The 70,819-nt window shown below is 46.6% G+C and overlaps 1 protein-coding gene across 3 annotated transcripts; it reads left to right on the forward strand.

Moving 5' to 3' along the window:
• The first annotated feature begins 2,340 nt into the window (after positions 1-2,340).
• On the forward strand, positions 2,341-53,667 carry IL1RAP (interleukin 1 receptor accessory protein). 3 transcript variants are annotated; one of them, XM_058031253.1, is made up of 11 exons: positions 2,341-2,423; positions 18,189-18,256; positions 30,219-30,504; positions 31,255-31,447; positions 33,163-33,328; positions 34,269-34,340; positions 35,444-35,573; positions 36,501-36,649; positions 39,964-40,113; positions 41,359-41,502; positions 51,103-53,667. In XM_058031253.1, exons 2-11 carry the CDS (start codon positions 18,190-18,192, stop codon positions 51,819-51,821), a joined length of 2,076 nt encoding a protein of 691 aa, XP_057887236.1. In that variant the 5' UTR covers positions 2,341-2,423; position 18,189; the 3' UTR covers positions 51,822-53,667. The 3 variants fall into 3 exon arrangements, with proteins under 3 accessions (XP_057887236.1, XP_057887239.1, XP_057887238.1); XM_058031256.1 differs by lacking the exon at positions 51,103-53,667 and adding an exon at positions 44,121-48,255; XM_058031255.1 differs by lacking the exon at positions 2,341-2,423 and adding an exon at positions 2,686-2,738.
• The last annotated feature ends 17,152 nt before the right edge of the window (positions 53,668-70,819 follow it).

The following is a 70,819-nucleotide window of genomic DNA, read 5'->3' on the forward strand; positions in this document are numbered from 1 at the left end:
AAAACACAATAAACAGGTGTGGTTTGGGGCTTTGCTATCAGCTGTAGCTTTAACCAGTCTCTGGAAATTTGGTCTTGAATCTTTTTTATGAGCCTTTCAATGAAGTCTAAAGTTGAATTCTGGCTTTTCATCAAGATTAGAGAAAATTAATGACCCTGGCCTAAAGACCTAATTTGCACTGGCAGGCTTGGAGTTTGGAACAGTATGAATTTCCCAGGGGGTGTGTGTTGGTGACTGTTAACCTGCATTACCAGTATTGCAACAGTGCTGGATCCTCCCAAACAACAATCATGACATGTTCTATCCTAGATCTGTATCTATGGATGGCAGATATTACCTAGAACAAGGAATCATTATTATTATTATTATTATTAATTCTTATAGCAATCACCAGACAGCTGAGCTACTCCCACAGCTGCATTAGGTATCATGACTAAAATATGCAACCCTTTTGTTATTTCATCTTCTATGAGAAAAGTGGACTGTCATATTTCAACAGATGATTTTAAGCACATATTTCTCAGTAAGTATGTTGGAAAATACAGCTCATAAAATGTGCCTTGCTATTCCAGTTTTGCCTATATTCAGTATTGCAGCCAAGTTATACAGATACCTAAAGTAGCTGCAGTCAAGATGGGGTCCTGGAGCTGTGCAGGTCGCATGGAGCAAAATATGCACCAATCTGCCCTTAGAGTGGGGTAAATTAGTCTTCACAGAGCTCTGCCTTAACAAGTTGCTTTAATATTTGGATGGAATTGGGTTAGAGATGGCTTGAGTAGAGCTGATTCTAAGCACAAGCCAAGTAGGCAGATTTTCAAGGGCATTCACCACCAGGACGCAGAAGCTGCTGAGATAAGAAACTTTCTGCCTAATTTTGCTGTGCCAGAACCCCGGGAAGGGAAGGAGAGAGAGGTACAGGAGGAAGAGATTTCCTGCAGGAGCTGCAGGAACAGCACTGGCTGCCACCACAGCTCCTTCCCAGCCCCTGGCACAGCCAGGCTGTTCCCCAGGGTGGGGAGTGCTTCAGGTGTGCCCACCTTGGAGGGGTGGTGGGGCTGCTGAGGGCAGGGACCCCCTCTCACAGCAGCCACGTGTGCAGCAGTGCCTCATGCAGCCCTGCAGAGGGATGGGGGCTATCAGTGGCTCCGATGCCTTGGCCAGACCCTGCACCCCAGGACAGGTTTGTTGCAGAGGAGCTTCATGGGATGGGGTGAAATTTGGTCTCCTGGATATCCTGGAATCACCTTCTGAGGATAACAACTGAGGTGTTGAACTCAGTCCAGGGGTTGTAGCCAACAGTGCTAAGAAGCGCTGCAGCACTTTGAGCAGACAGGAGTTTCCTTAGCACCACAGGCTTTGTGTCCAGCCATTTCTCTCTGCTGTCAGCCTGCCAAGATGTGATAAAAGTACCAATAAGGGCAGGTTGCTCACTGCCAGGATGGAAGAGACTCCAGGCCAACCTGAGAGGACAATGAGCTTTCCTGGGCAAGGGCACTCCTACACTAGGGGCTGCACTTAAAATCACTGGCCACATTCTCCTAGAGCAGGTGCTGGCCCAAATCTCTGCAGAATTTTATTCCACTCCTCAGACTCCCTAGACTCCCTGACACTGCCCTTGCAATCCGTTTCAGGAGCCCACTCCTCATCCATCAACAATTTCAGCCTCATCAAGGCTGTATCTGTGCCAGCGACAGAGCAAAACCAGCGCCACTTCTCTGGGACGAGGCGGCATCAGGATGTCCAGGGAGCCCTGGGAGGAAGTTACCAGGAAGGAACCCCAGCACACCAGAGAGGAGAACGGGGAAACTTTACATTCCCAGGGGGCAGGTGGCCCTGAGTGCTCAGGGGCTGCGGCAAGGCTGTGTCTGCCAGCGCGCTCCACCCAGAAAGTGTCCAGAACGTGTCCAAGGGCTCCGGGCGGGCTCCAGGGTCTCCGGGCCGGCTCCGAGAGCTCCGGGCAGGCTCCAGAGGCTCCGGGCAGGCTCCAGAGGCTCCGGGCAGGCTCCGAGAGCTCCGGGCGAGCTCCACGGGCTCCGGGCCGGCTCTCGCCCCCGGCAGCACGGCTCCGGCCAGGAGAGGGAGCCGTGGCCCCGCGCACCCCGCCTCGCACCCCGCCTCCCCCGGCCCGAGCCGAGCCGGCAGCACCGGAGGGACGGAGCTGAGCTGTGCCCGTGCCCGTGCCTGTGCCCGCTCCTGCCCCGGCCCCGCTGCCCCGCAGTGACCGCGGCGGGACCGCCCCGAGCGCCCCCGGAGCGCGGCCGCGGGGAGAGCGGCGGGCGGGGCGGAGCGGAGCCGGGGGCGCGGATCGGCCACGACGGCGAGGAGGCAGAGGAGGAGGAAGAAGAGGAGGAAAAAGAAGAGGAGGAGGAAGAGGAGGAGAGCGCGGCGTGCCGGGCACAGCTGTGCGCTCCCCGCGCCCTCAGGTGAGCCGCGCTGCCCCGAGGGGGCGCGGGGGACGCCCGTGTTCCTGTAGGCGTGGGCAGGGACAAGGGACAAGAGACAAGGGAGCCTGTCCCGCCCCGCCCCGGCCGTGAACTTCCCCGCACGCGAAGGGAAAGTTTGTGTCGGAGGAGGCGGATTCCAGCCCCGGCGCGGGGGGAGCCGGGCGGCGGCGGCGCGCAGCCGGCAGCGGCCCCCGCTCCTCGGCTGGCACGGGCAGGGGAGAGGAAGGAAAGAAGAGGAAGCGCTCGGGAGAGCCCGAGGAGCAGCGCCCGGCGGCCACGGGCGAGGGAGGACAGGTGGGCACGGTGGCAGCGAGCGGGGATGGGGGCGCGGAGCGGGCGCGATGGGACCAGGGATGCGGGAGCGGAGCGGCCGCGATGGGGCCGGGAACCTCCCGGACCTCGGGGGACCCTGGGCGATCCCTCGGCGATGCCGCGGTGTGCGGGGACCGAGCCGAGCCGCGGGACCGCGGGTTTGTGTCCGCCGCTCCTGCGATGCCCCGGTCCCCGACATGCGGAGGGATTCGCTTCAGTTCGCTCCCCTGGGCCGTGGAGATGCCGTGGAGATGCCGTGGGGATCTGGGCATTGCTGGCTGGAGCGCTACACGCGCTGGGAAATGCAACTTTAATTTTCATCCGGATCGCAAATTCTTGAGCCTCTGATAGCTGCTCTCTGCTGTCAGACGGGTCTCTGAAATGGAAGTGGGGAGAGGAAGGGGTCAGGCTTAAGCCGTAGCCGGGAAATAAAGTGAAAGAGACATGTGCAAGAAAACAGACTGGAAGCGATTAGATGCTGGCAGCAAGATGGCCTTTGCTGTGTTTGTTGGGGGCAGCTGCCCCCTTATGTGAAGCACGTTTTCTTTTCTTTTTTTTGGGGGGGAGGGTGGGGGTGTATCTGGAGGCAAACTGGATGGTTTCCTAAAAAAGAAGGGGGAAAAGGAAACCATCAGTGCTTCACTATTTCAGGTGTCCCTTTTCTGTGCCAATGTCGCTCTCCCCTGTTACAGTGGCAGTGCTTGTTCCTCACTCTGGGCTGGTTTCTTGCAGTGTGCCTGTACAGTGCTTGGCACAACAGAATCCTGATCGTGGGGCCTTGGGATGTCACAGTAAACTGGATTATAAATGCCCTCTCACATGCACACTCTGTCTTTTCATCCTGACCTCTGCTTTGTGAATAGCTGGTTATAGTGCTTGGATAAAATTCTGGTTGGCTTTACAGATCTTTCTTTTCTTATAAAATGATGGATTTTGTTCCAGGCATTCCGTTTTTTGTCCTAGGAAAGGCTTTTCACTACTGGATTTGTGAGATTGCAGCAAGCTCCTTGTATTATAAAAACACTTATCTCCTTCATAATTAAAAAGTATTATTTTCCTGACACTCCATTTTTAACTGTGCCCCTCTCGGGCAAGCAGAAGTGTCACCCAACACACGCTTCCAGGATTGTGAGGTGTTATTTATTAACTGCACTGTGGAGAGTCCATATCTCATAACTTAGAGGGTCATTTATAACAGGTTGCTTTTGGCAGCTCTGGAAGATTTACTTGCTGTCTTGTATTCCTTGCAGGAAAGGCATCCCTTGTTTTCATGGAGAGCATCACTCCAGCCCACAGGCTCTCAGGTGGGCAGGTTGGTGCTGGAAAGGCTCCTGCTTTCTGTCTCCACTGCCTGCCTGTGGTGAGCGGGAGAGGGCAGGCAGAGAGGATTAAACTGTAAAATACAGATATTCTTCCCTGGAAGTAGGCACGGTGTTGTTGCTAGGATCACCCTGTCTGGAGGAGCAGCATCCTAAGCATGTAGGATAATGGGGGATGTGGAGAGCAAGCCTGAGAGGACTTGGGGTGGTGGAAGCCTGCAGGGCACTGCAGTGACTGGAAATGTGGAGCTGGGAAGGTGGGAGCTGCTGCATGGAGCTGCAGGAAGGGGCTGTGGGGTGAGAGGCTGTGTTTCTGACTCCATGCCCTCTGTGCAAGGCAGAGCTGCATCTAGACAGCCCTGGGATTGCTTTCCATGTCCCTGCTTCTAGCTTGAGTTCAAAGTGTCTGCATTGGATATGATGCTTGCTGATGTCTGTCCATGGCTCCCCAGAGTCCAGAGGGTCCTCTGATCCCTCCAGGGTGTGGAAGGAAAACTTGTGTGTGAACACTTCTGGGCTCTCCCTTTCCAGACTCTGTTGGTCTGTGCAGGTATTCTGCATTTGGGCACTGCCCTGCTCTGGTCTCCAGTAGCCTCATCCCCAGGGTCAGGTAGCACTACCCCAAAACACCTGGTACCACAAAGCACACACAGATAAGAGAGACTTAAGAGGAGTGGTGTAGCAGCCTGGATACTTGGAGGTGTGGGAAATGCCTCCCTGCTGGCCTCAGAGCTGTAATTTTTAGCTCTAAAATAAGCATTCAGGAAGAATGAGGCAGAAAGATTTTGTCCTAGCCTTATTCCTTCAAGACCTGCATGAACCAGATGCCAGCTCTAGGGAGGAAGAATTATATTCTTTATTCAGAATAAGAGTCCAAAATTTGAGTTTTTATTCCTCCTTCTCACTTCTGCTTGGATTTCTCTCTTGGTTATTTTGGCAGGCACATGATTCATATTTCTTTCCCCATGTGTCCTGGGTCCCCTCTCTGGTCAAGTGTCCTCCCATTTCAGCAAGACTGACTTGGAAAAACTTGCCATAAAGCCCTTGTGACTGCTGGTGTGGGAGAGCCCCAGAGTGCAGGTTGGCCAGGTGGACACTTAGGAAGATTATATCAGCATGTGAATGCATTCATGTCTTTTTTTTTCCCTTATCCTACAGTAATGGGGAGTGCTTTGGGAATAAAAATAGAAATAGGGAAAAGCCTATATAAGCTGAAATCTGTGAACAGCGCCACGTTATCTGGGAACTAAAACACGTTCTACAGTGCAGCTCTGCTCTCCTCCTCCTTCCCCTCTCTTTCTCTTGACACAGCTCATGGATTTCAGTGCCCCCATGAGCAGAGCCTGTGCTCTGTGCTGGTGGCAGCCCTGTACCTGGAGCATCTCTGGCTGGGCACAGTGGGGCAGATGCAGAGGCAGAGCTGGCTCAGGTGTGCCATGCCCTTCTCCACACCCTGCAGGAGGCTGGGGGGCTGTGTGCAGGGGGGGCTCTGCCATCCAAGGTTTGTGGCTGCTCTGTTCTGCTCCACCACCAGCAAAACATGCGCCTGAGGTTCCCTGCTAAACTGGAACAAAGCAGCCGCTTCTTTTGGGAGTATTTTAGGATTTGTCCCCCCCACAGCAGTGCTTTTGCCAGGCACAGGGCTAATCTGACGTTTCTCAGCCTCAGTGCTGGTCTGTGTGAGGCTTTTGCACACGGCTGAGCCAGATGAGCTCACAGAGAGGGCAAGGAGGGAACTGATTTGGGGAAATTGCTTCAGTGGTGCCTGCCCTTTGGGGAATTTCAGTCTTGGCCACTGCGTTTACTGTGTTCAGCCTCAGAAGTTCCAATAAGACACATGCACAGAATATGATATTCATAATTTTGGAGTCTGATTTTACAGAAAATAACATACAGGAAAACGAGTGTACAAGTGTGTGTTTTGTTACAGGGTTCTCTAAAAATAGTTGCTTGTGAAACAGTATTTTCACTATAAGTGAAGAATCGTGTCTTTAGTCAGTCCTTTGTTAACCTAACAACTCTCAGTTTCATCAAATGGGAATATATCCCCAGGAATTCCTCTGACAAAGGTTTCCCCTGAGTCTGGATGATTATCCAATTACAATTTAAAGAAAATTACAGCAAGGATAATTGGCTAAAGATAGAAGTATCTGAGAGCATTAGGGAAAGAGAAGGAGAGAGTGAGAAAGTGAGAGCTTCACTTTCTCATGTGAGTAAATGAGAATTATTTCAGTCCTTAACTTTTGCAGTGAGTGGATTCAAGGTCCCTGGTGTTTGGATCTCCCTCCCTCTTCCTCCCTCCTCTTCTCTTCCTCCCTCTACTCTGCCTTCTTATGTGTTGACTTGATATTTAGATGAAAAAGTTACATTGATTCTTGTGGAATCTTTTTACATTTACATGTGTTAACAAAATGGGGCTGTTAACTTAAACGCTCTATTTGCAGCAGAGAATGAGACGTTTCCATGAATCCTGGGCTCACTCGGGGAAGTGGTAGGTGGCTCCTTCTCCTGGGAGCACTGGGAAGGTGCCAGAGAGCCATTAGCTTGGAAATCCCACTCGGAGCAGGGCCATGAGGAGCTCCCAGCCCTGGGTGCCCAGAGAAGGGCTGTGCCTGGCGGGACCCTGCGTGCCCAGCGCTGCCATCCGTGCCCATCCCGGGCACTGAGCTGCCATGGCACGGTTCCCTCCTGCCTCTGAAGCATTTAGGCTGCCTGCAGGGCCACTCGCTCTTTGCCATTGCTAGCAGCTCGCTCGGGCCAGGCTGGGCAGGCTGTGCTGTTTAACCCTTGCAGCGCCGGCCGTGGCTCGGGGGCTCTCTGGGTGCAGGTGGCGCAGCCTGGCAGTGCCAGGTCAGGGCATGGCACTGGGCTCCCCAGGCAGCTCCCAGCGCTGCTTTGCCGAAACACAGAGCGACACCGTGAATCATTCGCTTACACAGATACTTAAGGAGCCTCTTCAGCTTTACTCAGCCAAGGTGTTATCAGAATTAGAAGAGGGCTTTAAAAAAAAAAAGATTAGGTTTTAATACCTCTCTCTTTATCTGGGAAAGCTGCTGGGTTTGCTTTTGTTTGTTTGTTTTCCTCGCAGTTTTCTTTAATCCCTTGCATTACTGAAATAAAAGTGTGGTGGAGTATCTTGCCTCTCTTAGGGCTGATGCTGTTTGTTTTGAGGGATGCGAGATTTTTCCAGCGTTCTGAGGAAGATTCGTAGGTATTTGATCAATTTCTGTGTAAAGGCTGGCAACACTGTGACTTAAATGTTTATCCTTAGTGCTGACAGGATGTTGTGGAGTTGTTTAACTGTATATTTGTAACAATTATGCTGCTTGGCAAGAAAGACATGTTTTCTTCTCAGAGGGAATTTTTGTTGGTTTTCTTTTTTTGGCCTTTTTCTGCCTGTGAGTTGTGGTTATAGCTGCCTTTCTTTATCATTTTACTTTTTGTTGTAGATGTAAATAAAGAGCTAATTACAGTTAATCTCAGTGCAAAGGAATGAAATTTTAAAGCGTGAAAAATAACACCCATCTGTTGGATTTGCAGTAACATTTTGGGGTTTGCCTTCTACTTGGAAGGATGCCAAAACTTATCTTGCTCAATTTAAAGTTTTCTTTGCAATATTTAAACTGGATTTTTAATAATTTATAAAAACAAACAGAAAGGGAAATAGCTTTTCAAATTATGTTTGGTCATGTTCTTTATGTGGTGGCTGCTAAAATGTGAGCAGCTCTAACTGAAATGAGCCAAATTCTGTAGGAACAGGTTGAAGACCTTCTGGAAAAGCATCCATTTTTCATAATAATGCATTGTATTTCTCTGTTTCCTGCTTGCTGGGGCTCAACTAACCAGCCCCAAAATTACTTGTTCCAAGGGACCTGTTCCTTAAGTAGCTACTATTTAAGATAGGCTCAGAACCCTGGTTTTTTGTGGTGGGTATGTGTTACTTTTAGCTCCATCAGCTCCACTGACTGTTGAGCTCAGGGAATTAATCTATACTTTGCACTCATATGTTATCTTTCATCTCAGCATCTCTGAGCACTTTAGAGATATTAAGATGCACTGCTGTGGTGTGAGATTGGGAGAAGCTGTTCTAAATGTGGCTGGGGAAACAGAGGCACAGATTTCAGAAGCCTCTGCTAATGCACTCAGTTCAGGGGCCAGCCATTTATAAGTTCTCTAATGCCTGATTATCAGGGAGGCACTACAGTTTTTCATATACTGCATTTGGTGATTGATGCCTATATACAGATTTCATGTTTATTAGCCAGAAACTCATATTTCTACTCTAAACTAGAGACTGTTTTAAAATCTTCAACCTTAGAGACTTACAGGAGCCTAGTAAATGGCAGTGTAAGGAGTCCAAATTCCTAGTTATTTTTTCGCAGGTTAGTCCTGTTGCAAAAAGTAAAACCTCACCTCCCTCCCACCATAGTAACATCCAGAGCCCCACCTACATGAATTTATTAGCAATCTGTTGAGTCAAAGCTCTGAGATGTGTAAAAAATACTTAATTTGTCAGTGAGAGCCATGCAAATTCACTCTAATACAAATAATTGGATTTGTTCTGTTGAGAAATAGCCCCTCTCCCCTCAAGCACAGACACGTCCAGCCCTTGTTTTCAAGAAGGGATCTGGGTAGTGGGAGGAGGATGTTGCTGCCCAGCTGGCAAGCTGTGGAGGTCTTGAGGGCACCCAGCCTCTCTGAATGAACACAGATGTGCTGCTGGATCCCAAAATGTGTTACTGCAGCAAATTGTGCTGGTTGCATTTGATTTGAGCTGATGTGTTGGGGTGACTGAAGGACAGAGCTCAGACTCCACCGGAATAGCATCCCAATGGACTGGCATGGGATTTCCCCCATATCGGTTTTCTTGAAGAAATAGCCCCAGTGCATTTACCTTTCTCCTCCTTCCTTGTCCTCTCCCATGTTGCTGTGTGGAACTTTGGGAGCCTGGTTAGCTCTGGATCCTTGGGAGGTTTCACACACACAGACTGCTGACCGCATGGAGAGACAGAAACGCTTTTCTCCAGGCTGGCTGTGTCTTCCTTTTCTCCCATTGCACAAGGGAGCTGTACCTTGCATTTCAGCCCTCTTGAATAGTCCAGGAGGGTCATGTTTCTCCCTTAGAAATGTTTTTTGCCCCCTTATCTGTCAGGTGCAGTGACTCTGTAGTTGCTGACATGAAGTGTCAAAGAGCAGAAGGGAAACTCAACCCAGCTGTGTTGGTTTTTGCATGGCCCTGTCTCCCTGTGCTGTTGGTGGGAAGGAGGGGAGGGCTGGGGGGAAAAAAGTGTTTTAAGAGCTTTCTTTTACTTCTCATTATCCTCTTCTGGCTCTGCTAGTAATGAATCCACTTCGTACCTCTAGGCTGAGCCTGTTTTGCCCTTGGAGTGTTTTTTTTCCTGGTCCTTATCTAAACTCATGAACCCTTCATTAATTTCTCCTCCCCTCTGCCCAGCTGTGGCACAGGAGGGGAGGGTGAGCGAGCAGCTTTTGAGGGTGCCTGGCACTGGGCCAGAGTCAAACCATGACACCAACTTCCCAAAGATGCTCAGAGATTGCTTCCTCTCAGTGCAAAGATGGGAGCCAGCCCAGGGCTGGGGTCAGCACAGGTTTGGGAATATAAAGGCATCTACTTCCTGGCATTGAGGGTGCTCAGAAATGAAAATTTCAGAGGCTTTTCAGATTTTTGGCTCTTTGCAGCAGGACTTCAGTGCAGAGCAGCATTTCCTTGTGTCTCTGCACCTCGTAGCCTTTGGAAATGTCAGCAGTGCATGTATTGCCTTTTGTTTGTCATTCAGCTGGAGAAATGAATTCATTGCCCTTGTGAGATCAATCATATTCTCCCCAAATAATTCATATTGATGACAGTCACAGCATACTGCTGCCTGCAGCTCCATCTCAGCTTTCCCACTGTGTGGGTGCTGTGGGTCACAGAGCCAGACTTTTTCTCTCAGGAGGCTCCTGGACTTCAAGTTTCAGGGTGCTGTTCTTTGAAGGTTGAATTTCGAGATGCACTGATGGGGCCAGTGCAGGCAGAGCCCGAGCAAGTTCCCTGTGATGGTGCAGCCAAATATTTGCAGAGGGAAATGTTAGAGACATGGGGAGCAAAACACATCACAGGGGGGGAAGGATTGTCTCACCCTTGTTTCTCTTCTCCTCCTTTTTTCTGTGTGTACACAGCTTTTTCCAGTCCCCTTTGCAGAATGCAGCTATACAATGCTGGCCAGAAGGGGACAGGTATGCAATAGAAAGCTGCTCTGATAGTCACCAGGAGGACCAGGTGGGTGGGTTGGGAATGTGGAGGGCTGGAAGGACCTCCAGAGAAATGCTTTTAAGTGAGGTGCTGACTTGGGGGAGGCTGGTAGCTCCTGGGCCTTCTATTTTTATGTTGCTTTAAATTGATTGATGTGTAGAGCACCCTTGGAGCAGCCTATCTGAGCTGCAGGACAGGGATTGAAGCATCTTGATGTCTTATTCTTGTTTGCTTTTACTTGTAAGGTTAAATGGGATTAAATTAACATGATTAATATAAGTACCAGGTGTGGAAATGCTGTGTGGCCCAAACTTGACAAAGAAAATCTCTTCTGACTGGCTTTTACCCTTGAATATTTTGCTCATCCCAGGATACCCAGAGTCACTTGAGGGAATCATTCCTCAGGGGGAGCTGGGCTTCCCCACTGGCAGCAGCACAGGCAAACCTGGTAGTGCTGGAGACATTGAGGAGTTTGTGGCACCACAGGAAAGCAGATTCCTGGGAAGGGAAGGGAGAGACAGTGATGTGCTCTGGAGCATGGTGGTGCTTGGAGGAGTTTTGCCTGTTGTGTCCCTTTCTGGAGGAACAAAAGGGGAAGGATGTTGTCTGAATATGGAGCAGCCACCCTGGGAATCTGGTGCTCAAGCACTTAGTGGGAAGGAGATGAAGGAGCAGGTATGTAGCTGCCAGCAAGGGCTTGAGCTTAAAAAGCTCTTGGAGTGATTTTGGCACTGAGAGCCTGTTGCAGGTGGTGCTGAGCAGGGCTGGGTGCAGCCCCTGGTGTGACAGGGCAGATGGACAATGGGGCTGCAGGGCACTGGTTGGACCAGGCTGGGCTGGCCAGGAGACGCCTCCTGGGAAAGCTGCTCTGGGTTTGAGAGTCCTGGGCCTGTCCTGAAAAGGCATTCAGCCCATCTGAAAACCTGCTCAAGTCTGCATTGTATTCTCTGGATTTGGAGACTCGTGCTGAGCTGGCTGGGGCTGCTGCTGTGCAATGTGATGCACAGTGTGGATGTGCTGCTGTGCCCACTGGGGCAGTGGAACACCCTCCCAGGGAGGGCAGTGGAGCTGCTCACATTGTAAAACCATTACAAAGGTCAGGAGGAGAATGTATAAATTAAATCCTTGTTCTCAGATGTCTCCAAGTGTTCCATGAAAAATTGGAATTTTTCCACTGAGGGGGGATCTCACTTTGGATTCCTTGGGTCTTCTCAGGTCTTTGGGCCACACTGATTGCAGATTTCCTTTTTTCTGTGCAAAGATTGGTTTTTCTCAGTTTATTTTGTGGCAGCACACTATTGTGTGTGTTTCTCAGAACTCTCCCTCCACTATAACACAGCTGTCCAAAATAGAAGCATTGTGTCTGTCTTCATGGAAGATCTCAGCTCTCTTTGAAGCACTGTTGGAAACTTTTCATTCCTTGGCTATTCACACATGAAAAATAGACTCTCTTAGCTGGATACCTTTTGCTTGAGCACAGAAGTGCTCTTGTAGCTCAGTGTTTGAACTGCTCAGTGGCCAGTGTGGATCCATTTGTAATCCATGCTGTTTGATTTTATAGCTGTGGCTCTGCTTGCCCCTTTCCAGCCCACTCCACAGATCTCTAGGCAATAGTCCCAGCTGCCTGTTGGACTTGTCCAGGTGTGCATATTTTGTAGAGGTGACAGAGAGCTCATTTATTTTGGATGTATGAAATGTAGTGTGCTCTGCCTGCTAAATTGGTGGCAGAGCATACTCAGTGGCACCCTGGACTCCAGCAGAGCAGTGTGCAAAATCTGTAGCATTTCTGCTTTTCCAGGTCCTGAGAGGACCCCAGGAGAACTGCAAAGGGAAGCAGGGGATTACAAATTTCTTCAGGTACATTTTCAAGCCCCCCCCTCCACTTCTCTCCACATGCCTAGATTGCACTTCTTTCTTTTGTCAGAAAAAAACCTCTGAGTTCTCATTGTTAGCATTAAATCTGCTGAGCCAAAAGGATGCCAGGAGATGATGTTTAAGTGCCAATAGCAAATCACAAATTCCCTGCCTGGAAATCTCACCTCCATGTCCCAAACATTGGCACTGGCAAATCTTGCGCTACCAAGGAAGCTCCCAGGAATGACTCACTGTGAATGAAAGTCTCCACACTTTTTCCCAAGCCTCTGAGCTTGAGGGGAGGCTGCTGCCAGCCCTGCCCTGGGGAGCCCTTGGTGCTCCTGGAAGGGCAGCCTTGCTTCTGCAATTTGTGCTGCTCTGCTGAAGGAGAAATAGCTTGGGATCACCTCCCACGGTGACTCTGGAGCATCAATGCTGAGCTTGTTCATCCCCATGTTGGGGATTCTGTAAAATGTCTTTATTAAAAAGCCATCAGGCTGCAGCCCTTGGCCTGGATGTGCAGGCAGGGAGCCAGGGAAGGGCCATGGTGGGTGACAGGCAAAGGGAGCCAGCTTGGATGCCTGGTGTCGTGTCCTGAGCTGGCTGAGCCACTGGTTAAGAAGGCTGTTCCCAGGTTTTCTTGTTGTGTGTTTGGTTTTGGTTTGCTATTTTTGTCCTTCAGGGTACTCTCTAGCTCTGGATGTAAAGCTGTGTGCCAGTGGCCAGGTCTGGCCAAGCAGGGCAGAAAATCCTTTGTGCTGGTGACAGGAGACACCTCTCACCAGGGCAGCTTTCCATCTGACCCCCACTAGTTTAATTCTTGTTCCCCTCTGCAAAGCAGGTGTATAATATCTGCTGTGATTCTAGCTGGTTAAAAGCTTTCAGGCTGCCCAAATTTCAGCATTTCCTGTGGTTCTGATGACATAAATGACTTTTGTAATAGAAAAATTTCGGAAAAAAATTCCTCTCAGCCTGCTGTGATGTCAGGCAGGCGATGCCTGGTGAGTGCAGCCACCCTGGCACAGGGGGGACTCCAGCCCTGATTTTGCAGGTCCCTGCCTTAGGTGTGTCACCATTATATGTAGTGACTGGGTCACACCTCTGGCTCCTGTGATATCCCTGACTGCAGGGCAGGCTTCAGCTCTGCTTGATCCCTGCTGAAATGTGCCTGGCTGTTTGGAAGCTGCTGCTGAGACAAATTGGGCTCCCTGCCCTCAGGAGAGATGTGAATATTTTATCCAAGGACAGCACTGGGCCCTCTGGTCACTGTGCTGTGTTTGAAGTGATGAGTGTGGCGTGGCATGCACGAGAGCAGCGAGAGTGCTGCAGCTGCTCTGGGTGCTCCTCATCACACTGCTCTGGATCCCTCCCTGCTCTCTTCCTGGGAGCTGGCTGGGGATGAAAGTTGCCATTAATGTGGTCGTTCCTCCCGGGCAGTAAAGGCTGGACTTCCAAAAGCTGTGCCCTGTCTTCCTGCCTGGGTGCCACAGTCTGTTCCTCTGGAGGGCTGTCCCTGGCACTGACCAGTTCTGGGCAGGACACAGTGGCACCGTGGGCACCACAGCAAAGGGCAGTGCCAGGCAGTGCCCACGTGGCCTCTGGAGGAGATGCAGGCTCAGGGAGACACTGTGCAGGCTAAGTGGCACCAAGATGGTTCATGCTACAGTAATTCCTCCTTTTGTCTGACTTACTCCTGCACATACTGAAAAGCAAAAGTGTTTCCTGGGGGGCTGAAGGGCCTTTTCCCATTTTCCATTAGTGTTTTTGCTGTTACTTTTCTGCAGCTGCTTTTTCAGGCAACCCTTTGTCTGCCTTTTGGATTCTTTGAATTTACTTGAACTGTGCATCTATTTTTCCCCATAAGAAAACCCAGCAGACTCATGGAGCAGCCTGCTGCAATGCTGCAGTGGGATGGTGCAGGGACCCAGGGCCTGTGGGTGCCCTGTGATTGGGAGCAGAGAGATGAGCCCCTTTCCTGAGCACCAGCTCTGCTCTGAGCCCATCAATCAACCTCCATCTCCAAGTCCTTGTGGCACAGAACCAAAGCATTTCCCAAGCTAGCCCACTCTGGATTTTGCCAGCCTTCCCGTGTCTGTGTCCCAATTTTGGGGCTCTCAAATGCTTTTGAGCTGGGACAGAATTACAGAGAGAAAATACTATGCAAAATGTGCTTTGGCTGAAATTTTTTATTTCCTCTTTCAGAAACTGCTTTATTTTATACTCCCTTTCAGTCAGAGCACTTAGTGGCAAGGTTCTGAAGGGCGCTTTTGTTCTGCAGGCCCTCGTGTGACTTCTCCATGAAAAGCAAAAAACCTATCAGCTCTCATAGAGGCTTCTGGTTAGGAGGGACAAAGGCATTTTTCCTGGAAAATGCAGCATTGTTCTGTAGAATTGGTACAGTGTCTTTGAGAATAGGTGTGCAGTAGTTACTCTGAGTGCAGTTCTCTTTGTTAATTACTTGACATCTGTCTTTGCATTTATAATTGCTGGTAGAGTGCGTGGGCTTTGCAGAGTCCATGCTGCTAAAGGCAGGAGGGATTGATGCCTTGCTGAGCTCTCTTTGGCAAGGGTGTTATGTTAAAAGGTGTTTTAAATAAAAATATACATGTTTTTTTTTTTTCTGACAGAAAGGCCACTTGTGACCAGTATAAAATGAAAAATATCAGACTTTTCACCCCCTTTGATGTTAAGAGCATGAGACACTTCCATGATTGTGCTTCCCCCCACCCCACTTTTCTTTGCTCCTCAGCAGACAGAAGGTGAAAGTTTAAAGAAAAAGGTGCTCCAGAAGGAAAAGGGAACAATTTCTGATTTGAAACAAAGTGAACATTTCAAGTGAAGTTCCTGAAAAAAAACTCTAGCAAGGGCTGTGATGGATCGTTTCTCTAACCGCTCTATGAATTATTATTAAAATGTTAATTTATGGAGACATTAAGAGCACCTCAGAGTATATTGGTCTCGTGAGAAGTTCCTGGAGTGCTGAGGATGTATCAGAGCTCTCCAGCTGCCTCCTGGCTGCTCTGATTGCCTGCTTGCTAGCTGCAGTGTGATTTCTGAGCTGGTAAGCTCTCCTGCTCACTGATTTTATTCTCCTTTTACTTTTATTTGCACTGGGTGGATGCAGCCTTCTGCTGCAGCCTGGGTTTGCACTCCCTGGCCTCTGGCTCCTTTGGTGTTTGGTGCAGTTCTACAGGATTGCACAAGGAGTTCATCAGACACCGCTGGAATTGCATCACAGGCAGGAAAAATGGCAACATGCTCTGTCCTGTCACGAAACACAGGCAGGTTGCTGGGAAAGGTTGACAAAACTCTTCTGTTCCTGGCAAGACCAGGGTGGGTTGTGGTCCTGTGGTTCTTCGGGGCATTGCAAAACCCACCCCTCTCTGCAGCAGGATGCTCTTCTCCTGTGTCACCACAGGACTGCTGTGGAAAGACCTTTTTATTTGGGGGGATATCACAGGTTTGGGGCTGTTTGGGTTTTGGAGTATTTTTGAGTAATCCACAGGAACAGAGCTGAGCTGGCAAATTCTGGCATGGTCAGGGCATCCAGGAGGGTGTGATGGCTCCCCTTGACCAGCCCTTGACTCTGTGCCTGTCCCTTCCATGGTCCTTTGCATTTGTGTAGAGTGGGAGCAGCCAGGGCTGTGGTCAGCTGTGTCCCTTCTCTGTAATGGAGAAATTGCTGTAATCTGACAGGCCCTGTGTCTGTCTGTCTCCACTGATAAGATCTCTGGAAAGCCTGGAATGAACCAGAAGGAAATCACTCTGTGTGTAAGGCTCCTGATTTTATAGCTGGGTAGAGCAAGAAAAAAAGGATTTTCCTGCTAGTATGCAGAGCATGGAAATCTTGGATACCTTGGTATGCAGAGCATGGAAATCTTGGATACCTTGCTCATGGGAACCTGGTGGCTCTGTGAGACAGTTGAAAGGAGCATGTTCCTGTGAGCACAACTAATAGATGTAAATATTAGCTCACTGCAGAGTTCATGTATCACCCAGTGAAATGTAGTAGTTTATTTTGGCCTCAGGCCACACAAATGGCCTTGCTCAATACAAGGGAAACTCATCCAAAGTCCGTGGTAGTTCCTGCTTGCTTCGGGGCTGAATTCAGTCTGATTTGTGCAAAACACAGGAGGGAGTCGCTGGAAAATAAGGGTGAGTTAGGACACGCTGTGCATTTAGCTAATGACAAATGGAGAGGGAACCATGAGGGATCTGGATTATGGGAATGATTCCCTGCCACTCTTTACACCCCCTTTCTTCAAGCATCTCAATTACCAAAAGTTCCTTAATTCCTACCAGGAGTGCAGCATGTTGAATCTCGCTGTCCAATCTGATGGCATAAAAATGTTTTATCTTTCTTCAGCATTTCCAAGGGGTGGGAGTACTTAACATTGTTTCTTCCCTATGGAGTCTAAAGTAACATTGGGAGCTGGTTGTAGGCGGCAATAGAGAGAGGTTTGATAAGCAGCTGGCATTTCAATTTGGAAGAAGTGGTAGGGGATGCTCAGCCCTCTCAGCTGGACCCCAGGGAAAAAACCCCCCTAACTTCCTTTCTTGTTTCTTGGCCATTTTTGAAAGCCTGATGGCTTCAGAGGCAGTGTGCAGCCCTTTCCATGGACTGTGCAGGGAAGAACAGGCATGCTTCAGATTTCCTTTGTCTCTTTGAGATGAGCCCAGCAGAGGGAAGGCATCGCACAAAGGCTTTTCAGATGTAAGCCCTGAAAAGGAAGGATTCAATATCCGCTGCTGGGCTTTGAGTAGTGCAGTTCACGTGTCCCGTTCTTGTTAATCTCTGCAATCTGTGCAATCTTAGGTGTTCTCTGCCTATGCTCAAAGCCCTTCTGTGTACTGCATATATTCTGGACAGGTTTTTGAGGGAGATGTTTAAGGGAGCTCTGTGGCTTCTCCCCCCGCACTTTTAGCACACCCCGATGGAGCAGGTTTCTCTGTCATCTCATGAGCACATTCCTGACAGTATCACCATGCTCATTACTGCATCTGCCTGGCAGAGCTGAGATGCTTTGATGAAGTTCAGCCTTTTAACCATCTCTTCTCCCTTTGTGATCTGACAGCACACAGGAATATCAAATGTGACCTTAACCCCTTTAATGAGAGCATCTAGTAGATGTCAGTTTTCATGACTACCAGCTTATAAATTGCATCCTGAAAAACCTAGAAACAGAGGGATATTTAATTCCAGTGAGTGAGCAGCTCTGAGAGCCGAATGCCAGATACTGGAGTGGGCAGCCAGTGAAACTCTGGCAGTGTACATTTATCTCAAATTACAGGAAATTGTGTTCTGTAGTGGGAATGGAAAAGTTTGGGATTGTTTTTTTGCTTACCACTGCTGCTTAGAAAGGGTAAGCCTTTGTTTAGATCCTTTCTGAAAAGTGTACAAACCTGGCGTTGGTTTACTCCTGAGTTCCAAGGAGGGTTTGACTGGGAAGGGCTGGTGAGGCCCTGTCTTGTCTGCACTGCCTGCAGGAGAGGCTGAAGCAGGCTGTGGCAGCTGGCCCCTTTGCAGGCCCCTGGCAGCACACCTTGCCAGCTGGGACTGCTCTGGTGTGGTGTCCTGTCAGTGTCAGACACACATTCAGTGCAGATGTGCTGCAGCCACTCGAGCGCTCTCTGCACTTGTTCTTAGAGGTGACCAGAAGGAGGTCTTGGCAAAGCACCTTCTTTTGGGAGTCAGAGCTTGGGGTTTGTAGCCTGCAAACATCCATTTGACTCCTTGTGCTCCTGATACAGACTATTCTGGTGACTTGTCAATGAACTGGGCTGTCCTCATCAGAGCCATCATCTCCCAAGCTTGGCGAGCTGCCACAGGCAGAATGAGGCTGCCATGAGGGTGCTGTTCTTGAGGAATCTTAATGAAATAAAAGAGGGGCGTGCCAGAGTTAAAGGGTCACAGGGTGAATGGGGGAATAAACACACAGAGTTTAGAAATGGCCTGCAGTGGTAAAACAGTGTCAGATAACCAGGTCTGTGTGCTTTGTCTCCCAGGATGAAGATGGTCAGTGTCCTGCTGGTTTCGCTCTGGCTGTCCATGGTCACCCTCGGCAGAGGCTCAGGTAAGGACATGGCATGTGATGGACCTGCCCACTTCTGTGCAGAAAAGAAAACTGTCTGCAGTGAGTTTTGAGCATTTTCAGGGTTTCTGGATTAAATGGTTGTGTATAAAATACTTTGGTAAAATGCATGAACACAATGTTGGTTCTGGGGGGCTGTTGTACAATGGTCTGTGTAGAGATGACCAGTGTGGTATGAAGAGGTGCATGAGCAAATAGCAGCAGCACCTCCACCTAAAAGTGCTTTCAAACTCCATCTGTGCCCTGTGTCAGTATCATTATTGCCCTTCTGTGAGGGGTGAATCCAGGGCTTGGCCCATGGAGCTGCCTTGTCCCTGAGCTGCAGGAAGGACCCAGGCTTGAACCTGAACTCTGCTATCCCTGGCTGGATCCGGAGAGGACTGAGATTCAGCTCTCCAATTCTGACTCATGCCTTAGCAATGCAAGGGGAGAGGGGAACTTGTAGAGTAAGAGGAGCTCTGATACCAGTCTCACTGAGTCACTTTCCTGACAGGAAATATGTTGTCATGCTCGCAGCTCCTCTGGCACTCGTTCAGCCCAGCTCTTGTGAAGAGGCAGATTGTGCATGTCTCGGCTCCGGACTTCCTATTTGGGGGTGGAAGGAGACAGCATGATTTGCAGGAGGCAAGTGGAAAGGGGGAGGGAGGAAAGAACAGGAGCTGGTTTTATGGGGGGAAATGCTCAGAAATAAGGGCTGTACAGGGGTTTGACGAGTCCCCCCATGAACTCTTGTCCCTCTGCAATGCTGGCAAACAAGCAGTTGCAATGTACCCCGAGCAGATGAACAGCTCTTCTGTCATTCTCTCTTGGACCACACTGAATTATTGTGGGCCAGATTCACAACGTGCACTTCAGCAAGGTTCATCTCAGTGCAGTGTTCGTGGCACAGGCTGAAGCCTGGGAGGTTTTTCTCCTTGGGCTGCCCAAGGGCTGCAGGCACTCACAGTAGGCTGTATTTTAGTGGGGCATGTCCCATCCTCGCTGACAGGGGAAACAGCAATGGAGAAAATATATGGCCTAGGTCTCCTCCAGTGAGCCCCAGGCAGTAGGAGTGTGTGGGGAAGGAGGGGCCCAGGGACATGGATCTCAGCTGCTGGCTGGGAAAATCCCTGCTTTGCTTGTGCTTCTGGACGAGCTGTTCTGCTCTCCACCAACGCAACATCCTCCTCCTGCTGAGGCAGCATTACAACACCCCACGTGCAGTCATCTTGGGATTTTGCAGAAATGAGAGGTAGGTGCAATTGAATCAGGATTGCCCAGGAAATGTTAGAGCAGCTCTGGAAGCTAACACAGTTGGCTGGGAAGAAGCTGATTTCAGAAATGAGCACCCTGGCATTTGGGTCACACAGGCTCGTGCCAGTTGATTTGGCAGAACCAGAACCCTCCATGCATTTCTGCAGGGCATTTAGTACTTTTTAAACATACCTCCTTTAGCAGAGATTTGTTGTACAGGGTGGCCAGAACCCTTGTAGAGTGCTGCAAGAATGTGAGTCAAGTCTCAATACATGAGACACGTAGTCAGTTAAAATACTCTTCTCCTGCAATTCCACCGCAGTGTGTGCATTTAATTTCCTGCAGGTCTGTGGGTATCAGATGCACTCTTCAGTTCAAAGCTTCCTTTTTGTGCCATGGACTTCATAAACTGGTTTGGGCTGTCAGAATGTCCTTTGTTATTCATGATGGGCTTGGATGGCTGTTTGTACTTGGATGGAGGGGCAGCCGTCTGTGCAGCCCTCTGTTTCACTGCAGGGTTTCCTGGGACTGGCACCAAAAGGAGACTGGAGCTCGTTTCACCCTTGCAAAGTCATAAATACATAGCAGTATGGCAGAGTGGCCTTGTTCTGGAAATGTTACAGCATTTGGGCTTGCTTTTCCTTCTTGGAGCAGGGTGTGTGGGTGGGGGGAGCAGAGCTGAGCTTATCTGGAGTGAATGCAGAAGGGCTGTGCACAGTCTGCAGCTGCCCTGGTGGTCACCTAACATCAAGCAGGGCCATGGAAATGGGCAGCTCTCACTGGGGAACCTGGTTCCTGGGATATTTAACATGTGTGACTTGGTTGGGATTTGTCATTTCAGCTGAGTCCTTTTCTGTGCTTTGAGCATTAAGTCATGTAATGCTGTATGGTTGGGACCAGCCCTCTCTCCAGCCCAGGCTGGACTGAGGAAGGCTGGAGGCAGGGACAGGAGTTGTCTCGTGGTTTGCTGCCACTTTTCCTACTCTTCCCAGTGGAGCAGTCTGGTCAGCAATAATGACCTGGGACTACCCAAGCCAGGGCTACCAGCTCTGCTGAGTCCCAGGTTCTGTGAGCTTACAGAGGGGGTGAGGAACCATCACTTGCTAAATTTCAGCTCCAAAATACCAGCATTGCTCTGGCTGCAAGTGGCCTTTCCATCCAGTTAAGCCACTATGGCTCTCAGTCTCTCTGGCAGTGTGTCAGAAAGCTTTAGCATTACTCTTCCCCCTGCTTCCTACTGGAGAAACAAACCCACAAACTTTATTTCCCCTCCAGATTTTGCCTGCAGCACTGTGGCTCTAAACATCTCTTCTCTGGGCTCTGCTGTTTCTGCTGCGTATGGAGGCTGGTGCTGAAACAAAATCAGTCGCTGAAAGGGAGGTGCAAGCTGTTTGAGGCAAGAAATGTGATCTGAGTAGTGTAGAGTAAGAGATGCAGAGCCTGAGACTGAACTGGTGCCTGAGTCTTCTGTTTGCTCATGCTGAACATGTGGGCAAATTTTCTGCTCTTAACAATATCCTGACCAGCAGTGCATGGAGTGCACAAGTACATCACTCATCACCTTTGGGCCAGTGTTTACAGTGGTAGTCAAGGTCTCCCTGCCTAGCTAAGCCATCCTCAAGATGGAATTCATGTTGTAGGGTGCTTCATGAACCCAGATGTTCTGATAGCCAGGGAAGGATAACAAAAACCCATGGACCCGGGTCTGGTTGTACAATACTTTCTTTGGCACTACTGAAGTCATATAAATATACAATGGCTCACAAGAGATGAAAAACTAGACAGACAAAGAACATAACAGCCACTATGAATACAGAATAAAGTTATCTTCTTGTTTCTGAATGAAGCTGCCAATGTTAGATACCAACTTATAAACAAAATGTGGCTGTAATTGTGCTTCTTGTTCAATTTTTCCCTCTCTGCTAACCAGGCTGCTCTCTCACCCTCCAAGAGCTTTTGTAGCATGAGGGCTGGGGAAATGACCATGGCTGGGAGTACTGTCTTAGGGGATTGCAAAAGTAGAAGAATATTGCTGCCAGGATAGGAGGAGCAGCCTCATGCTGGTTATCTAATGGACCCATGTGGTGTGAGCAGGTACCTGCTGTGCATAAACAGCCCTTTGGTGGGGGGATCATCATGTGTGCATAGGAAGTGCCTCTGTGGCTCCCTTGGGGGCTATCAGACAGGCTGTGTGGTAGGGTGAGCCCAGGACTGGGCCAGAATGATACCCCAGCATGGCAGGCAGTGGCTGGAAGGCAGCCAGCAGTTTCTCTCCTGGGAGCTTTATTTCAGGCTTTGCTGTTATTTGCTGGATTGTGAACATGTCTGTTTACACTCCCCCATATCAAAGGCTTTCAGATACTTTGGTTTTTGATGATTATTGATGTCATCAATGCTTTTGGGTTCAGGTGGTAGTTGGAGCAGTGGAGTTGTGGCTGCAGTGAGAAAGAAAGACAGGTCTAGCTCCAGAGGTCAGAGCCACTGCCTGCACTGTCTCTTACGAGTGCTGAGCTGCACTGTGGATCTCATGCTTAGCAGAGAGGCAGAACAGTTGCTTTTGGCCAGGGGAAATTTGCAGATTAATAAATTACTGTCTGTAAAACACTTTGAAGATGGAAAGCCCTGTGCAGCTCCTCAGGATTATTGCTATATGGCTCTTACTCTACTGATGGGGCTCCAGTCGCCTTATTTTTCTTATGATTTGTGACAGCCCCAGAAGCTGAGAAGCTTCTTTTAGTGTGTAAAGTCAAAAGAAAAACAGATTAAACTGCATTATTGTTTTCTAAAGAGACTAAATCCCTCCCCCACCATCATCTCCTGGGATTTCCTGACTTCCTCCTACTCTTCCAATCTCAGCTTCTTGCTGTCCTAATTTAGGACGTGATTTTATAACCATCCATACCCATCTGTGAGCTACTGTGGTTGTAGAAGTTTATGGCACTTGGGGGCTTGAAGTCATTGACACTGAGGGTGTTGAAAGCTGCACAGCCCTGGAGTGGATGGAGATAAAACCCGTGGAGCAGAGCTGACCTGGGTGCAGACGTGTCCCCACAGCCGCCAGCCTCCCTCCACACCAGCCAGAGCCGTGCCCACTGAGCAGATAAAACCTCAGGTCTGCTTCTTGTCAGCTGAGGAAATGGGCTGTGAGGGGTGAGCTCTGTGCAGACATCATGGTGTGACCTATCTGCACTGAAGTGCAGGAGTGTGTGGAGGAAAGCAGCCCTTTCTGGGTGTGTTGCTGATACAGCACTGAACAGTCACCTTTGCCCCTGTGTGTGTATCAAACAGGGCATCAGGGAGCTGTCATGTCCCCCTGTCACAGCCACAGCGCTGTGCTCTCGCTGTCAGAGCTTTTGTGGCACCCAGGTGACTCTGCTGGACTCTTGGTCCCTTTTAGTTCATTTTGCTGCCTGCTGTGTTTGTTTGGTTCCCATCCTTGTCTGGGGACAGCTGCTGCAGCATCTCTGTAGTGCAGACATCCCTGTGGGATGGGCAGGGGACAGTTGCTGACTGTATTTTAAAGCAGGCAGCAGAGCACCTGGCTGAGTGCAGGGACTGGGCTGCTTGGGTTTAGCTAAGCAAGCCTGTTGGCAGAGCCACGAGTTCAGCCTGGGCCTTGTCACGTCCCAGTGTGGTGTCCCAGGCACACAGGAGCCCCTGCCAGCTTAAGCACAGCTCAGCAGTGATGCTGACAGATAAACCCCCTTTTCATGCTGCCTCTCCTACTTTGCAATGGGGTGTTCCATTTCCTGTACCTCTCCTCTTCCTTTGCTGCTCTGCTTTGCTTCATGCATAAATTTTCTCAATGAAGTGAGATGGAAAGTAGCTGTTTGCTCTTCTTATCCTTCAGGGAAGCAGTTCATGCCCCCACCTTTATCGTTTTGATCTCAAATTTAAAGAAAGCCTCCAGAAAAATATGTCAAGCTTGCTAGAGAAATCTGAATATAAATTTTTTTTGTTTTTTCTCTTTGGCCTAGTTGCTGGGAGTAACCAAAATACTCTGCCACATGCAGTAAACAGCTTTGTGCACAGATAGAGAGTGAAGTCACAGAGCTCACTGTGGAGGAGTTCTAAGAGACACAAATAAGGACTACCCAGTGTTAGAAGCTGTGCTTGATGAGATAAGGCGATTCAGAGTCGGAAGCTCTGGGCTCCATTACAGAATCACAGCTTTTTGGATGTCTTGCTTTGGCTGCTTCCCCTGAAGTCAACAGTTTATGCAGTCAGCTTGTTTTCTATGGCTTTGGCAGAGGCAGGTTTTCACACCTGTTCAAATTAGAAATTCATGGTCTAAAGTTAATCAACTGCCATGTACAGGTGCTTTTCAAAACAGAGCCATTCGACAACAGAAGGTCCTTTTCCTTCTTCTTTTCTGAGCTGTCCTACCTATTCAAATTATAAAAGCACTTAGGGGGAGAGAGAGACTCCATCCTAGAGTGCAGCATCCAGATGAGAGGCTTTGTGAGGGCATCACAGCTCAGTGGCAACCCAGGATGAATATGATGGAACTTGGAGAAGTGTAAAACCATGTCACCAATGTCATCACAGCAGAGCTACATGGATGGGGTTGGGCTGTGTAGGAGGTTTGTGCCAGGACCACTTCCACCCTCCTTGCTCTACTGGAGAGGCTGTGGGAGGAAGGCAGTGGGGTTATGAGAGGCCTCTTTGGATGTGTTTCCACTGGAAGTGAGATTACAAATTTCTGCAGAGTTGGCACAGCCTCTAGGCTGAGCCTCCAAGGCAGCATTCAGCTACAATCAGTTTTAGGTGTTCTGTGGCCACCGTCACTGCTGCAGAAGTAGTGAGAGCAAACAGTGAGAGCCAGCTGATCTTGGCTGGGCCTCACCCAGCTCCTGTGTCATTCCCACCCATCTCAGTGTGTTTTGGTTTGTGCCTCTTCTCCCAGTTAAGGGCAGAGCTTCTCATTTGTTTTTTGCTATGCTTCTATTCTTCTACCCTGTTGTTTGGTCAGATGGGATACTGCTGAGCAGAGAACACAGCCAGGGGTGGTCTCGCGCAGGGTGGAAAAGGAACAATGCAGACACAGTGGGGAGAGTGGGTGCTCCTGGCACTGGCATAAATGGCAGATGCACCCACACATGGTGCTGGCCACAGCTGGCACCTCCTGTGCTCACAGCACGGCTTCTCCATTCAGCCTGGCTTCCTCCCCTTCCTTCTCACTGACTGAGCTTGAAAGATGGTGGTGAGGAAAATTTTTTTAAAGGTAGTAACGATTAATTTTTGCTTAACTGCTTTGTGTGATCAGCTTTTTCTGCCTTATTGGTGCTGATCCGTGCATCATGGTAACAGGCTGGCCTTGCTGTGCCCCTGGGTACAGGCTGACTCATACCAGCTTTGCTTTAACGTAATGCAGCAGGGACAGATGAAGAAAGTAGGAAGCTGTTGAGATGTGACTTGGCAGCCCCAAAAAGCCAACTGTGTCATGGGTCAGGGCAAAAGAAGTGTGGCCAGGAGGTCAAGGGAGGTGATTCTGCCCCTCTGTTCTGGTGGGACCCCACCTGCAGTGCTGAGTTCAGCTCTGGGATCCCCAGCATCAGTTAGTTGGAGTGAGTCCAGAGGAGTGCATGAAGTTGATCTGAGAGCTGGAGCTCCTCTCCTATGGCTGCGAGAGTTGGGGCTGCTCAGCCTGGAAAAGAAATGGCTCTGAGGAGACCTTAGAGCTCTTCCAGGACAGAAAGCTGCAGAAGGACTTCTCACAAGGGTGTCTAGTGATGGACAAGGGAGGATGACCTTAAACTTAGGGAGGGTAGGTTTAAATTTGATATTAGGAAGGAATTCTTTGCTGTGAGGGTGGTGAGACACTGGAAGAGGATGCTCAGAAAAGCTGTGGATGAGCTATCCCTGGAAGTGTTCAAGGCCAGGTTAAATGGGTCATTAAGAAATGTGGTCTAGAGGGTGATGGCTTGTGCACCCACAGCAAGGGTGTTGGAACTGGGTGATTTTTAAGGTTCCTTCCAACCAAATCATCTTTTGATACTACAGCCCCATCTGATGCTGCAGCTGAAGTGGTGTGAGGAACAGGGATCATTAATCTGACAGCACTCACTGGTGGCTTTGTGTCCTGCTGCCACTGCAGGGTCCCTGTCTGCATGCACGGCAGGCCCCCTCAAGGCACATGAAATCAAGGTGGGCATCCTTATCCTCACCCTGCTGCCCTGCCTGCACTTTGTCTTCCAATTCTGGAGATGGGTGTTTGTGGCTGCATTTCTCTTCACAGAGAAAAGCAAGGCACAGCTTCCCAGGGATACTTCTGGAAATCACAGTGAGGAACCTCAGAGAAAGAAAAAACAATACTTATCTCAATTGCTGCTCCTCTTGTTCACAAGTGGGGAATGCATTGTAGATTATTTACCTGAAGGGAATTAGTAATTGGATTCTGGTGTGAGTGTTTTGATTCACTGACCAACTGAATCCAGGTGTGTGTGTTGGGACTGTCAGCTGACAGCCACAAGATTCTGGGCAGTCGAGTGCAGTTGAATGCTTGTGCAGATTCAGTTTAGATGTAGTGTAATGTAGATAATAGAATAATATACTGTATATATAATGTAATATATATAATAGAATAATATAGTATAAATAAAGTAATTAATTAGCTTTCTGATATCCATGGAGTCAGATGCATCATTTCTCCCCTTCATTGGGGATTGCCCTGCTTTTACTGTAGGTGTTTCCTTCCACCATGCAGCCTGTATGATCCTCACCCCTTTTCCTAAGCAGAGCTGTGCAAACAGGACCATTTCTTGCCTTTTCTTATTATATCTGTCCCAGGTAGGTGTTGTGGGTCATAGGCTCACTGTGCAATTCCACAGCATTCAGCAGTGAGAGGGCTCGAGGGAGCTGCAGTGCTCTTGATTGGTACTGAGGACAGGGTGGCTTCTTTCAAAATCATTTTGCAGAGGCATTTCTAGGAAGGGGCATTTGTGGGATGGTGTATTTTTAGAGAATTTTACTGTGTCCCTCAGGTGTATGTGTAGTGCTCCATTTGCTGCAGCCTAGAAGAGAGGTGGAGTTGGATATAGCTCCATCTTCTCACTAGTTTCCATTTGTTAGGGGACCTCTGGAGTCACAGCATGAATGCTGATCCCAGATGATTTAATCAGGAGCTGCTCTTAACTCCAGCAGCTGTTTTGTGCAGGAAACATTTCAAGAGAGAAGAAACTCACTTCTGAGGCTTAGCCAGTGAAATCAGGTGTGAGTTGCTACAAATGGGCACACCACCATAGAAGTTAGTGCTGTTTCTCACAATTGGAACTGGATCCTTGCATCCTTTTTCTGCAGTGCTCCCTCAAATCACATTGTTGCTGGAATCAGGATATATCAATATGTGCGTATATTTTTTTTCCTAGTGGGACTGCTTTATGCCAATGAAGGGTCAGTCATGCCATTTATTCAGGCTATCTCCAATTTAGACTGACACACAAGCAGTTGCATGCTGATGTTAGCAGCAAGTGGGCTTTGAATATCCAGTAGACCTTAAAATAGTGGAAAGAGCACAAAATGTCCTGGGGAGCTGTTGGATGCAAATAAAATTATAGCAATAACAATGTGAGTATCCCCTCTACTTGATGGATGTGTGGACATGCTGCCCCATCTGCTGGGCTCCGCTGCAGGAGTGCCACCACAGCAAAGGTTGCTGTTGTCACAGGGAGGAGAGCACTGTCACAGCTGAGGAGGAGGAGGCTCACAAAGGTGTGTGTGAGGGGTGCCCTGCAGTTCTCACACATTATATCAGGCAGAGCCCAGCTGTATTGGAAGTAAAACACCCCAAAATGTAGAAATAGCAGAGTAACTGTCAGCATGGCACAGCGGGGAGGGAAGCTGTGCAAAGCACCCCAATTACTGTCCTCGGTGTTTTGTGTGTTAAGGACATTTTTCTGCAGCCTGTGGTGCTCCTGCCATCCCTGCTCTCAGTGATGGGTCATGGCAGCACTTCCTGACCCTCGGCGTTTGCTGGGTGGCTTTGCCCTGCAGCCAGGAGGAGTCCTTGCCTTGGGAGGGAGGCACAGCCTGGGATCTCCCCCTGCACAGCTGCTCCTGTGCTCTGGGTGCAGCTGTTCATTGCCAGCTGTGTCTGGGGTTCAGCTCAGAGCTTGCAGCACCCCAGGGCAGGGCATGTGGGGAGCCTTAGCACCACCTGTTTGCTGTGACACTGTCCCTGAAGCCAGGCCAGCTCTGAGACAAAACCTCCAGGTACAGCTCTTACAGCAAAACAATAACAGTCCCTTCTTCGAAGCCAAGCCAAGAAGGCAAGGCCTGGGCATTGTTTTAGAGAAATGCAGGAAGAAAAAAAAGGAAAATAGTGGTATTTATTTTCAATAACTCATTCAGGTTGAACGGGTAAGTAGTTTTACAGTGCTGATTTATGGGCTGTTGCAAAATGCAAGAGCTGCTCATGATTGCAAATTTCATTGATCTTGACTCCAAGAATTTCAGTACAGTAATGTTTTATATAGTTTCTTCTCTCCCCAGTCCTGCCATTTGAAGTAATAAGGGTGATTTGCCTTTATGCAGCCCAAGAGGAGACGCAAGTCAATGCTGGGAAGAGAACCTGGGCATCCTGATTTACAGAGCCAGGTCTGCTCCTTTCAGAGGGGAAGCCTTTCTTTACAGAAAAAAATGCCCTGTCTCCATGAGTAACAGTCCCTGCTATATCCTGCAGTCTCTGCAGGCTCATTTGTCTCATTGCCACTCTAAGGACACTTGACCATGCCTGGTTCATGGCCCCACCAGCATAAAGCAGCCTGCTGGTTCCAGTTTGCCCTGATCAGGATGTGATGGGTCATTATGCTCCTTCCTTCTCAGGGTGTGAGGCTTCCAGCAGTGGTTTAGTCTTTGAAAAGGAGCCTCAGCACAGTCTGTGGTAGCAGCCATAGTGTGTGATACTTCTGAAAGATCTGTATGATTTCAGATGATGAACACTCTCCAGATATTTGGGGTTGGGGTTGCTCAGAACAAATGCTTGTGTTCTGGGTAGCTTCACCACCTTTTCCTAGCCCAATTCATTCTCTTCCTCCAGAAGCAGCACTCTGTCATATGGGTGTTTGGCATACTGCAGGAGGAGCAGTGCTGCTTGCATTTACATTTATGTGTAAACCTGCCAGAAAACATTTCTATTCTTACTGGCCCAGATTCCTCCTGCCCATGACTAACCATTGCTGAGCCACAGGAGTTAGCATCACTGCCTTTAAGTGCTGCAGGCCTGTCTTCTCAAAGGTTTATCTCTGCTTTTTTTAATTAAGTATGAATTTGGGGGCAGGCTACATCCCACTGTCTATTTAGGGAAGAATAAATGCCAGAAATCCTGCTTTGGGCCTGTGAAGACAGTTCAGAAGAATTCAGAAGAATAGGGCTCAAAGAGCATATTGTATTCTGTTTCTCCTCTCAGTCTGAGTTCTCCTAATATCTACAAATGGGAGAGGATTTGCAGTGTTGCCTCTGGTGAGCCTGTGTGTGATGTGCTGAGACACTGCTCCCAAGGACTGCTGCAGGCAGCACACCCCTCTCCTGTTTGACTCATTTTGGGCTCTCAGACGTCAGGCTGCCCTAGCAAAAGCCTCCCAGCAGCTCCAAGAGAGGCACTGGGAAGTGTGCCACGCTGTGCTGTGCCTTGTCAGCGTGGGGAGCAGGAGGTGCAGTGACAGCAGCCTCCCCGTGTGTCTCAGTTGGCTCTGACAGCGCAGGTTGCTCCCAGGTTTGCTGACACCCTGGCACTGTGCTTTGCTTGCACTGAGTCCCTGCCTGCCTGTGCATCCTGATGGGTAGGAGGAATGGAGTGGAGTCCTGGGAAGAGAAATGGGTTTGGACTGTGCTTTTTGTGGTGAAATTGTTTGCTAATGACAAGAATATTTTTTAAAAGAAAGTAATTAAAGAAAAAAGTTCTATACAGCTTTGTCTCATGCTGGTTGTTTTCTGTGTGAGTCCAAGTCTGCTGTGAGCCACACTGAGCCACTGCCTGTTGTTGAGCTGTGCTTGGGGTTTGCACCTGAGCACTGCCTGGAAATACAAGATAACCTGCTGATACCTGTTCTTTACTGTTCTTTTGCCCTCTAGGCTCCAGTTCTAAACTTCACTATCAACAGTCTTTCTCTGTCACTTAGTACTGCTTGTACTCATTGTATTATCCTGATGTGCACGGCTGTCACATGAATCCATCACAGGAAAGACAGTCCTCACTTCTGGAACCCACAGTCCAGCTTCTTCTGGCAGGGAACGTGACCCACAGCTCTAAGGGAGGCTTGATGTTTGATTTCTTTTTTTTTTTTCCTCCTATTTCAGCACATCTATTTCCATCTTCCCTATCATTGTGTGTGGATGCACACACACCTCTGGCATTGTTGTCATCCAAATTTTGTCTTCCTACATAAGACTTTTGTGGTAAATTTTCTTGGAGCTCTGTAGGAAGCCTAGTTTTATGCAGGAATATCCTATTCTATTGTCCTGATGAGAGATAAATAGCTTGGCATAAACGTAGGAGGTGTACAAATGAAAACAGAAGTTTCCAGGTTCTCTAGAAATGAACCCAGTGTTCTTGCTCTGTTTTATAAAAGCTCAGTTTGCTTTCACTGAGAACACTACAGTTTTGTCTCTGATTTTAATGTGGACAGAACCAAGGGCTGTGGGGGGCACGGGCAGAGCTGTTTTCCCCCTGCACACTTGCAAGCCTAAGGCACCTTGTTCTTCCTGGCTGCAGAGCGCTGTGATGACTGGGGTGTGGACACCATGAAGCAGATCCAGATTTATGATGGGGAACCTGCCAAGATCAAATGCCCACTTTTTGAGACCTTCTTGAAGTACAACTACAGCACAGCCCATTCTGCTGGCCTAACCCTGATCTGGTACCGGATCGCGCAGGACCGGGATCTGGAGGAGCCCATTAATTACCGTCTCCCTGACAATCACATCAGTAAGGACAAAGACACCCTTTGGTTCTGGCCTGCACTTCTCAATGACACTGGGAATTACACCTGCATGCTCAGGTAGGTCGTGTGGTGCGGTTTCTGTACATCTTCAGTACAATCAAAGGACTTTTGTGGAGGTGGGGAAATGATGCTGTTAGCACCAGAACTTCCTGTGGGGAGACTACCATTTACAAAAGCATTAATGGGAAAAGAATGTTGCAATTATAGGACTGCTCAGTGCTGAGCCAATTTACATGGCAATAATGCTTGGAGCCTTGCAGACACTAATGAGCGTGCCTCTCCTTGCTGCAAGTGTCCGTGAAAATATTATTGCTGAGCCCATGGCAAAATCCACAGGCACTCACCATTAAGAAGTGATCTGCATGTCTAGAGTAAAAATAGCTTCAGATGCAGGGGTAATGTTTTGACTGCACGCTAATTTGGCAAAGATTCATGAGATTCAGACTTCTAGGAAATTAAAAGTGTCTCTAACTGTGGTGCAGAATGAACGTGGCATCTGCTATGCGTAAGAGCTCTTTTTGGTCTTCCTCACGTTGTCTTTTGTCTGTGTCTTTGACCTTATGATCTGCTTTAGCAGCAGGAGAGTGGATGTTGCTTATTAGTCATCTTTATAGGCTTTTGTGAGCTTGTGTGGCCACCTCTGGTAGGGTTTTCTTTCCCATTTACAAATGAGTCAGCTAAGGCTGTACGTACCTGATCAGCCCTATGATGCTTGTTATTGCAGATGTAATTTTTATTTCATTCCATTCCAGTGCTGTAGGAGTAAACAAGTTTCAACTAATCAGCCCTGTTCTTGCCCACCCTTAGGAACACAACCTACTGCAGCAAAGTTGCTTTTCCCTTGGAAGTTGTTCCAAAAGACCAGCACTCTTGTGTGAGCCATTCCATAAAACCCACTGAGGAGATGTTCTACTTGGAGCATGCCAATCAGAAGATCACATGCCCAGATATTGATGGGTTTTACCCTGCCAGTGTGACACCAACTGTCAAGTGGTACCTGGTAAGAAGAACTTGCTTGGGCAGCAGGGAGATGCAGTGGTGTGTGTGAAAAATCACTGGTTGGCATGGCAGTTGTGGAGCTGCGTTTCAGAGTCTCCCCAGTGATGATACTGTTAATGAAGCTTTACTAATTTTAAGAGCTCTGCTTCCATTTGGTTCAAGGGTAAAACTGCTCTTGGAAAGAAATTGAGAGCTAACACTGAAGCTTTTTTGACCAGTGTGCACAAGTGAAAAATACTCCTAGGAGGGATTTAGGTGGCTGAGTTCAATTATGGGCAGTGTGACTGACCTGCTGTGTGAGAGCCTCTCACTTTCCTGTAAAGGAAACTGTCATTCATATTCCCTCATTTTCAAAAAACCCCACCTGTTAATGAAAATTGCATCCTTTCCAAAATCCTCTGAGGTCAGGAAGTGAAGTAGTACATCAGGCTGTGCAAGACAATGGGTGTCCTGTTTGACACAATTCAGCAAATCTCTTTTCTGAAGACTGATACATCTCTACCCCACCCTCCATACTTTTCTGATTATTAGACTGTCTCCAGTCATCCTCAGGCTCTTGCCTACAGAATTACTGCTCAATTTTCTTAAATTAGATTTCACTCTTTCTCTCTAGGTGGATGCCTTTTGTCAGTGGAGAATAAGAAGTCTCAGGGGATGTAAAGTCTGAGAGTTATGGGAATAAGTTCTTCAATAACATTCTATAAAGTACTTTTGTATTTCTAGACAGAAGATTTTGTATAAATGAATTTAATAATAAGGGAAATTGTAAACAAATGTATCTGCTGATTTAAAAAAGAAATTAAAAAGACCCAAAAGGAAGAACCCCACCTCTAAAACCCTACAGGAAAAACTTCCTCAAGAGGAGCCATTTCACTCCAGTAGTTTAAATGCTTTACTTGTATCATTCATTGAAATTCACATCTCGGCAATCAATTAGCAGAATGAAACAAAAAGCCCCTTGGAAGTAATTTTTCAGACAGCAAGTCATCCCATGCCTAATAAAAACCATTAAAAATTGTATATGACCCCTGTCCTAAACTACCCCATTAGGATGTATCAGATTTGGAAATGTACCATTCAAAAATAATCTCTTAGAAAATGTGCACATCTTTGGGTTTTATGACAATCAAGATGTTATCTGCATAACCTCTTTCTGAGAAGGGATCTCCAGCTTGGTATTTTGGCAGTTTTCCTTCCCTGCCTGACAGAAAGAGAGGAGTTATTAAGGTTTATGTACTATAGATTCTCGTTTGCTATTTTCAAATTCTGGGGCCTCATCCTCAGCTGAAGGCAGCCAGGAGAGCTTGATTAGTCCCAAAAGATGGAGATCAATGGGGTACATGTCCTTTAGTCCCGGTATCCATTTGTGATTACGTCATCATTTTCTTCTTATCACTTTTTACTTTTTTCTTCCCTCTGCTGAGGTGCTCACTTTGATTGCCAACGTACTTCTGGATCAGAGATCTCTCCTTTATAAAATTGTCTGTGTTTAAAGTGGGATAAAGTTATTAGGGTGATCTGCTTCATCACTTAATTTTCAAGGTGAACATAGCAGTCTATACTCCCAACATGCTCGAAGTTCATGATATTTAGATCTGACCTACATCATGATCCCAAGTGTCACATTAACAGTTTAAATCAGATCTTCATAGAAGCATTTAAACCAATATCTGCACTTTTGAGTACAAACTCAAGTATTTTTCTGCCTGACTCCAGAACTGCAACTCGGTGGATGGCTTCTATGAGCGATATCCCCAGGGGCCCAGGCTTGTCATTGGCATTGTCCGCAGTGCCTACAAAGGGAATTACACTTGCATTGTGACATTCAAGGACCATGGAAGAACCTATAATCTCACCAGAACCGTAAAGATGAAGGTGGTGGGTAAGAATGACTTTAAAATGTGTAAAATGCATGTGGGTAACTGCAGAAGTGGCAAAAACAGCTGGAAGAGTTTGTTGCAGGATCCATTTGTGGTTGTAGTCAATCTGTGTTACCCAGCTGACCTGATGGTTTTTTTCTTGCTGGGGTCAGACTTGTGTGGCTGTCCAGAACATACTGCAGTAGATGTCTCTCCTACCACCTTGTCAAATGCCCCAAACACAGAGAGTGGCCAGCCTCAGGCTGGTGAGGTTCAGCCCATGAGATGGCCAGGGGTACCCTCTGCTGGCATGTGAATGCATAGCCTTGGCACTCCTGCTTGTGGTCTCCTGTGCCCTTTGCTTATCACTGTTTGTGGGATTGTCACTTCATAGCCAGCTTGTCTTGGTCTTCTTGGCATCTCAAAGCCATTTGTGCTGGGGTTGAGACTGCTAATCAGCCAGGCAGAGCTCCAGGTGCCCACTGCTTGGACACATCCATCCCAGGCACAGAGGCTCAGCCTACCTGCCAGGGAATTGTAGAGTTAAAAACCTTGTGAGCTGTAGGATACATTCCGAGTTCTACAGAAGCAGCTTTTGTAAGGGTTGAAATAGATATTGGTGACACAAAATGAGGTTTGTATTTTGTTTTTTAGAAGCAGCAGTAAAAAGAAACTGGTGCAGGTTATGCCTTGTGGGAGATGAGAAGGTTATGGAGCTTTTCTCATGTGAGAGGCCCAAACTACCTTACCTAAACTTTGGGGGAGCCTTAAAATCAGGACCTGGCCCTGAGTTTGTGGATTAGGATTAGATGTGTGTGTGCATAGAACTCTGCAGCAGGAATGCCTCACGAGTCAGACTGGGGAACGTGCAGTGCGGCGCGAGGGCATCGGGAGTGAGGCTGCAAGGATTCCAGGTTTTCATGAAGTCTGGGGCCCCATGGGGCTCTCTGTTGTCTCCTGCAGGATCTCCAAACAAGGCCTTGCCACCACAGTTCACCTCTCCAAATGAGAAAGTTGTGTACGAACTGGAAGCAGGTAACAACGCTCGCAGTATCCCAGTGGGACAGCCAGGCACAAAGCTCTCCCCTTCCACTGCATCTCTGGTGCTTTCCCTCACAGAGGACTGGAGCTGCCACGGGTTGCCTGGTGGACAGTTTGGGATGCCAGTTTTTGATAGAGAGCACAGCTTTGAAAGCTGATTTTTTGCAAGATATTCAGGCGTGATGATACAGAACTGTAGCTGCAGAAGCAGATGAAAAGGGGACACTCGGCTGCTTAGGAGAATCCCTGTAGGACCTTGCTTCAGCCCTGGCCCTGGCTGTGGTTTGCTCCCATCCTCCCTCATTCACCCCTAGAGTGGCTTTAGTACTCTAGCCAATTCTTGCTCACCTCCCCTTTTATTGGCTGATGACTTCCTAATTAATGCTGACCTCGCATCCCTGGGTAATGGGGTACCACACCCTTTCCCTCACCCCTTCCCCCACACCATCAGTTTTGCCTAATAGCTTTTTGGAGCAATTCCCTATATCAAATGGATTGTGTCCCATTACATTGCTGTAATAAATGTGGTGTCAATGATGATGATTGGCACCAGAGTCTTCACTTTAAAGAACAGCTCTTTTGGCTTAGAAGGTCAGATTTCATCCGTAGTCCTCTGTAAGATAAAATCACTTATTGATCACCAAGATATTCACACTCCCAAGTCTGATCCTGGGCAGAAGTCAAATTCCTGAAGAAGTATTTCCAAACCAAAATGCTTTTGTGGAGCTTGAGCCATCACTTTGTGGCATCTGTCCCCTGTGCAGTGGGATTGATTAGCACTGCCTGGGTTTCCAAGGAATTGGTTGGCATGGAACATGTCCCTTTGGGTCGGTCACTTCATGCAGTCAAGGAATTTGTAACACATTTGAGGAGGCAGGACATCTTTTTCTATTTATCTGTCTGTCACAAATCCTCATGTCCAGGGATGTTAAGCTGTTATTACAGTTTATGTCAGAAAGTGGATGTTGGCCTCATTCTTTCGTGAAGGGACACAGAGGTTAGTCTGGTAGGATTTTGGAAAGCACCAAAGTGAGGGGGGTGCTGTTCCTGCATTGCAATACCTTTTCTCCTAGGAGATGATGTTCCTTTCTTTGCAGGTGATGACCTTATCCTGCCCTGTGAGGTTTTCTTCACATTCCTGAAGGACTCCCGGACCGAGGTGTGGTGGACCATAGATGGGAGAAACACAGATGACATCACCGACCCCAAGATAAAAGTCACACAAAGGTAATGTCTAATGTGAAGCTTCATTTCTGATCCCCTGGGTCCTGTGTGGGTACAGGCATGTGACAGTCCTAATGGAGTGTGTAGTCTCCCTGTTAATCAGAAGCCCCTGTGTCTGCACCATGCTGTGATGAGCACCAGGATCTCCAAGGAGGAGGCCTCCAGACCTGGACAGTGTCACATCTTACAGATGGATTTGAGGGAGCTTTGTTAACCAGTTCACATCATCATTTGTTCAGGTTCTGGTGGTGATGCCAACAGCTGCTGTTGTTATAGGACTTATAAAACAGGGGTTGACAATTCTATTTAGAGGAGTGTTCCCAAATAGCATAGGGTATAAACATGTTTCAGAAAAATAGAGGCTGAAAACAAAAATGTAATATTATACATAGTATTGATTAGGAAGAATAGATATTGAATCACATAAAGAACCCAAATGAGGATCAAAGTCCCATTTGCTGGATGCTGAGTTACAAGTGGAAGGCAGTCACTGCCCCAGCTGATTTGCAAAAACCAATGTAGAAAAAGGAAAGGCAAAAGGAAATACTGTATCCTCATTTTGCAGACGGTCAGTTCAGGCAGAGAGAGACAAAGTGACTCATCCAGGCCTGCATAAGGAATGTGACGTGAGCTGTGAATCTTGAGTTCATGAGATCTTCTTGTTTATAGGCAAGAACTTCTATTTCCTCTAAAAGGCAATGTGGCACAGCTGCAATGAGAAAATTATGAGCGGTAAAATAAATATTAAGGAAAATCAGATAAAGGAATAGCTGCAGCTGTATTGCAATCTGAAGTGTATATTGATTTATAAATATCAAGTAATGTGTTTTGGCCTTTTTAAAGGAAGAGGTTATATCAGGGAAAGGAATACCTGTCACTAAAAACTTGCTGCACTTTCACATGTGTAATGCTCTAGTTATTCTCTTACAGTGAAATTACCAGAGATTTTGAAGACAAGACTCTGACGAGGACTCTGACAGTGGCCAAAGCCACGGCGGAGGAGCTGAAGCGGAATTACACTTGCCATGCCAGGAACGCCAAGGGCGAGGAGCGCAGCCAGGCCGTGGTGCGCGTGAAAGGTGCGGAGCCTGCAGGGCTGGGGGTGCTGGGGGCTCTGCTGCTGCCTTCAGCCTTGCCCTGAAAAACAGCAAGGGAGTGCCCTAGGCTGACGTTATGGTGTTTGTATCCCCATTCATGTGTGCTGTTTATGCTGGATATCATGCTCTGTGCCTTCAAGACTGGCTCTGAAGAGTGAAAGTTTTGCTTTGGTTTCTTATCAGCCGCTCCCCCATTGCTGGCGGGACGCACAGGGCAGTACATGGTGCTGATGGTGCTGCTTTTGCTTTTTTGCTTTTGCTTTTTGCTTTGCTCTCACTCTTGCTTCTGCTTTGCTTCTGCTTGCTCTTGCTTCTGCTCATTAGCTAGTTTAGCTAAACAGTCCAAATTTCTTCCTGGACTGTTTCTCCTTTCCTTTTTTTTTGGACCTGCTTGCACCTGCTCTGGACTGGGACCTGGGAACACTGAGGGTTTGCACCTTGTGGCTGCAGCAGCTGCCCCAGCACCGGAGGGACTGAGAACAGAGCGACCACCCCCAAGAGAGACTTTCTGAATTTGTCATCTTTTTTCAGAGCGGTGAAAGAGTGGTGTCATCTGGTATTGTTCATTTTGTGTGCTGGGGGGTCTGTGCCTGTTAAATAAAGAGGTTCTTTCCACTTCTCTCCGAGGAATTCTTCCCAAACCAGTTGAGGGGAGAGACCACATGGGTTTGCTTTCTGGAGGGGCCCTCCTTTGGAGATGCGCTCCCAAATTTGCCCTAAACCAGGACAGGGAGCAAAGAGTTCCATCAGGCCTTTCTGCCTAACACAGTCTGTTCTGTAGGCACTGCTGGCATACTGCTGCATTTCTCAGAGGCAGGGAACAAAGGGCCCCCCCATGGGCAAGTTCGTGGGTAGAGAAAGGACAGATCTGTTGTCCTTATCCCATCCCTGTACTGTCGAGTTTGTGAGGTTTCCAGGACAAGGTGAGAGATGGGAATCTGACTCCATGTTCTCAGAGACTGGTTGGTTATTTTATGATATGATAAGATATTATATTAAAGAATGCTATACTAAAACTATACTAAAGAAAGGATACAGACAGAAGGTTTAACAAGAATGAATAATAAAAACTCGTGACTGACTCCTCAGAGTCTGACACAGCTGATGGTGATTGGTCATTAAGTAAAAAAAAAATTCACATGAAACCAATCCAACATGCACCTGTTAGTAAATGACCTCCAGCCACATTCCAAAGCAGCAAAACAGGGAGAAGCAAATGAGATAATATTGTTTTTTTACTCTGAGGCTTCTCATCTTCCCAGGAGAAGAAATCCTGGCAAAGGGATTTTTCAGAAGATATGACAGTGACACTATATCACAACTGAAGCTGAGGGCACAGGCTGCTTGAAATTATTTCAGGTTATTTGGTTGTGTGAGGGTTTTGCATGACACAACCTAGCAGTTGGCATCCTCCACAAGACAGTCTGCACTCGCTGGCATTGCTCAGGGGGTGAGACAGTCACACCATGGTGCTCTCTGGTTTTACTCCTTGCTGTCATGATGCTGCAGTCTAGATACAGCCACCTCAGCATGGATGGTATAGACTGATTCACCTCTCTTCTGTGTGGGGTTTTTCCAACATCTTTTTTCCATCAAAGATTTGGTTCTTGTTTCCCAGACCCACCTCTCAGTAATAAAAGCTATGTGAGGCTTCCTGATTAAGGTGTATTTTTCTGTCTCCTTATCAGCCTCATCTAGAGCTTCAAAACCTGCTTTTACTGTAAGCCAGACCTCCCCTCTCCCACAGGGAATGCTGCCATGGCTTGTGTAACTCACACCAGACACCTTCTTCCCTCTACTCTGCATTATAAGCATGAGAAAGCTCTTGGAGGTCTTTACTGGAAGATCTTTTTCTTCCTGGTACTTGTCCTTCTATTTTAGTCTCATTCCTTTGAGACAAACCTTTTCTGGATTGTTAGGGAGGAACAATAGACCACACACAAAACTGAGAAAGGCTGAAACCATCTGTCAGTGAGTTCCTACTCCATATATAATTTTCTGGGGTGATAATATTTGTACATGTAGCAGAAGTGAATCTGAAATACTCAAATTCTTTCACTAAATATCAGTGCCTGAATACTGTTTTCTAGTGGACTGACCTGTACTATCCTCCCTTTTCCTCCCCAGGTCTGTTCTTGGTTAGTTGACTGGGTTTGCTCTGAGCAGACATGGTTACCCACCACTCCTCCTTCCTGCTCTATTCCACAGCAAAGTCCAAGAGCCATCCCTAGCTGCTGCTGGCAGAGCAGCCTTATCTAAGCTCAGTGCAGCCCATCCCACTGCACATCCATAGGAGCATCTGGCATGCCAGAACCCAACCCCTCAGCACCTGGCTTTTAGCAAGTGGCTCTGTGTGTTGGCTCCAACTCTTCCATTACATTAGGTCATATACATTTCTTGCTTCTTCTGGATGATTTCCCTCTCCTTCTCATGTACTTCTGCTGCTCATCACCTAATGAACGTCGATAAATTCCTTCCATTTTCGATTTTGTAATTCAGTTTTATTAGCAGCTTATTAAATGTTGGAATGTGGTGTTGTTCTGTTATTGTGCAGTTTGCCAATTTGCACATCAACTGCCACCAACAGAGTTGCCCAGGGATACAGTTAGAAATTTTCTGTCCTTAGTACAAAGAGGCAGCAGTGGTGTGACAGACAGTGCGTGAGTTGGAGGGAGCCTGTAATGTTCTGGCTTGATGCCCACAGGTTGCCCAGTTTGTTTGCAAGCATTTCAGCTTTTCTGTAAGGAACTCTGATTCTTCTTTCATGGTAGAAAAGAGTCAGGCCATGGCTAGTTATATCCTGGGTGTCAGTCTGGGACAAGCCATGAGACCTGTGTCTGTTTGATGGGGAGGGAGAATGGTAAACATTGCCTTTATTTTGCTGCAGATGCTTTATCTGGATCTCTTAGAAGTCAGGGCAGTTATGTTCCCCCAAGAGTTTGCTGATACTGCTGCGAAGGTCATGTTCCTGTTCTGGCTTTGGCCTGCACAGGTTTCTTCCACCAACAGGTCATTCTATCACCAGGGCCTCACTCAGAGACAGAAGTCCAGCCTGTGCCATGGACTTGCTCTGCCAGCATAACCAGAGCTGATAACCCAGACTGGGGCTCCAGGGTGGCCAGCCATCACGTGTTCTGTCAGAAAAGCCTTGACTTGATCACCTTACTCTGAAGGGGCAGCTTGGCTCCTGGCTGTTCCTCTGTGGTGTTTGGCTGCACACGACACAAGCTTGTTCTGCTCACCTGAAGGTCCCACCTGTTCTTTAACCCTGACCCCCTGTCTATTTTTGTTCTCAGTTGTAGCGCCCAAGTACACAGTGGAGCTGGCCTGTGGCCTGGGGGCCACCATCCTGCTCGTTGTGGTGCTCATAGTCATCTATCACGTGTATTGGCTTGAAATGGTCCTCTTCTATCGGGCTCATTTTGGAACGGATGAAACCATTCTAGGTAAGGAGTTAAAATGCTTTCTTTCTTTTATTTATCCTGCTGCAGGCCCTTTATTTTCATAGAGGAGTTTTCCTATAAGCTATTTTTAAGCCTCTTCACAGCATAATAACATTTTGACCTTCCATTTCTCTATCTACATGCAGTGGTGTGGGTCATTGCTCATTAGAGCAAGAGGAGTCAGGTTTTTGGCTCAGGGAAAAAGAGAATGAAGTCCTCTGTATTCTCTGCAGAGGTGGAGCATGGACATGCCAGGCTCCCCAGGGCCCTGCCCTGCTGATCTAGCTGTATCATCCAATCTAGAGATTGTCAAGATACATCATCAGGTTTCATTAAGTCCCTTCTTTCCCGGGTGACTCTCTGTAAAGGATTCATGATCTGATCCAGAGTGATCTGCTTTCAAATGTGGGAAGGCATCCAAAAGGATGGATATGGAAACCACCGTTCTGTCCTCAGTTCTTCCCTGTGTTACTGGGAGTTCATTGCTAGGGACTCTGAGGTGAGATTTCTCCTCTGGAGGAGGAGGAGGGTGTTTGAGCCCTTGCAGCTTGTGGTGTGAAGCTGCCACGGGGCGCGGCAGCTCTCGGAGGGTGTAGGCAGGGTGCAAGTCTCTGTCTGGTGGGGCGGCTTGTGTGGATAGACGGCAGTGAGAGGGAACAGAGTCTGAGGTGTCAAAAGGCAAAAGAAGCCTGGACAGAATGGTTTGGTCTGTGGGAATCTGTGTTGTGGTGGTGTTCGCAGCGGTCCCGGGACGAGGGAAGAGATGAGAATCTTGACTCCATGTTTCAGAAGGCTGATTTATTATTTTATGATATATATTATATTAAAAGAAAGTTATATATTCAAACGATACTAAAATAATAGAAGAAAGGATTTCATCAGAAGGCTTGAAAGGAATAGAAAGCAATGGGATGATAATAAAATCTTGTGACTGCTCACAGCCTCGACACAGGTGGCTGTCATTGGTCATCAAGTAAAAACAATTTCACATGCTGGGTAAACACCTCTCCAAATCACATTCCAAAGCAGCAAAACATGGAGAAGCTGAAGCTTCTCAGCTTCTCAGGAGAAAAGATCCCAACAAGAGGATTTTTCTAAAATATGTCTGTGACACGACATGCCTTAACCTGCAGTGCCTGGGCTCCAAGTGGGCCTTCCTGCCTGCTTCTGTTGCAAGTCCAAGGCCCAGCATGGGCAGTCTCACAGGTGTCCTTGTGCCCTTTGTGTCCCCTGTGCTCTCACGCTCAGATGGGAAGGAGTACGATGTGTACGTGTCCTACGCGCGCAACGCCGAGGAGGAGGAGTTCGTGCTGCTGACGCTGCGCGGGGTCCTGGAGAACGAGTTCGGGTACAAGCTGTGCATCTTCGACAGAGACAGCCTCCCTGGGGGAAGTGAGTATCTCACAGGGGGCTGTGCTCCATGCACGTCCTCTGTATTGTTCTCTGAGGTACTGATCATTGATTGCAACGAGCCTATCTAGATCATGTTTTGGTTTTTTCCCTGTCCCTGTTAATGAACTCTTTTTAGTGTCTTCTAATGTTTTTGCTTCACATGACAGTGTTGCAGATGCTCCAGGCCGCCAAAATGGCTGGGGATGGTGGTGGTTGTTTCAGTTGCTCTTTCCAGGAGTGAGGTGCAGGAATGTCAGCATGGGAAACCAGAAAACTGATCTTCATGCAAGCCCTCTGAGCTGCCTTAAAAAATTGGATAACGTCAAGGCTAGAAGAGGCAGGGAAAGTGTTATACTTGATCAGCTCACAGAGGGTAATGGAGAATCCTTGTAAAAACCAGGAGTGTCTACTTCACGAAGGAGTGGAAGGTGTCAAAGCTTCCAGTGAGAAGATAATGTGCATCCCATTCATCCTCATTAATTAGGGAGTTTGTGTTGAATATGGCATACAATTCAGCTGCTACAATTTCGTTGCAGGTAGTGAGATTCATCTCTTCAGTAAGATGTACTCCTTTTTTACTGTTTTGAGATAAACCATACAAGGTTCTGGACATAATGTCTGCTTCAGAGAGGCAGGGAATCACCAAGAATGGAAGTTTGTGAAGCTGTCTAGATACACATACTTTCACTCAAGTTCCACAGCAAGGGCACAAATCTAGACAACACTCTTGATTTTTAGTTTTTTGGAGGCTGAGTTGGTTGTATCATCCTGATGCCCATTAAAAGTTCAAAGTCTGAATTTCTGCCAGTGCAGCCACCCTGGTTTGAATTCATGGGCTTTAGCTCAGGATCTCAAGGTCCTTTTTTTTTTTGGTGACAAAACCTGTGCTGGGAAAGTCCATTGGAGTGTCCCTTTTGAGTAGGAACAGGGGGGACTGCTGGATTCTCAGCCCACCTACCTGACAAAGGGAGCAGAATCAGTCTGGGTTCTGTTATCTTTCCTTTCTAGATTGTTGCCAGGATCTAGGAGCACCTTAAAGTTTGAGAGTAAATAAATATGTGTCTCAGTGAGGCAGTGGCAATCCTGGTGCTGTTCCTCCTTGAAGACAGCCTGAATGATGTGGCAGGGCACCCTCCAGGCTCAATTTCCTTGATGCCAGTGTCAGGCTCAGAACAGGTTTGCTCTGAGCCATTTTCACCAGATGTCCATCTCCCTCCTGTTCCCTCTGCTGCTTCTTGCCCTGTTCACTTTAGAGGGTGTCATTTTCCTCCCAGCACTGCTCTCCTGGGCTCTGTGTCCCTCACCTTACCCCAAAGGTTTCCATCTGTGCCCCCCTCAGTCCCTGCCAGCCCTGGCAGAGTGCTGCCGCAGTGGTTTGTCACTGCACTGCCATCCGTGATGCTGCTGGGGCTTCCCCGGAGCTTCTTAGCCAGGATTTGACTAATCTCCTTCTCAGGAAAGCACAGGGGCCAGGAAATAGCTTTTGGCAGCTGGTGTCATGCCTCCAGAGCGTGCATCTGTGTCATGGGTAGAGAGTTATGTTGTCCTTGATGAAGAAACAGTGGGAGATGGATTATCCCGTGAGTTAGCTGACAGGAACTAATCAAATGTGCTTGACAGCTAAATGAAGCTGTCTGTCAGCATTATTTTACTCTCCATTGTAATTTCTGACCAGTCAAGAGTGTTCCCTTATCAAGGAAGTGTGGGAGATCCTGCAGCAGAGAGTACAAGCACCTGGATTCACACTTACAAGGGATTTTCACATTAATTATAGACGATGGCCAAGGACAGTCTACCTGCAGATGTTAGAAAATTAAAGAGGATCCACAGTTACCATGACATTTCTCTAGCTCAGAGGATGTCATTTTTGGGACACTTCACTGAAAGTCCTCAGAGTCAGTTCTAAAAATGCTCTAATCTGCTTTCATAGATGACGGCAGCAGGAGCAGATGGATGAGTAATGGGAGTTAGGATGGTAGCACTACCAAAGCAAATTATCCCATGAGGACACTTGGGGACGGTGTGAATACTTACTTTGTATGGGGAAACTGAGGCAAGAGGAGTGAAGGGAGTATCCAGAGTCATTCTGGACATCTGCCAGATGAGGATGTTAGCACAGACATTCAGACTTCCTGAAGCCTCTTCAGGGTGAGTCTTTCCCTTGAGTTCATGTGTTATGCAGCTGGCAGTTTCCCTGCTTTGCTCCAGAGAGCCTCTTTTCCCCCCTCTCATTAGAAGGAAGCTAAATCTCAGCCTGAGATCAGAAGCCCTCTTGGCCACAAGGCATCCTCACAGCACTGGGTGGTGTCACTGATGTGTAGTACAGTGACTTTTAGGTGTAGCTTTCTTGGTTATCTCTGTGTGGCATGGGAGGAGGACAGGCATCTATAGGTAGTCTGGAGTGATGGAGAATATGCCACTGGATGGGGTAGTGGGAACCAGCCTTGGTGTAGGAAGTCCCACCTGGAATCACTAACAGGGTTGGGAAGCACCAGTGTAGCCTAGAGAGAGCCTCCAAGGGATTTATTGTCCCCTTCAGGAGTCACCTGCTGTCACAGCAGCAGCTCAGCAGCATGTTCTTGAGCATCACTAACCACCTCAATGTTTCTTTCTCCCAGTTGTCACAGATGAAACCCTGAGCTTCATCCAGAAAAGTCGGCGTCTGCTTGTTGTCCTGAGCCCAAACTACGTCTTGCAGGGGACACAGGCCCTGCTGGAGCTCAAGGCTGGCCTAGAGAATATGGCCTCCAAGGGCAACATCAAAGTCATTCTAGTGCAGTACAAAGCCATCAAGAAGAGCAAAGTGAAGGAACTGAAGCAGGCCAAGGCAGCCTTGAATGTCATTAAATGGAAAGGAGAGAAATCCAAGTTCCCAAAGGGCAGGTTCTGGAAGCAGCTGCAGGTGGAAATGCCAGTGAAAAAAATTAGCAGGAGTTTAAGCCTTGATGGGTTGATGCATATCCCTGAAAAATGTTTGACCCAGTCAGAAAACAAACCAAAACACACCTCAAAAATCCACAAGTTAGGCCAGGGAGTGGGGAGGAACTCAGGGTTTTTTCCATGAAGGACCATGTCCCAAGCATTTCAGAGGATAGTCATGTTTTCCCTGCAGCTTTGATATTGCTCTGTCATTAGAAATGAAGATGCAAACACCTGCTTTCTGCAAATGTATGTCCTTGTTATCAACCACACGAGCCCTGGGCTTAAGGTTTAAATTTGCTGTCTAGGTGGGATGCATCCAGCACCTTGTGATAGCATGGCCAGTACTCCTAGATCCAGTTCCTATGGGACCTTCATTAGCATCCAGGACAGAGCTTCTTTCCAGTCCTAAGTAACTTCACTCCTTTGTGGTCCTCAGTCCCTGTTGCAGAGGCTGAGGAACAATTTGCAAGGTGGCTCCAGTGTGGAGCCTTTCCTGCATGTCCCAGGTCTGTAGTCCCAATCACTTGTGGGATTACAGACTCCTGCTGCACTGTGGGGAGCGTGGAATTTTGAAGCTCCTCATCTCTGTTCCCCAAATTTCCTTTGAAGCAGATGCATCCAGGTAGTTTGGCAATGGGAAATGGCTGTTACAGAAGTATTAAAAAAACCCCCACAACTGTACTGGGTGCTATTTGTATTGTAGCACATGTAGGAACAAGTGTCCCAATCTCTGGGACTCTGCAGTCTCACAAGTGCCCCAGATCCTTCAGAGCTGCTTGTAATCCAGGGAAATCTTTCATGAGTGCAGGCTGTGGAGCATGTGAGAGATGTTTATTTGTAGAGTAAACTCAGGGACTTCACAAGCACTACAAGGAACCCCAATGTACTACTGAACCTGCCTACTCTCTGTGCCACTAGCTGGGGGAAAGCATCATGCAAGGTGCTTCCAAGATCTTTGGAATAACATGGATATAAGTACAACTCAGAATGACATCCCAGAAACTTACTTGAATTTCCTAAAAGCTACTAGTTCTGTCCATGTAGGTAAGACTGTGAGGACTGTGAGGCTGAGAAAGCTGGGGATGTTCTCCCTGGAGAAGGCTTTTTGTGACCTTTCAGTGCTTAAAGGGAGCTTACAAGAAAAGTGGGGACAGACTTTTTAGTAGTGCCTTTTGCAATTACCCCTTTATGAACAAGGAGTAATGATTTTAAACTAAAAGAGAATAGATTCAGACTGCATTGAAGGAGGACATCTTTTACAATGAGGGTGGTAGAACACTGGCACAAGTTGCCAAGGGAGGTAGATGCCCCATCCCTGCAACCATTCAAGGCCAGGTTGGACAAGGTTGTGAGCAATCTGATCCAGCTGAATATATCCCTGCTTATTGCAGGGAGGGTGGCCTTTGAAGGTGCTTCCCAACCCAAGTTATTCTATGATTTTATAATGACTCTCTTCAATGCCTGGTTTTGAACAACGTCACCACTTCTAATCCAGGGTTTAGGTTTAAACTAGCTTTGGCTTTACAAAGCAAGTCTCTCCCCATCTTGATTCTAGCCCAAAGCTGCAGAACAGAGAGTGTATCTCAGCTTCTGCAACATTTGCACAAAACAGAAGCACAAAACCCCGCTGTGTAGGTGTCCTTGCTTCAGCAGGAGAGGGTATGGTGAGTTTACCTCCATCACACAGTTCATGCTGAGGAGGGGGGTTTAATCTCTCCTGTAGGACAAACCAAAGCACAGTGGGGCCCTGGCATTGACTGGTGCTGTGGTTCACAATGTTGTCAAATAAAACTTCAGGCTCTGGAGGTGTCTCCACACTCCTGCAGCTCTTAGTGCAAGGACCTGCCCACTTAATTGTGGAGTTCAGTATTACACACACCAAGTGCATACTTATTTTTATTAGTGATGGTTGCTCCTGAGTCACCTTTGACTCATGCATTTATTCTCTTGGTGTCCAGTGGGTGAGGCATTAGCATTTATAATGGTACTATAAAAGCACTACAATTAGGAGTCTATGCACTATTCACCCAGCTGAGCTGGGAGCTTTGAGGGCGTCCCAGTAAAAAGCCCAGCCTTAAAGGTGTGGGACTGAATGGTGTCAGGAAAGCCTTTTGCCCTTTGCAAAAAGCATTTTAGGGTTAATAATGTTATTCCAGGGCTGCAGGGAGCTACAGCCCCCCATGCCCTTAGTCAGGTACTGTATGTTGTGTTTAGGAGTGGTACCCCACAATTCAGGGCTCCCCCTGAAACCATGTGCCCCTTATTTTCTCCCTCTCCCTTCTTCTGCAGAGGGAGGGAGAGGAGAATTGGAGGCACAAAAGGTAAAGATCCTGCCATGAGATAAGAAAAATTTACTGGAAACAATAATGTGATAAGAAAATGAACATTAACAACAACAATATTGGTGATAGAGGGTACAAGAAATGAATAATTCCCATGGACAAACCCCCTGATAATTTACCATTCCTTCTGCTGCCTTCACTGGCCCAGCTGCGCTGTGCTGGGACCCTTTCTCTCCAAAAGAGACCCCCTTCCCTCCACCTCTTGCAAATGCAAGGTGGTGTAGAATAACTTCAGTGTCCTGGACGTGCCCCCTCCTGACTACTGCAAAAACTAACCCTGTCCTGGCTGGAACCAGGACACTGTACAGATGCCTAACAAATAGGGCTTCTTTCTTACCGTCCTCTTCATCTTTCCCACCCCAAGTAAGCTTTGATTTAAGCAGGTAGAATTGCAGTCAGCTTCACTGGAGGCAGTGGAGCTCCTCATCTGCTCAGAGGTGCTTAAAAGTTTTATTATGAGCTTTTCTACTGTGGTTGTCTGTGGAGGGACAGAGCTGCTTCCCACACTCCAGAAAACTTCATTTATAAGAGATAGCACCCAAACCCGTGCTCGGCTTTGTGAACCCATTGCAACCCTCTCATTGTGCCCAGCTTCACCTTTTTGTTTGTGTTTTAAGCATCTCTGTAATCAGCTGCCAGATCTGCAGGCAGAGGGAAGGCCCTGAAGCCAAACAGAGCTGTATTAGGTTCCATTTAATTTTTAAAAGATCAGCTCCCAAATACTCATAAATTGAATTGACATCTCAGACCTCACCACATCATATCTCACTTTTACCCGAGTTACCAAGAGGTTTTATGCTGATGTTTTAGTAAGTCTGATCATTTTAGGAAGTTAAATCCACCTCAGGTATTTTGCTGATTTTATTGGAAGAGTTGTCCAAATAATTAATAGGCCTGGACTTTCTCAGGCATACACTGCAGTGGCCTTTGGTGTCATTGCAACCAGGGTTACTGAGAGACATCAGCAGAGCAGCCACAAGGCAAAAGGTGTGATGGTTTGGAAGGGGCCTGAGAGGTCAGAGAGAAGGAGCAGTGTGGAAGGAACAGTCCAGAGGCAGGTCCCACTCACCAGGAGCTTTACCACTGGCTTTGCTGGGTATTTCAGGCCAAGGGTAAAGCCCAGTCCCAACTGTAAAGTAGATGTGCAAGTGCCTCAGATATGCCTGTCATTTCATTCTATTCCACATGCAGTTTCCATTGTTGGATTCTGTCACAGCATCCATCTGAATCAGTTGATTTGAGTTTCTGTGCTCTAACCTAACATTTATCAACATGCAGCTCATGCAAAGTTCCTCATTGTTTTTTCATTGGGAAACAGCGTGGCACAAATTGGAAAAAATATCTTGCCTTCCCGTGCTGTTTGATGTTGTACAGCTGTTGCAGAGTTTTCCCTTTTCTGTATGTTTTTGCCTTTGTGTGATTTGGTTTGTGAAGTGTCAGTATTATTTTATTTTGCTTTTCAATAAAACATTTTCATTTTTGCATTTCAGTCCTTGTGCATTTCTCATAAGTACCATCTTCCCATTACGTCTGCAAAATGCTGTTAAAGAAAGATGATTGTGGGTAGTCCAAGCATCAAGATCATTTGGGGCTTCTCCTTGGAATGGGACATTTTCCTGGCTGTTTCCTGCTGTGCCTGCAGAGGCACCTGAGCTCCCAGGACCACCCAAGCAGAAACACAGTGACACACAGCACTCAGAGGTCTCACAGCAGTGGACACGTACACACAGAAAGTCTCTGATCTGAAGAGTGCTCACTTGGCAATCACCAGACAGAAAGATGGGAAGGCAACATAATCTCTGCTTTAAATATCAAATCAGAATTTTAGAAATCTGCCAAACCCACAGAAATCAAACTCACTCTCAGGCTACTTTGCCCATCAGTTTCTAGGTTCAGTGAGATTCGTATTTTCTCATCCAAGTCACTTTCTTGCCCATTTCCCATGTTTGCCTGCCTGCAGGTAAGTTGAGAGACAGCCCAGCACTTGCAGACCATTAGCAAAATGAGTACCTGTGACCATCTTTGGATTTGAGGTTTATGGATATGGGATCTGTGACCATAATTCTTATAATCTGTTGCATCTTTGGGGTGAACTGGGGAGACACAAGTAAACCAGTAAAAATAGGCAGTGCCTTTTGTAAACATTTAGTAAAGATGGAAGGTTTTGTAGTACAAAGCAGATAACCAAGAGTATTGAATCCCCAGGCCCCTGCAGTGTTATTGCTGTCTGTCCCATCCAGTGCTGTTTCACTGAGGGGGAAGATCCTACCTGCACACTGAAGTGAAGTGTCTGCTCAGGATTTTTCCTGAGCTGGGTAAACATTGCAAACTGAACATCCCAAGGTATCCTGGTCAGCCAAGTCTAAATGCATCCCTTTCTCAAAATCAAATATATCTTTGGAAATTTGAACACCTTCCTTGCAAAAAAAAACCAAACAACAAGTCACAAAAAAAAAAAAAGACTGTCGAAAAACATGAGTGTCAAAATTAAAAGTCTCAAAAAGCGTTGCAAATTCAAAATTGATAAAAGAAAACCAGCACTGTCACCTCAATCAAAACATTTCATTTCAGCAGCATCAGAGTCATTTATGTTAATTGAACCTGGGCTTTTTGAACAGGCAGGTAGACCTCCTAGGGGCTGCTCCTGCTTACATTTTGCTGTGGTTCTGTGATTCCAGTTTCAAAAAGAAAGACCTTTCAAACAGCAAAAGAGCTTTTTCTTTCACAAACTGTTGAAGCCTGGCTGTTTTCAAAATAGATTTCAATCACTTGTAGAAAAGTTTGAATGAGGTCTGGACTTAGGAATTGCTGCCAATTCTTTATGCCTTTGAAATAAGGTGGTAAAAACTCATGATGGTAAGTGACAACTCTGACAGAACTGACTATCATCTACTTTTGGTTTCAATGAATCCGAGTTGCCCTGTGTGTGTTGGGGGTAAAACTCCCACTAACCTTTTTATACAAGAAGAAAAACCCCTCAAAATAATTTGATTTTAATTCCAGTATTTTATTATCCCAACAGTGCCCTACTTTCTCCATTAGCATTTTACTGTATGATCATTTTTTCTATCTGGGTCTCCAAATAATCTAGTGACAATGAGTTTTACAGCTAGTCATACTTCTTTGAAAAGTACTGCTCTGTACCATATTAAAATAAGGTGCATTCAGATGCAACACAGTGCACCTTTTGCTGTGAGATAAGAGACAGCCAAGTGCTGGGAGAATCAAGAGGCATTGCCATTGCAGGGAAGGAACAGTATTTTTATTCATATAAAGGAGCAGTGTTCCACTGTCAGGGAGAGAGGAGAGTCTCCAGCCTGAGGAATGAAGGCTTTAGCAGTGTGAAATGGAAGGGAAGCAGGAGGTAGCTCTTCTTACCAGAACAGCTCTTTGAAAGACACTCCTAGAGGCAGATTTTTCTCTCTGAATGTGCAAGAGCTCTTTCTCTAATGATCCTTGTCTTGCTTGAACACCAATTTGTCCTTGGGTCCCCTCTCATCTCAGGCACCAGCATTTCGTAAGTGTATGGGTTTTTAAAGTTTTTTCCTGTTTTATTACTCAGCTTTTGTTAAAGAGCTGAGTGCCACAGCCATATAGTTCCCATCCTTTCCACTGCTCACCCTTTAGCCACTACACTTTCAATATACTTTCTGTGTCCCAAGCCACAGGTAGAAGTCCAAGGACATCCTTCAGGTTTGCTGCTTTTCAAAACTGGTAATAAAAGAGATGTTGCTCTTGCCTAGCACCATTTCAGCTAAGCTTCTTCCTGAGCTTTACAACTTGCAATTAATCCCAAGAAATGCTTTGAAGGACAGTGTTTCCACCCCCCATCATGCTTATGGGAACTGGTGGAGGGGTTTAAGGCTGACATTTTTGCTTTCTAAATTTGGAGGTTTCTTCTTAAAGATGAGAGAGCATGACAGGGGCGAGGTGGGTCAGCCCCTGCAGTTTGAGCTGGGGCAGGATGACGTGATTGCTTTGATCCCCTAATGCAAAGAATTGCTCAAGCTGTGGGCAGGTGGTTCCCAAACAAGACCCACCCTTTATCAAATACCTGCACTTCTCTGGGCGTGATCGGTGCTGTGCAGAAGTCAGAGTACAATCATGGCATATCCTGGCTTCTCATTTACCTCCTCAGCCTTCTCAAAAACCCTCTGCAGAGCACAAATGCTGCCAGCAGGAGAGTGGGCAAGTTGAAAGTCACAGAGCTTGTGCCAGGTTTCCCTCTGTGGGAGGAGGGATCTGTGTAGGTATGCCACCAAACAGCTTCCTCAGCTTTTCTCTCCCCACTCCCTCCTCCTTGTGCACCCCAATTCCTCTGCCCTTGTACTCTTAGATACCACTGAAGCCGTGTTCGACTTCATCCAGAGGAGCCGCAGGATGATCGTGGTCCTGAGCCCCGACTACCTGACAGAGAAGAGCATCAGCCTTCTGGAGTTCAAGCTGGGCATCATGTGCCAGAACGCCATCGCCACCAAGCTGATCGTGGTGGAGTACAGGCCGCTGCAGTGCACCCACCCCAGCATCCTCCAGCTGAAGGAATCCGTCTCCTTCGTCACCTGGAAGGGGGAGAAGTCCAAGCGCTCGGGCTCGCAGTTCTGGAAGGCGCTGCGGCTGGCGCTGCCCCTGCGCAGCCTGAGCGCCAGCGCCGGCTGGAACGAGAGCTGCTCCTCGCAGTCCGACATCAGCCTGGACCCCGTGCAGAGGAGACGGAGCCGCTTGAAAGGGCAGCCCGAGCCCCGGGGCGCCACTCCTGTGACTCTGACCCGCGCAGGGACGGCCTCGGCCTCCGAGTCCAAGGCCAAGCAGCGTGCCAAGCACTTCCTGACGTGCCGGTGCTGCGGGACCTCCTGCAATGGCAGCAGCAGACACAAGCAGCAGGCCGTGGCCGAGCCCAGGTGGGACAGTCAGCTCTGCAACCCGGGCTCGGGCCGGCCGCCGGCACAGGGCCCTCAGGGCAGGGGCCGAGCCGAGCCCCCGCCGGCGCAGGGCCCCGCTCTGGCCCTCTGCCATTACAGTGACCTGTCAAACAACAACGACTTCTACGTGCTCTGACCCACAGGCCGAAGCATTGCTGGTGCTGGCCCGCTGAAAGGAACTCGCTGCGGCCTCAGGATATTTTTACCGTGTCGCAGGCTGGCACGGTGCCACTGTCACTGCTCCGCCTGCATAGAGGACTGCAACAATGCCACTGCTGGTGACCTGGGCCAGGGACCTGCAGCCACGCACAGAGCAGCGGCTGGGGCCTTCCTGCCCGGCTGCTTCTCCTGAATTTAAATTACAAAGTGGAGCTGAAAAGGCGTTTCTCTGGCGTTGCTTTTCCACACCGTGGCTGTGTTTGCAGCAGGGCTGCTGCAGGGGTCGGGTACAGGAGGGCAGGGCCCGAGCTGGGGCGTGGGAGGGAGGGAGCAGGGAGAGCCATCCTGCTGGCAGTAACCCCTGGGGAAAAGGCAGCCTGCATTTTGCAAAGTCAAAAACTTTGCTAATGAGGGTAATGGGAGCCCCTGCCACTGCAGTTATGCACTATGGTCTAAAAGAACTTGCTCAACAGTTTCAAGACAAGCCCTTTCTCTCGAAATAAAATTGATTTCTTTAACCTGCTGTTGTGAAAAGTTCCATAGGAACTGGTAAATGCTGTATGTTCACCAGGCAGTGCCTGGAGATGTGGTTTGCCCAAGCTGGCTGAGGTCACCTCCTGTTCCCTGAGCTTGCAGTGTGCTCCTGGGCTTGCTCCCTATCTCTGCTTCACCATATGAGGAATTTGTTCTGTCAGTTGAGAGGCCTTCCACACAGGAGGAAAGAAAACCATTACAGGGAATATGATTAAAAAAATTCTGTGAGTAGCCAATGAGCCCAGGGATAGGAGCAAGACCTCAAACGCTCACAGAAAACCTCCGGCGCTGAATCTGAGGGGTCAAAACTCAACCACACTTCATTAAATAACCAAAAGAGCCTTTGAACAGTCTCCCTGGGGCTGCTGTTTCATCAGTCTGTTGAGCTGGCTGTCGGCAGTGTTTCCCATTCTTCTCCTGCACTGAAAACTTAATTTGCCTCATTCCACATTGTGTAAGGACTTCTCTCCCCACCAAGGAAGGGTGCTAATCCTGGCAGCCAGTTGCTCGCCTTCAGCTGATGCTTTGGCATGACAGATCTGCTAATACACTGCATTTGTTTCCTTTCCCTGAGACCAAAAAAGGTCTCCTTCACCACTCTAGTCAGTCCAGTAATTGTGTATCAGATTGACAAGTAATTATTTTTCTTCTGCCTTGAAAATATGATCTGAGCCCTTGGGCTACAGGGTCTGGTGGCCTCAGGACCTTTATCTGATGGCCTCAGGTGAACTTGCTGGAGCTGTGAGGAAGAACAGGGCCATGTCTCACCCATTTTAATAGTGCTGAAATCCAGTTATAATTCATATATCACTTTCCTTCCCTCAGCAGACCCTCTTCCTCAGTATTGCCCTGACTTTTTCCTTTCCTTTCCTTCTGAGATCAAGCACAGCTGACAGCTCTCCTGTTAGAAGCCTCTGTGAGCTGAATCCTAACAGCCTCCCGCAACAGACTGAGAAATAGGAACCAAAAAACCTGGTGCTGAGTCAATCTAAATTAAAAAAAAGGCAACAAACCCCTACCAACTCATAGGAGTTAAAAATTCAGATACTGGAGAAGTTTCCAGGTGTGGATTTCTCTCTAATTTCCATCAGAAACATTGTAAATTGCTCAGAAAAGCTTTGTCCATATGTGGCTATTCTCAGTAATCAGAGGAGAAGCAGGAATGAGATATTTGGAGAGCAAGCTGACACAGTGCAGGATGTGTTGTGAGACGTAATCAAAATGCCATGAAATTACTCCAGTTGCTTACAATTAAATGTGGGATGGTACTGTCAGTGAGTCTGGTAGTGATGAAAAGTGCAGCTACAAAATATAAATAATTTGTAATCAATCAGCCTCCAGAGTCAACATATTTGTTATTTGTTGGCATTTAATCAGCTTTTATTTATGGACTTTGCCCTTATTTGAGTGTGGTATTGTCTCGGTTGACTACAACAATGGATAGAGGAAACAGCAGCTGGAGCTCCTCTCAGATGCTAAAAATGGCCAAATGCAGCCTTTTGGGGCAAACTGTCATCTCTTCACGAAAGAACAGATGCAAACTAGTAATGACCATTGCTTTTCCTGATGCTTCAACAGAGCTAGTGCAATTTTACCACTTCTTTTCTGACCCATCAAATGGATCCAGGGTCTTGTTTGCTCTCATAACAAATACTGAGACATGGTGGATTTCCAGTGTGTGCAGAGACCCTGCCTCCCAAGGCCAAGGTCCCAGAGGCCAAAGGCACATCATGTTGGAGGGATGTCTGAGCAAGGATATGGTAAGAAACCCTAGAACCAATTTCCATTGTGTTTGTCTCTCATGCTGAGGAAGGTGTTAGAGATACCCTATATCTCATCTCAATGTCCTACTTTAGGACCAGAACAAACTCATTGCAGTGTTGAATTCTGCTCTCTGAAAATCTGTAAAATCTGTTCATGTCCCATCTGACACCGACTGGTGCAGAGGGACTGTACTTGCTGCTCTCTTCTCTGATACCCGTGCATTTGCCAATTAAATACAAAAATGTCATCATTTCCAAAGTTAATTGGCAGCACAGTATTACAACCTCCTTCACCCCCCATGGTTCTTTCAAAAGAACAGTTCAGCAGGAGCAGAGTTAGTATATATGTACAATTTCTACTCTATCTTAATATAAAAACACTTATACAAAGTTGAATACCTATCTAAGGATGCAATGGTAGAAGGCTACCAGGTAATGATGTGCAGAGCCATTTGCACAATATTTCCACTGCTTCCTAGAGGTTTTTAAACTGTAGAAGGCTGGTGCTGTCAGGAAGACACTGAACATGGGTAACTAAACAGTTAGGGGGCAGAGAGAAGCCACATGGTCCATCTCAGCATCAACTTGTCTTCACTTTAGTGACTGCAGTGACTGTCCTGCTGCCTAGGAGGTCTCTCCCTAGCAAGTGCCACTGGACATGCCAATAATGGGCTGCTCCTCACATCTGAAATGCCATATGAATCACTAACCTGCAAGAACTACAAGAAACTCTCTTTCTAACATCAAACAGATTTTTATTCTCATCTGTTACACTAGATACTGATCTCAGAGCATCTGATTTAAGTGTATTTATAGCAGACATTTTTCCAAACAATGACAAGATTGTGAAGGAACCAACAGATGCCAGAAACAGGGGGAAAATGCTTCCAACCTTTAATCCTTGCTCCACATTTATATTTTATCTTCTGTGGTTGATTCACCACCAATATCTATGAAGGGCAGCACCACCTCTAGGATGGTGTTTGCCCTGTGTGACACACCCAGCCTAGGAGTATAACCCAGAGCCATGTCAAGCAGGGGAGGGCAGACCATATCAGGGTCTATAGGGGGATATATGTGCTCCCTGCTCACCACCCAGGCATTTGGCCTCACTGGACATCCAAAGAAATCTGGTGCTGTTCTGGAAAAACGCACCATGCAGGCTCCTTTTGCAAAGGTGTTAATGACACATAGAGATGCTACAGAACGGTTTACAGAAGAATATGACTTGAATTCTTTGTAGCACCAGACACAGTAATGGCCAGACATCAGGGGACACAGCATTTCCACCGATGTTCCTGTAATCAGGCTAATGATTTGTACTTCACTAAAATGTATCTGCCACCAACTCATTTGGCTTGAAAACGCCAATGAGTTTCCCAACTCATCAGTATTTGTTCAAGTGAATATTCAGCCTCAGCCTTAATATTGTGTCTGATTGTTGTGTAAACTGGGTTTTGCTTCCAGATGGGGTGATGGTTCTACGCCTCTGCTGCAGCAAAGAGACTTTTCAGGTATTTTTCTGTCTGTGGGAGTACTTGCACTCTATTGCCAAATCATCTGACAATCCATTGCCCATGAAAGGATTTTGTTTTCCAAAAGATTTTCTTCCTTTTCTTTGCTATTAATAATTTTCAGACCATAGGTGGCAAAGTGTCTCTCCTGTTGCCTGGGCTGAACAAGGAACTGAAGTCCCTGACCTGCAGGAATTCTCTGCTTCCCACTGACTCTCTTCTTCATCCCACTGCATCTCAGTGGGAAACCGGAATTGATTGCCTGTTGTGTCCAACACCTTTCCCAAGGAAGTGCTAGGGCTGAGGTGTCTCTGGGCATTCCACTGGCATGGTCTTAGATGAATTTTTGTTACAGTGCTCTGTGCCTGCTTGGGGCCAGTTCATCAGGCAAGGCAGATCACGTTGCATGCTTGGTGAAGCGGGAAATGGCGATGACAGGCAATCCTTGTTCCATCTGCCGTGGTTATTAGCAAATGATGTTTTATTTATCTCCAGATCAGCCATGAAGACACTGAGACACTGACTCCCATCAGAAACTTGTTCAATAACGAGCTTTTACCTTCTGAGATCTATAGGTTAATGGATGAAGAACCAAAAGCCTACTATTAATGTGTGCAGGGTGATGCTTACAAAACATTACCACATCTATGTACCCACAGTTACAGCCAAGCTGGAAGTACTATTGATGGAAAAAGGTAATTTGGGAATATCTGATCCCATTGAGCTATTTTCACTGGCTACTGCTGATTACAGTGACACCTTGAAATTTCACATATGGGCAGTTACATATTGAGAAGTCTGGGAATGAGCCTGCAGTGAACTAGACAGAATCACAAAGAACTTGAGTTTTCCATTCACAGCAAATCCCTTTTCTTTGATTTTATTTTTTCCCTCCTCTTCTGTCTTCAAGCAGAACAAAATCAACACAAGACATCAAAATTTTCCATGAAAATGGAAAATGTGTGATTGCCATTTAAAATTATATTTTATTTAACATAAACAAGTTTTGGAAAGTTTTTAAACAAAGCTCAAAATGTGCTATACTGAGAGTGTCAAAATCAGTCTGGTATTTCACTTCTGTTTGCTTACAGCATGCTTTGTTAAGACTAGTGCCTTTTAAAACATTTCAACTTAAATGAAAACAGCATTTTCCTTTGGAAAGCAGATTTCATTATAAACACATCAGATCTGCATTAGTTATAAGTGCCCTTTTCTACATATTGGCTCAGCACTCTCAGTTTTCAGGGTCTGCAGTTTCCCACTCTGTTAAGATTTATTAAAGATTTAGGTCAGTGCTGCCATGAGCTCCCTAACCAGCCCTCTAGCAATTGAAAAGCCTCAAACTATATTCTTACAGCTTGCTGGAAAAAATCAACATGTTTGCATATCAGATTATATCAGCTCCTCAAGTCACACTTATGTTTGTGTATCAGGTCCAAGAACTTGGCTGTGGATAATACCTTACTAGCTCTTTCCTCTGTACACTGCCAACACAAATGGGGATGTATCTGCAGACAGCAATCCTTGCCTTCTGCTTTGCTCTCACTCTTTCTGTGCACACTCTTGCCACTGAAAGAAAATTCCTCCATTCATGCTTACATTTTAATTGCCTGCTCCTTTCTGGAGGCAAGCAAGAGTAACATCTATCATTTTGTTTCACATCTCTGCCTCGAAAGCATCTGCTCCATTTGGGGATGCAGGAGGGAGCAGCTGCTGGCTCCCATTCAGTGTCAGCCTCCCTGGCACATGTTCATTTACCTGCATTTAACATCAAACAGCATTTCAGACTCACTCCCTATCCATTTCAGATCTGCATACATGAAGAAAAAACACCCCAAACCAGCCAACAAATATCTGATGATTCCCCCTGATACCCGCACGTTTTGCCAGGTTTCATCCACTCCAGCAGCACGATACTGTCAGAGTCCTATCTGACACAAACAATAGTTTGGGCTCATTTGTCACCAATCTAGACTTGAATGAAGAAAAGTGAGGGTATCTGGGCTATGTTAACATGTAGCTACCACCCAGCTCCTCAAATAACCATCAGATCCCCTGCTAGGCTTCTCTGTTAGTGATGAGTTCCCAGTTTTCTGCTGGCTTGGCTTGATACTCGTAGTTCCCTTGAGGACTTCAAGGCTACAGTTTAATAAATGCCCACAGTGTCATCAGGATCCATTCATATCACTAATTTTAAGCATTCATTATTGCTTTTATGGGGGTTAGATAAGAAGACTTAAGTGGCTGGGCTAAGTTACCCTTTTCCCTGGGGACACCCTGCACTTCTGTTTCTTTTTGTTGTTATCAGTGAGCCAGACCTCTCCCACATGCTGCCTCTCACTCCTGCCAAGCTCCTACACACAGACATAATTGGGAAGATGCCCAGAGCTCACTCCAAACTTAATGCTTTGCTCAGTCCAGCTCAACTGCTTGCAATTCCTCTTACATGAATTTTATGCCAAGGGGGACCCAAGGTCACCACTTTGTAAAACTAGATCAAGATGATTTAGCTTCCCATCTTCTTTTCTAATTTAGCTACTCCTCTGTCTTGCCTGTCTTAATCTGAAGCTTCCTGATAACCATTGCCATGCACACAAGCAGCATCCAAATATTTCCAGCTGCTCTGCACACTGCCCTGACTATTGGAGAGGGACAGACTCAGCAGGTGGCTGGGACTCACCATCTGGCTCTACTCCATCCCAACCTGCTTGCTTGCTTTCTCTCTTATTCTTTTCTGAAGTACAGCAGTTTATCTCCTGTTCTTACACATCTCTGCTCCATCAGTAGCCAGATATTTCAGTCTCCAGCATATTCTTCCTCTCCATCCTCCATGGCTAAGGAACAGTGTGCCAGGTGCTGTGTGGATGTCAGGTGACTCCTCTAAGGGACTTTACTTTTATTTTGTGCAACCCCAGCTGTCTGACAGCAAACTTCCTCAAGGTACACTAAATTTGTTCAGTTTGGCCCTGCTTGCAGTGCAGGGGTCAACACAACAGATGCTTTGGAGCACTGACTTCATCAGCAAGCCTGGCCCACGTCTGTGTGCAGACGTCTGTCTGTCTGCCAGTTACACAAAATGCGGGAGCAGCCGGATCGGAGCAGCCTGCAGGGTGTCACCTCCTGTCACTGCCTGCTTCAGCTGGGTGACTGGCTTATATTTAGCCTCTAGTAGGTGATCTTATGAAAGGATATGGGACAAGGAAAGATGTGGCAGAGAAAGTAGATCACATCATTCCATTAGTAGATTCACATTCCATAAGTAGATCACATCATTCCAATTAAAAATTATATTCCTACTGGCATTTCCAGCTGTGCTTTTATAATTTTATTTATGATAGGTTTATTTTCTTCTTTATTTTTCTTCTTTTTTTTCTATCTTTTTTTTTTTTTTTTTTTTTTTTTTTTGGAAATATAGTACTTGGCAGGCAAATAGCTGCTCTCCATTATACTACTACAAAATGAAACTGTCACCAGTCATTTCATAGACTAAAGGCAACCTTTATTATTCTCTGTTTAGTCAATGCTTTTACAGAAACACTGGAATAAGGAGAGAATTGCTCAAAAGCAAGCTGTAGGGCTATTGTTGAGAATTCCCAGCTGCCTGGCTGACACCTTAGCAGCATTTCCCATTGTCACCTTTATCACTGAATTGGACCTACTTCATTATTTGATTTTTGTTGCTTTCCTCTCAGGTTGACATTTGGCCTTTCTTTCAAAATACCTTGTGCTGCAACCTCCCTCTTGTTGTAACTAGGGAAAGTTTGAAGCTCTTGCTATCTCTCATTCCTGTCTGCACAAGCAGAGAAGACTGGATTAATATTAGATAAGTTACATTAATATTTTCCTTCATTTTTGAAAGGTAGAAGGCACCAAATAATTAAGTAACATTGCTAGCAGGTAGAAAGGAAAATCTTTGCAACAAGTCCCACCTGTAACTCCTTTACTGTCTCAGGCAACTCTCTTCAGGTCACCTCATTAAATAATCAGTCAACATTTATTAATCACATCAGCTGTGTCTGATGAATACAGCTAGGCAAGCTAACCCTCACAGAAAGTCTGAGAAATGGATTGAGATATATTACCAGAAAGTCACCAGAGATCACTTCTCCTATGGTAAAGTATGGCTTATTACCTCCCTCGATAAAAGGTTCTGAAAGGTGGATATCTGAGTGCTTCCAGATACCTTAGTCTAGGTAATTGCCCCTGGTTATGTGCAGACTTCCTAACAGAGAAAGAAATTTTTGCAGCCATTAAGCTCAGTTTGTTCAGTTGAAATGTGACTTCTGTGTTGTCTCTGTGGAAAAACTGAAGGAAAATGTGCTGGTGCTTCCTGCCAATTTCAGGAGAAGCTCCTTTGAGTTTCGGTGATGCAGACTCCCAGGAGCTGCAGAGCGCACTAGACAAGATTGCTCACTCACATATCCTCCTGTCCTATTGCATGCCAAGTGTATATTTTAGCTAGAGAGCTTCACAGCCTTGAGTGTTCTTGCTCCCTCTCCACGTTTTTGTGAAGTTAACCCTATTTATGAAGCTCCCCTTCACTAGCAGTTGCAATGCACAGGCTATGGTGGGCAAGCCCAGTCTGCCTCAATCCAGACTAGTTTTGATCCCCTACTCCCGGCTTTTGTACTACTCCTTCTCTCCTGACCTGTTTGGTGTTGAAGAGACATACACAGAATCTTGCCTGGCACTGTGTTCATGGCTTGCTCTGCACAGAAGAAGTCAGAAAATCAGTAATTCTAAATACATGGGATCTGTACCAATGAGCACCTTCCCCACTGTGCCATCAGCCATAGCCAGTAGGGGCTGTTTTACACTTTTCAGAAGAGCCTCTGGGGTGGGGAGAAAATGTGAGAAGGTGACCTTGTCCTGTTCTGCATTTTCAGGGATCTTTGGGCTCCCAGTAGAAGGACTGATGTATGAAGGGTTCATTTTGTTTTTCTCTTGTAGCTGGAGTCTTCTAGCAGCTGTGCTTCCCTGTTAACCCTTGCTATGTGTGCACTCATCTATAGAGATTAGTGGTGTTGTTTATAGCTGGAGTCAGACAGGGCCCTTCAGGTGCAGAACACAAGGCAGGTTATGCCCACAGGGAATGCAACCAGCAGTTCCCTCTGCACATCAGAAAGGTCAGGAGATGCCTTGGAGGGGTCCCTTCAGACAGGCTGGCAGCTCAAGGCTTGCCTGGGGATAGTCCTGCTCAGAGCACTTGTGCTGGCATCCACCTCCTGTGTACACTGGGCTCTCATTGATATTTCTGCCACAGCCCAGCAGGCCTTGCCACTGTGATAAGGCAGCTCTGGGGACATCTTGCCTGCTCTGGACACTGCTGGGTGGAGGCGTCAGCTCCGGCCGCGTTATCCTGTGCATCGGGAGCGCTGTGATATTTGCTCTGTGCTCCCGATGGGAGCTCTGCTAGCTCCCCCCTTCTCCTTCACACACAGATACACACACTTCAAGCTGTCCAGTGTATTTCAAGAGAGCAGAAAGTATTTGCTAAAAATATTTATGCAGAAGTTATTTATGGCCTGGCCCACATCAACCCTGTGGCAGCCGTTACACAACGCGGCACAAAGGAGCCCTTATCTGGAGGAGCACACAGCCAGTTCTGCAGTCCTCGAGTCTCCAAGAAGCAATTCCAGTGGCTTTTCAATCAAATCAGGAACTTGAGGCCTGGATGTTCAATTTAGATGTCAAGTCTTGTCAAGCAGGCTCTGCCAAGCTGCTTTCTCACGCTTCCCAGTTTGAAGGGGACTCTGGTAGAGTGGATCAGAAAATGCTGTACATTTCAAGGACTGGCAGCTTTTTCTCAAAAAGCTGGAGGTAGGCAAAGCAGATCTCTTTAGATGGAATTTGGTTCAAGATTAGAATTATTTTCTCTCTCTGCTTGCTGTAGAAAACATCTCAATAGCCTATAGAAGGGAAAGGAGACTTACCCCATGGCTGACACTGGGCACAGAATCTAGTTCACAAATGCACTCTACTGCTAGAACAAGAATTTAGCCAAGGTGGCTTTGGTTAAAACCCTAATAAAGGTATAGGGGATTTTTAAACCCCTTAATTATAAAACTCCACAAAACTACACAAAATTCAGTGCAAGGGAGATCCAGCCTTTTGTCCTGTACTATCTCCACCTTCATATAATTTTTTGGACTACATTTATGATCTGCAGTGGCCTCATGGGTGCTGATCTTTAAAGGTCTGTACTAAAACTCCCAGTGCCATCAGTCATGGTGGGGACGTGAGACGTGATCTTGTGCAGGTAATAAAGCAGGAGATACTCTCAGTATAATGAAACTGGTGGGACACAAATGTACCAGAGGAATGACAGGAACATCAGCACTTCCCTGCCCAGCTGCTCAGTGCTGTGAGTTAGAAGTGATTACAGCCCAATTCCTCAGTTAACATATGAAGGGAAAAATAATTGAAAGCCAGGATCTCCAATTAGGATCACACACATTGGTTCCCTCTTCTCCATCAGGTCACTAACCTTCTCACGGAATTCAGGTTGATTTGACATGCTTGTTTTCATCAAACCCCTGCTGCCAGGTCTTTATGGTTTCATTATCCTTTCAGTACTAAATGGGATGCTCTGTAACCACTCTCATGTCCTGTATCTTGGAAAGGCTAATCCCAGAGCCTCTCTTTGCTCTCTTCTTCAGATAAGTATTTTGCTTGCCCTTTCCCATTCCTTTGAGACCTCTGATGCTGTCTTTGCTTCCTCAAATGCAATCACTAATGGTTCAGAGGTTTAATTAAGCTAATTCTTTCTATAAGCACTCCAGGGGGAATTTAAGCAGCCCTTGCCAGTTTGAATACATGGAGTTTTTTAAAGTCTGGATATTTCTTGAAATCCTTCTTTCACTATGCTCCTTCACAGTAACCTAGTCTGGTTATACAATTTGCCCTGCTGGAATTTACTTGTTTGTGAAAAATAGAACAGGATTAATTTTGAGTCCTTCAGTTTTAATATGCTTTTTTTCAGATATTTGCACTTTTCCCCCAAAAAAGCAGTAAGTCAGTAGCATATTTTGTCACAGCCTATTCCTCTTTCCCTTGCACCTCCAACTCCCTCCTTTTGGATCACCAGGCCAAAGTGCTGCCTTCTCAGGACTCTCAATTAAAAAAAAAAAAAAAAAAAAAAAAAGAGAGGGACATGAAGAAACCTTCAGAGTCAGAAAATCAGGTGGGATGATGTATATGCTGATAACACCTGTCTACTTTTGGGAAAACCTTAAGGGACTGCAAGACTTTATCAGCAGCACTGGATACAGGTGGACAACTCTGAGGAGAGTTTGTGCCCTCTTATGCATTTGCTAATTTTAGTGTAGTTAGATCTGCCCTGAGTAGATTTCAGCAGTGTGACTAAACTTGTCTGTGTTGTTACCTGGTTCCCCAGGCTGAGGGGAATGCCATCCTTGGAGCTCCCCCAAGGAACCTCAGTGCTGCCTCAGCTGTGTCCAAGCCTTTCCTATGGCTCTGCAGAGCTGGAGCTGCCTGGCAGTGCCCATGGCTTGGCCAAAAAGGACACATCTCCACATGAAATGGGCATGAAACTGGGTCACTTAGGTACAAATATGGGAACTCAGAGAAGAAATACTTCTGATTAACCCATTCTATTGCTTCCTGACACTCCTGAGCTGGTCTGCAGGACAGCTGTCACTGTTCTGAAAAGACCTACACATTCCTTTCCTGATGCTTTTTCTGCCTCTTGGAGATGTCAAGAAGAGTTAAGAACTCTGATCCATGAAAATCAAATTATTCCATTCTAGTTTTTCAGGTCTAAATCAGTTATGAGCTACTAAGATCAGTAACAAACTCACATGCAATAACAAATTTGTGCCAGTGACTATCAAACATCTGCTGCTGTGGTTTTCCTTCCTCTGAAGCACTTGGTTATTATCAGAAGCAAGATCTTGAACACTTGGTTATGGAGTAGTCACACCTCTGTCTCTAAAAGGTCAAAACCCAGGAAATAGTTTTTAAAAGCCTCAAAATCACTATTTCAGACTCAGCATTTTCCAGCTGATCTGAAAGAGCCCCTCCTTGGGAAGGACTGTCTGCATTAGTGTTTAGTCCTCTGGGATGGTAAAGCCAAGCCTGGACAGACCCTGCTGTAGATGCTGGTGAATGCAGGTAAACAATCTGCCCACATGAGAGCAGCCCTTGTGTCACAGACACCTTTTGGGTGTCCTGGTTCTAAAGCTGGTTTCTAACTGACCTGTAAGAGCTGCTCCAGGGTACAGCACCTCTCTGCAGGCCATCTGGTGGCTGCTGGGGAAAGAGCTCTCAGACAGCATCACTGGATTCACACAACAGCCCTGCTTTGGGATGTGGGCATTGCAAGCAATGGTTATTCTTGGAGGAATAAAGTTAAAGTCAGGTAAGACCACTCTTAATCATCTACTGGCGTGAACCAAGCCACCAAATCCATGTCAGACCCCAGCATAGACATGGATCAGCAGAGTTTGGGTAGCTGTAGCCTAGAAAACCTATCAGAAAACCATTTGTGAAAGTGATTTGGGTGTAGAAAAACAAGTAAAGGAGCATCGTTAAAAAACTACAGATGCTAATGGGAAGTTCTGGGTATCCAGTATGGATGTGGAGCTGACAGATTGACAGTGGTTTCAAATATGATTACAGACTTTGTGTGAGTCTTTCCCAGTTCCTTCTAAGTCCTGCAATATCTCCAAGTGATTTAACAGCCCAAGCCTAACATTTTTCCTCTGCCAACAGTATCCCAGCTGATGACACAGCTTTGCAAAAAATCCTATTTAGGATTGAGTTCTTAGGTACAACTGTAGGTATTGTAATAGTCTAATGAAATTTGTCTAGAAATCAGTGACTGAGCAAGTCCTTGAATGCAGCCTCTCCTCTTTCATTCACAAATTAGCTGGGATGGACTTTGTCTTTTGTTTTGTTCTTGTTTTGCTTTGTGTGTTTGGTTTATTTCCTCTCTCTAGTCAGTGGTGTCAGAGAATGGTTCCAGCCTGCTTGAAATATTCCTGTGAATCAACCTTTGCTTAAAAGTTCAAGGTTATTTCTGGGCTTAAGTTTTCTGTTAAAATTCATTTAGGTTCCCCAGGCTTATTTTATTGAATGAGCATTAGAACACAAAATGTCTGTCTTGTATTTGTGAAAAAACTAATATCAAAGCATCTAGTCTGAATTTGAGTTTCTGTAAAATACTTTATATATAAATACACAGGAAAAGTGCATTTCAATCACATGATAATAATAATCTTATTTGCAGTCACAAAAACTGGCTGAATGAGAGTCTCCAAATGGAAGTTTGATTTCTTTTAATTTCTGTGATACTAAGGAATTTAACTCCATTTGCATTACTGGATTATCTTCTGCTGTAGCAAGACAGACAAGCATCTTAAAAATTGAAAAGATAAGAATTTATTCTTAAATGTAAAGTAAAAGTTTTCTCCACAGTGTTTTCCAAGAGTTTGCTTTTCATATAGCACAGCAATTGCAGAAATCTAGATGTCTATTCTAATCCCTCTTTTCCCTTGCTACTCTTTAAACAAAGATCAGTGTTTTTATTTTTCCAAAAAAGAGCTCTTTTAATAGTCACACAGACCATATCTCACAAAGTCTATGGCCCCATAGATCACAAAATATGAGCTCATGTTCTGATGAATTGTCAGTTGTTTGCAAAGAGCTCGTAGGCAACATGGCTTTGGAAAGGAATTTGGAGCGACTATTTTTGCTTCCATTATTCTTCCATTTCTTTTCCCCCCAAATAGTCTCTTTTCTGTTCCAAGGCATGTGCAGACTAGAAATAGCATCAGCCCCAGGGGATTTTCCTTTACGAATCCCTTGAACATTCATTTCCCAATTTAGGGTGTCTGTTCTCAACTTTTCTGAATAGCATCTCCTTCCCTTGCTCTATCCTGCATGGACAGGCTGCCTCGGGATAGAAATATTCTCAATTGGGCCAAACAAATTCAGAACAGCCCCACTGCTTGTCTCCCAGCCAGCTGATGTAGCTGCACATGAATTTTATTGATGGGAATAGATGATACTTGATTTCCTGGTTATCCTGAACAGTCACTAGAGGGCAAAGCAGGTCTCCATAAAGCAAAGCTGCAGCCCTCAAGGGAGGCTCCCTGGCTCTTGCCTTTGTCTCATGAGGCTCTGGTGTGGTTCTGTCTGCAGGGACAGAGCTGGACAGTCCCAGCCTGACTGCTGACTTACCTGGTTTGGGATGTACCCAGAGCCTGCAGTTCTCATGTGTTTCTGGTTTTGGACACAGTGTTGGCATCTGTGATAATGTTTTGCTCGTATAAAAGCATCTTTCAAGGTCCTCGCTGTGCAGCTTCCATCCAGTCTTGCATTTTGCTACTAGGAGATGCCAAGGGTAAACTTCACTAAGCTGTTTTCCTTAGAATGTCCTCCCAGCCAACTGTCTCAGATAATTCAGGATGCAGAGCTCAGACCTTTGTAGGTCTTTAACTTCTGATTACTTTTTGCATCCCAGTAGCCCTTAGGTATTTACAGTGATCTTGCACTGAAGTAGTGAATTTTGCTTAGTTTTGTGTGAAAAAAACACCTCCTTTGGTGTGTCTTGAACATGCCTGATTGCTTCACACCACGTCCTCCCAGGCTGATATCAGAAGCAGAAAGCTGCAGCCACCTTTTCATCCTCAGCAAGCCCATTGTGAATTAAAGTAGCTGTGCCATGTTCTCACCTATTATTTTTCTCTTCTGGGGTGAAAGTTCCTAATGTAGGCAGTGTTTTGGACATTGATTAAGTCATTCATCTTGCATACCAGATCAGAAACCACTCCTGAAGTCAGTGTGAAGCTAACTGGGGAAAAATTGACTGGGAGATCAAAATATAGAGATGACAACTCCAGGGCAACAAAACAGTTTCCTTTTGAAAAAAACATGACTGCAGCCTCGACATGTGAAAACCCACCTAAGCCAGGATAACAAGAGATGCCAATGAAGCCTGAAGTATCTCATGTGTAGGAGTAAAATCTGTTGACATTTTTCCAAAAGTAAGCTGTTTTCATGTTGGTGCGCTCTAAAAGGCCTTTGGAGAGTGTTTATGCAGCAAGAAGCCCTGACTGTTTAAACATGAGACTTGTGCTGCTGAACTTCATGGTTCTCAGTATCTTGGTGAATATTAAACCTTCTGAATTAAAATCAGATATGTTTTGGTATTTCAGAAATAAATGTTGGGCTTCAAGACTTGCTGCCTGGAACATATTTTTCAATCCAAAGTGTTCTAAATTTGAGTGAAACACTTAAAAAACACCTTCCACTGTTCTCAGTGACCTGAATCCCCATTTTTCAACCAATTTACCTGGAAGTTTTTGAGTACTGAAATTGAAATCCGTGTCTGCAGTCACAGCCTCCTTCACACTATGCTCTGCCAACTGCTAAATCCCTCTCATGTGGAGAGTGGTGGTTGCTGTGGGCCAGCCTATGTGGCAGGGACAGTTTGGCTGACTGTGGCACCTGGTGATGCAGAGGTGGATTGAGCCTCACGTGGAAAAGCCCGCCCTGAGCTGACAAGGGATTCCATATGAGTGGCAGGGTTTCCCTTTCCAGAGTGCCAGCCTGTTTTCTGCTGTGCAGGAAAGGCTTTTCAGTCCATAGATGTGATGGCAAGCTCATGAACAGCACCTCAGGTGAGTCAGTGTTCCCAATTCTGAGCCAAAATCAGCAAAGCCTGTGCTCAGGCCTGGCTGCTGGGAAATGATAATTGCTTTTTGAGTTGTGGATGTGTCCTACACTGGGCCGTTTAGCTGAGATCTTCTATTACCCTGAAATGAGCAGAGAGGGTGGGATGTTCAGGGAGGTCTATGACAATCCAAAGGATTTTCCAGTCGACAGGATCCCAGGTTTGCTCCCATGGGCAGCCAGCTCCAATGGTGCTCTCAGCAGAGACTGGTGAACCAGTGGTGAGCAGCACATGTGGTGCAGAGAGGGGCCAGAGCGGGCAGGAACTGCTGAGCCACTGCCTGGTGCTGCTGTGCTTTTGGGAAAGACCAGGTCTCCCAGGTCACACTGAGAGTCCCATGAAAGTCAGTGGGAGGAGGTCTTTTATTCTGATGTATTGATGTTTGATGTTGCTGCAGGAAGGACAAGGATCTAAGACTTGAGGGTTTTTTTTACTTTTGCCCCTTTAAAGTGGGGTAGCTGAATGCCTAGTCTGGACTTTTTGTTTGCAAAGCAGCCACAGCTCACACTGAGCACAGGGATAATTGTAAGTTCTCATCACTTCTGGAAAATGGGCCATTAAATAGGTCATTAAGTATAGCATTAGCTGCCTCATTTCAGCCACCTAGGCTGAAGAAATGGGGCTGTTGCAAGGCAAACAGAGGCTCAGGTTGGTGCTGGGTGCAGGCTGGCTGGCCATGCTGCTGTCTCCTGCTGCACCACAGCAGCACAGGCAACCTGGGACCCTTCAAACAGGGGCCATGAAGTCCACACTGGCATTTATATATATATAAATATATAATAAACTCCTTTCTCAGGAGAAACTAAACTTTTCCTGAAAACATGTTTTCAGAACACAGAGGAGATCCACGGTCCCACAGGACCTCTGAAAGTGGCAATCAGAATTTTATGCTTTTAGATCATTGATTCACAACTAGTTGAGGTTGGAAGGTTGTTCAAACAGTCACTTTTAATATCCTGCTGTGGAATGGGCTGACTTCTGTCCCTTTAGGAAGCTGTCCACAGGAGAATGCCCCTGTGAGGTATATCCCATGTAAGTGGTTTCCTGTGAGCACAGAGGTGGCCATTCCACCTCAGTCCAAAGATCCAGCTCTTCCAGTGTGCTGTATCCACTAGAGGATCCATGTAAAAACATGTAAGAGCTTGGCAAGGACATATGAATCTCCCAAATGCAACTATTTGCTGTTTAGGAAGGGTCAGAGCCAGAAAGAGTTTCTCTGCCTTGAGCAGCTCTATACATTTCTATTTCAGGGAGTTTTTCTGTCCTCTTCCTTCTCCCACAGACCTATTGCATCCACACCATCCCTAGACAGGAACAAATCAATCTGAGAATTGAATTGCAGAGAATAGACATGAAGAACAGTTGGAAGCAGTGTGAGAAAACAAGCCAGCTTTCCTCTGGCTCCATTCCTCCTTGATGCAGCTGTAAGGAAGCCTTTTCCCAACATGCTGGGTCTTTGCCACAGCTTTGGATTTGCTAAACCAAATTTATGAAGAATCAGAACATACAGGAAAAAATCATTAGTGAGGCATTTAGCATGAATATGAGCCAAATAATCCAACAGTGGGGCTGTGGGATGACCCCACCCAAACCTGCACGTGTTCCATGGGTCCTGGAAACAAATGTGAAGGCTCAAATGGCGTCATTGTGCTACACTGAGCTCTCTTCTTTGAAACATTTCATGATAAATGTTTAAACAGCTGCCCTTGTAGGATTCAGGTAAGGAGAGCAGTAAGGCATTGTCTTGTATTAAAGCCACAAATGGACTTCAGCCAGAACTGAGGAATTTGTAGGTGACATGAATACATTTTTCATGCATTTTGCTGAATCCCCCGCATGGCGTAACTTTCTCCGTGGGAGATTTCGCCAAACAGTCTGAAGAAAAGAAAGAAATGTGGACAAACCAGCTTCTGTGATTTATTGCCTCAAAGCCATTCAGTAGAGATTGTCCCAGCTGGTCATAAACTACTTATTTCCTACTTCAGTGGAGGGGAAGAAGGGTACTGGATGCATATTTTGCCCAGATAGAGATCTCTATTCTTTAATTTATCTCACTCACTTAGGAGAAATGAATAGTAGTGTTGATCTTATCTCTTAATTTCTTGTTTATTTATTTATTTATTTTCTCAGTCCTCTTGTCCCTCCCTTTTTTTCCCCCATTCCCTTCAAGATGAGAAGTTTTTAACATTGGCTTTATGTCACTGGAGAGTTGATAAAACACATAAATTAATAACCTTAGTAGCTACAATGCCTCATCTGGTGCGATCCCAGAGAATAGAAATGCTTGAGGACTACTAACTGTGTTTTCCTTCCCAAATATCAATTGAGATTACTGATCCATTGATTTAGGTTGCTGTGAAGCCCTGAGTGTGTGTCTGCATTAGGATTTCAGTTGAGATCAGGAGCTCCCTGTAAAATTAGTTTGGTTTGCATTGTGGTGCCATCTTAAGGATGCTTGAATTACTGTCCCTTTGAAAGAAACTTGTGTGGAATATGTGGTTCCCTAATCCATTCCAGGCACCACTGGGAATCAGCCTGTGGGTGGCAAGAATTAAAAAAAAAGGTAAAAAACCAAACAGAAAGCCTCAAGCAATAAACCAAGAAATGCATTTACTGTGGATGTCAAGTTCTCAGCAAAAATCTTCCTAGTCCTTGGCTCTGCTGCTCTTAGTTAATCCTATTTGCTAATGCAAATGTAGTCTTAGAAAATCCACAGGTGATCCGCAGTGAATTTGAAAGCTTCATGTCTAAGCACTTCCAGTACAGCCATAAGTAAATGTACAAAATTGAGTCCAGCAGTGTTGTGTGTTACCTGTCTGCCTGCAAGCTCTGTGAAGTGCAATTTTTTCTGTTGTCACAGATGAGAATTGTTCAAAATATCAGTGTTCTTTATTTTATTTCCATATAGATAAGATTCTTATTTCTACAATATAGTAAATTGCTGGGGCTGGGAATTCCTCATTGGAAAGGGAGCAAATCTGTGATTCTTCTGATGGACCTATATGTGCTAAGTGACTTCAAGAGCAGCTCTGAATTCTACAAAATTCCATGCCAAAACATTTTCCACATGTCTAGAAACCTATTTATCATCAAGGTTTTTTAGTCTTTCTCTCTCTCACAGATACTTGCGCACAGCACCCCACCTCCTGTTCCCCACATTCAAGTAATGAGACAATCACTTTACCTGCAATTTTCTCACCCATAAACAATGCAGTTACCATAAGTATTTAGGGGGAGGTTCATGATGATGCTCTAAGTCAAGACCAGATTTGATGTCTAGATCTGCAATACATTTTTTATTATAAATATTTTGTAATTGGAAAAAAAGGATTATGTAAAACATCAACAGTCCTGCTCTTTTGCTAAACAGCCCTTTGGCTGAAAGTTTGCTCTCTATTAAGATGTGTTACTTCTTCTATAATCCAAAACTCTAAATATTCTTTTTGCAGGACTGTTAAGGAAATTA

Source organism: Melospiza georgiana, chromosome 10, assembly GCF_028018845.1.
Source record: "Melospiza georgiana isolate bMelGeo1 chromosome 10, bMelGeo1.pri, whole genome shotgun sequence".
Lineage (NCBI taxonomy): Eukaryota > Metazoa > Chordata > Aves > Passeriformes > Passerellidae > Melospiza > Melospiza georgiana.

What these genes read in the sequence shown, in the direction of transcription:
- IL1RAP (XM_058031253.1), top strand. Translation starts at nt 18,190, where the DNA reads ATGAAGATGGTCAGTGTCCTGCTGGTTTCGCTCTGGCTGTCCATGGTC. An exon ending in CACCCTCGGCAGAGGCTCAG is followed by an intron (nt 18,257 to 30,218) that starts GTAAGGACATGG and finishes TCCTGGCTGCAG; the next exon opens with AGCGCTGTGATGACTGGGGT. An exon ending in TGTGTACGAACTGGAAGCAG is followed by an intron (nt 34,341 to 35,443) that starts GTAACAACGCTC and finishes CTTTCTTTGCAG; the next exon opens with GTGATGACCTTATCCTGCCC.